Source organism: Lissotriton vulgaris, chromosome 4_1, assembly GCF_964263255.1.
Source record: "Lissotriton vulgaris chromosome 4_1, aLisVul1.2, whole genome shotgun sequence".
Taxonomy (NCBI): Eukaryota; Metazoa; Chordata; class Amphibia; order Caudata; family Salamandridae; genus Lissotriton; species Lissotriton vulgaris.
The window spans coordinates 1,432,553,085-1,432,625,173 of NC_141691.1; positions in this window are offsets into that span (position 1 = coordinate 1,432,553,085).

Sequence of the window (72,089 nt, forward strand, 5' to 3'; positions counted from 1 at the left end):
TTTCTGGCTTTTGGGCCACATCAGTGAGGTGCATCTTGAGTCTAATGTTATAATGAACATGGACCTAGTAGGTCTGCCCAACTCAGATTGGGCCCCTTTGTTCTTTGTAAAGCTATTCTTACCATGACCTTGCTTGTTCCGTCTGACTCTGATAGTAAATATAAGAGGCACATACTACTAAATTGTATCAACATCAGTTTGCCTCTGCTTTATGGAGCATTTTTTAGCATTATAATTAACATACAAATAATGAGTCGGCCTCAACTTACATGTTTCCATCCTACTTTGCGACCTATCTGTCTTAACACTACCATCAACTATTGACTGTAGCAATTCATGGAAAATAGCCCACCATCGATTCCTGTAGGCAATCTTATTTAATCACTGAGGGCTCGATTATCGGGACAGACAAATTCATGGGGGCATGGTGGCAGTGGTCCCCTACGGCTTATTATGATTAGGATTGTCACACCGCCATTGCCCGCTGCAGCCGCCTGGGAACTCCCATTCCCTGGCTGTGTTGCATTGGTCAGGAGGCATCAATATGCTAGGTGGGACTGGCATATTAGGAGTTTCCTCTCTGTCATGGTTTTCATGGCGGTTCCTCCTCCATGAAAACCCTAGCGTAGAGGAAACAAAAGGGCCCTACAGGGCCCCCTTCTGCCTCTGTGCCCTGGGGTGCATGCAGGGTGGCATAACATGTGCCCTCCTGTGTGCATGCACTCAACTTTCTACACAGCAGTGACTTTTCAGTCCATGCTGTGCAGGAACTGTTTTATGGCATTCCAAATGCGGTGCCGATTTTTAGAGGCACCACCATTGGAACGCCACTAAAAAGGCCACTGGACAGGAGGAAACAACTACTCTGGTGGACGGCCAGACCACGGGTTTGGCAGTGCGGTGGCCGGGCGGACACGGCACCACGCCCCCAAACTCATAATCAGGCCCTGAGTGACAGCCTGTGAGTTGCATTATAACAGCAACAGGTAACTGCTGACCAGCATGACCGTGCTGTCCTGTAGGTAGCAGGGTTGGACCCGCCACCCTTTCCCTAACACGGTCTGACAATCTTTGTTAGCATCCACTATAATAGCTTTACGTCTAAGTTACAATACTTAGGCACAGATTTACAAACATTGAAAAAGTGATACAAACCTGAGCAAAATGTTTTTGGAGGATTTACTTTCCATTGCAAACCCTGTTTTACACTGCTTTACAGTACTCTGCATCAAGTGGGCGTTCCATGTGTAATCATGAGTGTTCCTTTGCAACCACACATGGTTTTGATGCAAAACCCTTTCTACTAACCATAGCAGACAGGATTTTGTATGAAAAATAATACCACTAAGAAGTAGGCACTAAAAAGGAGACGCTGTACAACACACATCCATAGTGGGAAAGGTTTCAAAGTTAGTCTAAGCATAGTATGTGTTTTGTACTGGAAGGGTACCCTTCCGTTACAAAACCTATGCTAGACATGGCACACACCTTTGCACTACTGTGCAAAGGTGTGTCTGTGGTGATAGGCAGTCTGATTGCGCGTCAGCCATAGGCAGAGAATAGGATAGTGTTTTAGCTTCAATATATGATATGGCACTTTCCTGCTCTCTACCTCTCACAAAACACAGAGGGGCATATATACAAGCCCCTAGTGCCACTGGAGTGTCCCATTTGTTGACGCTCCGATGGTGCTGTATGCTGGCCCATATTTACACAGCCACGCAGTGCCACCCTGCTTGGCTTTTCAATGCCTTGTAAATAAGGCTCCTTTTAACGCATCGCTTTACGTGAAACGGGCGTGCAATAAGTGTTGCTATGGGCATTCCACCACAACGCCAATTGCTTTTTTACACTGCCACCAATTTACAAGGATCTGTAAATGTAAGGCAGCGCCAAAAATTAATGCCATTGAAAAGCAGGCGCTTGAGTGGTGCAATGAGGTAAGAAATCCTTTGGGGCTTCTTTACAAGCCCTTTGCGCCACCGGTACGTCACTTTTTCAAATATTAAAAGAGATGCACCTGCAGTGCAAGGGGCTTGTTAATATGCCCCTTTCGTTTCTCCTCGTTTTTTGCTCTTTCTATGTGTGCTGCTTTTTTAGCACACATAGAAGGTGCAAATCGCCTTTAACAATTGTTTATGTGCAGGAAGGTACTCATCCTTGCAATGCGGGCACTCTTCCACCGTAGCGCAACGGTGTCTGCGCTGGCGCTAGACAGCGTTTTTAGCACCGGAGCAATGGAAAACACAGGAGTGCGCTGTATTCTTGTGATGCCTGCGTTTTTTAAATGTCACAGTGTGGCGCTAAATTAATTGCAACACCGCGCAGTGTCATTTCTTTATAAGTATACCCTGACACTTTGGTGCTATTTACTAGCCCCTTGCGTCACCAGGTTCACCACTTTTTCCCATTTTAAAAGTGACGCGCCGCAGCGCAAGTGGCTTGTAAATAAGCTGTTTGCTGCCCTGCTTTGTGTCACATCTTTGTAAAATCGGGGCCCATGTTCTAGCCTTACAGAAGTGTACTCCTTGTTATTTACAAGGACACTGCTTCGTCAGCACAAACCCGCGTCCTCTGAAAGCTGCACGCAACTGCTTGACACAGGTTGTCACGAACCATGCATGGAAGAAATAAAAAAAACACAAACAGGGAAAGGATACACCATCCAGGTGGCGCGTGTTCATAAATCACGCGTGTCATCTCTCGAGCCCTCACATTAAGTCATGTTTTACTCCAGATACTTCACTTCCCACCTTTCCGCATCTGTTCCCTTCCAGGAAGAAGCCTCGTGTCTGAATCCCGCTTCAGCCACTCCGTATCATTATAAATAACACAGCGTCGTCTCAGGCCGACGTATAAGAAACGACAACCGCAACCGAGACCAAACTGAGACAAAAAAACGATGCTGCAAAATAAAGAATCAGCAGTCCGTCAAAACAGAAAGATATTACGTCATGTCCCGGTTCTGACCTCCGACTGACCGAGACCCCTGCCTGCCTTCGTCGTCGGCTTGAGATGCCGAACTTTTGAAGTTGTCCATGGCCCTGCCGCAGTGCACGTGCTGTCAGACTGTGTGACTTTACACTTTCCATTATTTCACCTGTATATTGCATCCCATTATATGTCAGGCTATAAATGTGACAGCACGAGGACAGTTTATCTTAGCCAGACCAACTTCTAAAAAGAGCACCATTGTCCCTTTTATGTCCAGTGGGATTCCGTGCTTGCGTTAGTTGTGGGGCCAGTTTACGAGAAGCAAGACCTATTTTAAAGAGGTCATGACGTGCACAGATGTTGAGCAGCAGACAGGGGCGTCAAGCCGAGACATAGAAAGGAAAGTTGATTAGGCGAACAGAATCGACTTTACAGCAATTCAGAAACGAAAATTGTGATAATTATCCAACATTGTTAAGTTTGCACTGAGAAATAATTATATCTGTATACAAATAAATACATAGGGGTAGATTTATGTTAACTGGCGCATCCCGAGGGATGCGCCAGTTAACGTGCGCCACAGTGCGCCACAGCTACGCCACCCATGGTGTGCTGCATTTATAATGCGGCGCACCATAGTGCAAAAACGGCACAGATGCGTGATGCATCTGTGCCGGAAATGTGGCGCATTGCTGGAGATGCGTCGCAAGCGCGACGCAGCTCCAGCAAGGCTCGGGGATGCCCCATCTACACAATGCTGCATCAAGACCTACGCCTGCTTCAAGCAGGCACAGGGTTTTGACGCAGCATTGGCCAAAAAGTGACTGAGTGAAATCTCAGATTTCACTCAGCCACTTTCAGGAGGCGTTCCTGCGCAGGAACGCCCCCCCCCCCTGCGCAGGAACGCCTCCTTATGGCGCAGGGCTTTACAATGTGACGCATCTCCTAGATGCGTCACGTTGTAAATAGGGCGCATTGTTTGTGCCGCAGTTGTGTCAAATAAAGTGACGCAATTGCGGCGCAAGGTCATCATAAATCTGCCCCATACTATCTGGCAGATGCATCAAAGTCATGTTTTGAGAGTCCTTAATAGCGAATTTTAAGGAATCGCTATTAAAGACTCGCAAAACGGGATGCATGTAGGAATCGCAATGTTATTAGCGATTCCTACAGATTCCTTATTTGTGATTCGGTAATAGCTAATCGCTAATAAGGAATGGCATTCCCATCGCTAATGTTCCGCTATTTCAAGGGTGCCAGGGAGTCCAAAGGACACCCTGTTGCACCCCTGAAATGGACCTGTGCACAAATGTTACACACACACATGCCCTAAGGGGGCAACATGTAACTTTGAAAAATGCACAAAAGTGCATTTCTCAAAGTTTTAGCAAATTACCACGAAGTTCAACTTCATGGTAATTTGCTCCCCCTATAAGCGAAATCGCTATTTTTTTGGTTTTCATGCATTGCATTTAAGGAATCTCATTTTGGGATTCCTTAAATGCAAGAGAAATTTAAGGAATCGCTATTTAGGGATTTCTTAAATTGCGATTTCTGCATTTGGGATGATGCATCCCAAATGCAAAAATACCAGGAGCAAACGGCCAGATTCTGAGAATCTGCCTGTTTGCTCCTGGTATTTCCTTTGATGCATCTGCCTGTATATGATTCCACATTACGGTGACCAAACCGCTTCAGGTCATCATAAAGGACACAGGGGCTTATTTACAAGCCCCTTGCGCATAAGGGTGCGTCAATTATGCCCAAATTAAAAGTGACGCACCGGCGGCACAAGGGACTTGTAAATAATCCCCACTATCTCCAGCCCTACGGTTTTCACCTGCAAGCCTATCTAATTTGTTCAATGGAAGCAAAACGAGCCTACGAAAGGTGTCATACGAAAGGTCTGAGGTGGAAACAGTAGGGCAGATTTGCAAGCCCCGTGCGAAATGTTTACGGCACCGTTAAACCCCCAGTCATGCTCCTTCCTTGCTGTCACCATAACTGCCAGCACTGCTGGCTCAGAGTAGCCTTTTTTCAGATTAATGTTGAAGACTTCTGTCTGGTTACATGCCTGTGAGTCACACATGTATGTACTGGTATTGTATATAGCGCGAGTACAGATAGCTGTGTAGCATCATAGCATTGTATATTACATGAGGGGAGGGAAGATGATAGACAAGACTGTGTTCTTCTAGTGTGGAATACGTAAATACATTTTACACGCATTACATGACGCATTTCTAGAGAAAGGGAGAGTAAGTGATATGCCCAGAATCACATGATGCTCAGTCTTGTGCTAAGGCGTGTATTTGAACCTGGGTGCCCAGGTTACAAGGGTGGCAGATTGAGACGTCAGCCCGCATCTTTGTCCCACTCAAAAGCAGAGCAGGCAAAAGCAGAGCTTTAACGGTCAACCATGCTGGGTTCACATACATGCAGTATTCAGAGTGTACAGGTGCAGTTTGAGAGTGCGAGTGAGGTGTGCCTGAGCCAGTGATTAATTTGTAAAAACAAAAAAAAGTGCTGAGGCTCCAGTCAGGAGACAGCTGCACCAGCCCATTTCTCCTGTTCGCCTGCCTAAAACACAACCAACTACTAACCATGAAGGTGAGGAGAGGGTGTGGCCTAATGGCCAGATTTGCCAACTTTGGAGCTAGGGAACAAGGTTCGAGTCTCAGGGTGTTCTTATAATTGTGTGATTCTGGGCAAATCGCTTAATAACCCCTTAAATTAATGTGTCCTGAACTGGTGCTCATGAAAGGTGCTGGTGTTGATGATTAAGTGCAGGTGCTGAGCACCGGAAACCACCAGCTCAAATTAAGCACTGGCCTGAGCATAAAGATGTTCCCTCTCTTTATTTTCCCACTGTTGTGGTTTCGCCAGCCAGCCACCACCAACAAACTCCAACAGTATGCTGTAGACTCCAAAAGGTGGGATTCTCCTCTTCTCTGTGTCAGCACGCTGTTGTGTGTAAATGGGGAAGGAAAAAGTAGCAGACCAAGTGGCAAACCAACTACATGGGTCACCTCCACCGACCTCCTTAGCAGCCTCTGTGCGCGAACAGAGTATCAGCATGCATGCTTTATGCTTTTTTAAATCCTACAATATAATGTTTTTTATAAATAGCCTCGGTGCATTTATTTTCTGCTATCGAAAGGATCAATTGCATAACTGTTATCCTATGCTTGAAGAATCCTCACATATTTTGGGCATTGCAATATGACGAGACAGCAGATCTAGCATGTCTTGCATTTGCATTATGGTACTTCAGGAAATACCTTCTCTTGTCTTCAGCTTGGCTATCTATGTCTTAGCCCACGAGTATATTTTATCAATTTACTTCCTCTACTGTAAGAAATGACACTGCGTTTGAAAGGGTTTCATGTAGGCTGCTCACAGAGTAATCCCAGTTCTTGAAACTCATTAGGACGTTTCAGTGTTTTAAGCTCTGAACATGTATGATCTTTTCTAGTACTCGTTATTTCCAACATGCGGTTTTTACCAATGCATCGAATGACTCTGTTTGTTATATTTACCTATAATCTGCTTCCATAACAGCTGAGTTAATCCTAATTTCTAGGTGGGTGTCCTGTATGGGCAAATATTTGTGAGGTATAAGAACCACAAGGACTCCCTTCGATTTAGGCAAAATAAGCAATATCACTAATTAAAGTCCCCCTAATTCAAGTCTTGTCAAGTCAAGTCAAGTTTCTGTTCAAAATGATGCTGTTCACTTTGCAATAGTTTTACATTTCATGAAACTGGCGATATAACCTAGCACAGGAAAAAAAAAATTCTATTGGGCTCTATAATCTAAAATTCACTGACAGGGTTCAGGAAGAACTTAAAAACCTGGCTCTTTCCTAGGAAGCGCTACCGATATTGACGCCTGAGTCTGCTGTCTTTTGATGTTACTCCAACTAAGCGCCAGGATACCTGTTGGGTGGCAGTTTTGCGCTATATAAGTTCTCTTTCCATTCCATTCCATTCTATTCCAATCTACCCGTCTGATTATATGGCTGTGAAATCCAGTTGTTGCTGGTTAATCCCCTGGGTGTTGTTTCTGTCACAACAACACCTCCCTTCACATTAATTAACAACAAACCACAATTAGCCAAGGTGCAAGATAGTTAACCTATGCAATGGATTATTTCCCAAATTAGCATAAAGATCCGGACGGTCAGGCTGGTGCTTTAGCATGTTGCTCTAAGCCAGCGGTCGATGCTGTAGCCCGAAGGTGCTTGGATGACGGAACATCATTGCATTGCCTGGGCTATGTCAGTGACAAGGATGCAGCACCACCAGGCCTGTTCATGGTCACAAGGAGTTCAACAACTTCAATTTAGCCTCTCCGAGGACACCCCAGGGGTCCAGGACCTGAAAAGCACCACTTGGGGGTCAGGTGCTTCCTCCAGCTGGATCTGGATGCAGGTTCAGGTGGTTTGGAGCCTGTTATGTCCCTGTGACTCAGAACAGGACGCCAGCAGACTATCCCTTGGAGTCACTCTGGGAGGAATATTTACAAGGAAACTGTCGGAGCGTGGCTTTAAGCCAAGAATGCTAATATCGCGATCCAATTGTTACCAAACGCAGGGATGTACTGTATTTACAAAAATATGGCGCACCACTGCATTTCCCAAAATGCTGGTGCTAAATGTAGCTGCCTAGTGCCAATGCAGTCACCCTTGCACCATAGTACATGGGTGCCAGCGCTTCAGTACATTATAGTTTATGTGCAGGAAGGTTTCCCTTCCTGCACTTAAACAATCAGCAATGACGATTTGTAACTCACCATTTTTTTAACGATCGTTTATGTGCAGGAAGGGACAACTTCCTGCACACGAACAATCATTAGTGGCCATTTGCTGTATCTATGTGTGCTACAGTATGCAGCACACATAGAAACAGCAAAAAAGAGGAGAAATTAATCATTTCTCCTCCTTTCAGCGAGTTAAGACCAGGTTTTCCCTGGTCTTATTTTGGATGCCACCCCATTATTATGTCAATTTTGTAAATAGGGAGCAGCATCAAAAACTGTGGGTGTTGCGGCGGTACGCCCACAACAACACCCATTGCCCATCCCTTTCACATTAAGTGCTGCATGAAAGGGTACCTTATTCACAAGGTGGTGTTATGCCACATTAAGTGGCTTAACACTGCCTTGTGAATAAGGCAAAGAAGTAACTAATCGCCACCAGAACAACACAAAAAGTGACCTTCTGGTGGTGATAAGCTCTTGTAAATATGTCCCTGGGTGCCCTGTGTTCAAGGGGTGCAGGTCTAGTTCATCTCATCCAGAGAGAGGGCCGCAGGAATTAGGGCCACACAGCAGGGCAGCATTCCTTCAGGGCAGCAGTCCAGCAGACCGGCAGTCCTTTTACCAGCCCAGCAGCCCTTCTTCCTGGCACACTTTCCACAGGTTCAGAAGTGTACTAAAGAGCTGGTATATGATGTTCAATATTTATACCTGGCACTCTTCCTATGGAAGGTGGTACAAGCTTCTAGAAATTCCCTTTGAGTCCCTATGAAGCCTTGCAGAAGTGAAAAATGAATTTAAGAGCTTTCCACAACCAGGACATGTAAGACTTTCAATTACATGTCCCATGTTTTAAATACACTGTACCCTGACCTCTACGCTGTCCAGGGCCTACCGAAGGGATGACTTATAGGTATTAAAAAAGAAGGTTTGGTCCTGGCAAAAGGTTTACTTGCAAGGTCGAAATGGCAGTTTACAACTGCACTTATGGGCTGCAATGACAACCATGAGATATGTTGGAAGAGCTATTTTCTGGGTGGCACAAACAGTGTTGCAGGCCCACTAGTATATAAGAGATGGGGTAGACCCTATATCGACCAGCTAGAAAGGGTCAATATTAGAATTAAAAAACAAAAGGAACTAGCTGTACATTTAACCACTGTCAATCACTAAAAGACAAGGATCAAACTATTCAATATTATGATCCAATGATTTAATCATATCAATATTTTAAATATTTTTGTTATGTCCACAAAAATAATTTTGCTGTTGGATAAGGAACATCAATGTACACTTCTCATTATTTACAAAGCCTATACAAATAGCTCATTATATTTCATCTACAATTAGACATAAATGAATTAAGGCAAAAATACATATTGCACAGAAACAAACATACAATGACTTTCAACATCAACATATAATCACGAATATATACAAATCTACACTGCTACCAGCCGTAAGCAGAAATCAACAAAATCTGCCCAAAGACTATAGTTCAGGGCAACCAGCCAACGGGGATATATTTTATAGGCAACCTATATTAAACACATTTCTTCAGTTGCTTCATTCATTCAAAAACATAATCCCCTGTTGGTGAACAAGGTGCCAATGTGTTTCGAAGCCTGTTTAATCAGGGGCTTCTCCTCAGGGGCGTGACTGGATTTTTTTGAGTTTGGGGCTCTTTAGATGAAAGAAGGATTGTTGGTTGATTATAGGTAATCAGCATTTAATTTTTAGGGCAATGCACAACCTGCCTTGCAGATCGCTTAATCTTGCTCACGCGGTGTGCCTTCATATTCAGATTAGTTAGCGAGTGGTTTGTTTTAAAAAGCATCAGTTATGAAACGGGGTTGACGAACGGCAGTGGACGTTGTGAAACTGCTGATTCAATCTTTGGTTTCACTTTTTAAACTCCGAATAGTGCCCACTAGTAGCATTTCATTTACAGGCCCTGGGAACAGATGGTTCCACTTTTACAAGTGAAGTAAATTGGCCAACTGGGTAAAAGCCAATGTTACCATGTGTTAAGAAGAGAACCCACACCCTGGTTATTAGTGGAAAAGTGTGCAGAGTCCTAAGGCCAGCAAAAGTGAGATCAGCAAAAATGGAGGAGTAATGCAAAAAATTGGAGGAATTCCACCCTAAGGCTGACAGGTCTTACATTTGGTATAACATGTTTGGTTAGATTCTGAATTGAGTGAAAGATTCACCTGCATTCACAGCTCAAAATAGTGGTCCTATGATTCAGAAAAACTATTCTTGAAGTTGATTTCCTCACAGAAAGCTGAAAGTAGCATATGTTCTTCAATTGGAAGGACCTAAGGCCCTGTTTCCATGTCGTTGCTTATAGTGATAAGAGTTGCTAATATGTTCGTTGGAGGAATTTCTTCTTAAAGTTTAGGTGTCCATGAAAGGCCAATATATTTAAAAAAAGAAATTATGTAACATGCTCATACTGTGTCCACGTCATCGCTCATAGGGAGAATAGTTAACATTTTTTGTGGTAGGATATCTTCTTAAAGTGGTAGCTGCCCTTCAAAAGCAAATTCGAGTAACTACAAAGTTAAAAATTAACTTAAAGAAACACTCTCACATTCCTTGGTGTTGTCGGCCATGCATCAGATCTCAAATGCCACTTCTAGAAAGACCTGGAACTTTACAGCATTTGGTTTCATGGCTTCACTGTGTCCAGCGGTACACAGACAAAATATCGATTTTTAAATATCGATATACAAAAATATCGAAGTTTAAATATCGATGGGACAAAATATCGAAGGTAAGTAATATCGACAGTCTTAATATCGATATTAGTATGATATCAGTAATATCGAAGTTTTAAATATCGATGTCAATAATATCGAAATAAATAACTTTGATGTTACTAATATCAATTTTTAAATAAATTTAGTGTATATTATATTGTATTTATTATGTTTTATTATTTATTTTTAATGTAATTTAATTAAATATCGTCTTTTACTACTGTAGCGGGTTGTGGGTTTATAGGGGAATAGAGTGGGAAGTAATTTAATTATGTTAAATTAATTATTAATTAGTAGGAATTATTAATTAATTAATTGAGAAATAATTTTTAATTAATTTTAATTAATTGAGTAATTGATAAATATGTTCTGTAGCGGGTTATGGGTTTATAGGGGAATAGGGTGGGAAGTAATTTAATAATAATTAATTAATTGATATATGTTTGTACATATTTTAATTAATAATTAATTGGTAATTAATTTATATTAATTAGTTAATTAATTAATATAATGTTGTACATATTTATAATTATTAATTAGTTGGTAAATAATTAATATTAATTATTTAATTACATTAATTATAGTTATTTTTTTATATATAATTTTTTGTTATTCTTAATTAATTAATTGGGAAAAATAATATTAATTATTAAATTAAATTAATTACAGCTAATGTGCTAATATATTTACTTTATTGTTATTGTTAATTAATAATTAATTGGTAATTAAATAATATTAATTAATTTTGGGTAAAGGAGTATTTTTAGGGTTCAGGGTCAGTTTTCAGTTTTTGGGTAAAGGGGTATTTTTAGGGTTCTGGGTCAGTTTTCAGTTTTTGGGTAAAGGGGTATTTTTAGGGTTCAGGGTCAGTTTTCAGTTCATGGGTAAAGGGGTATTTTTAGGGTTCAGGGTCAGTTTTCAGTTTTTGGGTAAAGGGGTATTTTTAGGGTTCAGGGTCAGTCTTCAGTTTTTGGGTAAAGGGGTATTTTTAGGGTTCTGGGTCAGTTTTCAGTTTTTGGGTAAAGGGGTATTTTTAGGGATAAGGGTCAGTTTTCAGTTTTTGGGTAAAGGGGTATTTTTAGGGTTCAGGGTCAGTTTTGGGTTTTTGGGGTACAGGGATATTTTTAGGGTTCAGGGTCAGTTTTGGGTTTTTGGGGTACAGGCGTACAGGGTAAAAACAAAAAAATATTACATTAAATCAAATAAATAACATTTTGTTTAAAAAATTTACATTAAATTATTAAGTGTTTTATTTATTTTAAATGTATATGTATTAGTTTTAATTTTGTTTTAATATTTTTATTTAATATTTGTAAAATTATATGTATTTTTAAATTATTTTTACATTATTATTAATACATTTAAAAAACGATATTTTTGATTCCGATATTTTTGTACTTACCTTTATGAAGATAGGATTCCGATATTTTTGATGTCGATATTTTTGCTCCGATATTTTTGCATTTCGATATTCTGTCTGTCGATATTATGTCAGACATTCGTGTCCAGCAATGGCAAGTCCTAGGCAAGTTTGCAACTGGTCTCACCAAGCCAAGGAGAACACACATGGCTGTCAAAAGAAGCTGGTAATATGAGTGCTCAGAGTAAGGCTAGTTTACAGAGAGACTAAAGGTGTTCTTTTTTTGCTTTATAGGTCTGAGTTGACAACATAGACATATTGTTACAAAATCTTTAAAATATAAATAGAATGGATTTTAATTCTGAACAAAAAGTATCACTCTTTGGCCTCATGCTCTTGGCTGTTTGGTTTATCATTCCTCCTTCTATTAAGGCTTTGCATTGCAACCCATGATGGACAATTTTACATCTGAAAAATATACTTCATCATCATCATAATAAACTTTATTCAATCTATCAAGATAGACCATAAAAGTACAAGGAAAGGAAAAAGGAAATTACAATACAATGCAAGACAATTATGTAGTTTCCAGTACTGCTTTAGAAATGGGTAATAGTTTTTACATTTAAATCTAAAATCAAAAGGGAGGGAGGAAAGGCAAAAACCTCAATTAGGGGTCCGCTGTGCATTCCAGCTTACCCATATTTCTCTTAAGATCACCAATGTTCATTTAAAACTATGTGCATTGTTTAAAAAAAAAACACAGGAGTATATTTACTTAAAAACCACATAATGCACATTTAACGGTTCAGTTCCTAGATGTCAGCCACTAAAATGCAGGAGTAATAAAACGGGCTATGACACACACCAAAGTGATCATATAAAACGGTCACACCTTTTCCTTAGTGGCCATAGCTATATAGGTAAGTTGCAGCCAGATCTAAGCCTGACCGCAGACCTCAAGAAGCTATGGACGTAAAGCACAGAATTACTAGTAAGCATGTGTAAATAATAAAAGCTGGTCTAACCTGTCTAAAATTTCCCATTTTTACAATGGAAATAAGCTAAGACTTTGTTGGGACCTCATTAAAACTGCAAAACATAGAAAAATGCATCATGTCCTGATGAGACTTACCGTCGCAGCCACAGGGAGGGAGACTCTGACCCCTAAAAATATTCTTAACTATCACACATTTTTTTCCCTGAAACATGCTCTATGTACATCCTCCTTTTTATGTTTTATTTTACTGCAGTAAGCAAATACGTTTTTGTCGGGATTCAATTCCTAGCCATTACTGCGGTTACAGCATTTGATAATGCTCGTGTATGCATGCTCCGCCACATGAAAGCTAGACCTATTGCCTTTGCTGATGTGTTTTCCCTTTGGCTTCGAAGCCAGCAGTGAGACTGTCTCACAAGTCCCAGCCCTAGATCCAGGCGCTGTATCGGCCGTCAAAAGGGTCGCTATAGTTAGTCTTTGTATTGCAGCGATGAACCCTGCTGATTTTCCTATTTTTCTCTGTTGCATTTCCGATGCTTCCTGTGATGGAAACATGTAATGCACAGTGTGAAATGGTTCTGCAGCCAGCAAATTAGTCAGCTCAGCTACATTAGCCACACAACACTGTACATTTCGTGACCTTGAAAAGCAGAAACTGTTTGTTATTGTCGATGTGCAAAGATAGATAGTTTGTCTTACTTCCACCATTCTAACGAACAGCAAGTCACCCAACAAACCATGGCAGGGGAAAACATTGTTTCAACGCAGTGAATTCTAATTTAATGCAGGCATTGTGAGTTTGGGCACATTTTTTTTAAGGGGGGGGGGGGGAGGGAGGGAGGCGAACGAGGTGACCTTTTCATCCAATTGTAAAAATGTCAACTCAGACCAGCATCCGGCTGCATTAATCATTAGCAGCTAAGGGATGATGAGTGTTGCCTGGTAGCGCCATGTGTATTGCAACGCGCGCGGGGTAGGGGTTTCTGTCCTTGAATGTGTTCCCAGTGCACACGCCGCCCGTTCCATGCACTGGACGGTGCACACATTCTGGCAGCCCCCTGCCTTTTCTTCTGCTCGGTCAGATCTCGGCATGCGAAGCTTGGCAATGCTCTGCCCTTCTACTGGGGATAGCTCATACATCTGGTCCGCGCGCTTCCCATCACTGACCGATCTGTCAGCTTTAACTATATATGACATTCACTGCTCCTGATTAATTCTGAAAAAGGAAATCCCCGGATAGCCCTAGATTCGCGAATAATCATCCCGGCATGAATTTCCATCGCATTTCTCAATTTCCACACATACACGCGCATCGCGAGTGGACTGAATAAAACCAATGTATTCTGCAATTTTATTCCCATACATGGGAAATTTGATGACATTTCTGATTAAAATGAGCATAATCCCTGAAAAGAAAATGATTGGATTATGATGCTCCAATTTACTGGTATAAACAGTTTTCTTTGGATGACAGTTTCCTCATCAGCCCCGAGGGGGGTCGTCTAGGGGTCGTCTAGGCTCCACCCCTGTCAGACCTATTTTAAGCAGGGTTCACTGTGAGGCTTCACCAAGGGCAATTGCCGCCATTACAGGTTATATCTGTGAATCCGAAACGCCGTGTTAGGATTCAGAAATAAAGTCATTCTTGTAAAATTTAAATTGAGGCATCGTGGAAGCGGAAGACATTAGGAAAGGGGCGCTTAGACCTGTCATTAAATCCTTAGCTTTCATTTTTTTCACTTAAGTAACAGCTGAAATTTGTAGGATGGTTAATTTAAAAATGGAAACAATAATATTAGTACCAAGAATAACAGCAAGGATTGCAATATTAATACAAATATTTTTGGTTTACAGCTTTTCTGCTTTTTACACTAGAGCTTTGCCATTTACATGCTACATAAAGATCGTGTGGCAGATTCATGTTAACTGGCGCATCCCCAGGGATGCGCCAGTTAACGTGCGCCACAGTGCGCCACAGCTCCGCCACCCATGGTGTGCCGCATTTATAATGCGGCGCACCATAGTGCAAAAACGGCACAGATGCGTGACGCATCTGTGCCAGAAATGTGGCGCATTGGTGGTGTTGCGTCGCAAGCGCGACGCAGCTCCAGCAAGGCTCGGGGGTACACCATCTGCACAATGCTGCGTCAAGACCTACGCCTGCTTCAAGCAGGCGCAGGGTTTTGAAGCAGCATTGCCCTGAAAGTGACTGAGTGAAATCTCATAGATTTCACTCAGCCACTTTCAGGAGGCGTTCCTGCGCAGGAACGCCCCCCCGCGCCTGAACGCCTCCTTATGGCGCAGTGCTTTACAACGTGGTGCATCTCCTAGATGCATCACGTTGTAAATAGGGCGCATTGTTTGCGTCACAGTTGCGTCGAATAAAGTGACGCAATTGCGGCGCAAAGAGTCGTAACGGCCTCATAAATCTGCCCCCAGGTGTTTTCTTTCACTCGATTTAATGGTACTCAGTTTGGCTACGATTTGACTTCAAACCAACCTTTTTCGTCATCACACAAAACTGGTTTAGTGCAGGTGCCATTCTGATTTTACATGAGGCCGTTGCTACGGACTACTTTGTCCTGTACGAAAATGGATCAATTAAGAATACTAGGAAGAGAACAGCAGCAGCTCATGAACATATTTTTTTAGCCACCATCATCAGCACAACACTGGAATGTGTGCACTTACTGGTTTGTTGCCCATCTGATCATGTTTTTTTCTTCCACCTTCCTTTTCATCTCCTGAGCACCCCCTCACAACAAAGAGGCATATGCACAAGCCCCTTTCGCCACCACAACGCCACATCCAGCGACGCTGTGATGGCGATAGGAGCCTCACCTTATTTACAAGCCAGAGTTAAGCCACTTAACATGGCTTAACGCTGCATTGTTAATTAGGCACCGTTTCATGCTGAATTTTGCATGAAAGGGGAGGGTAAAGGGTGTTGCGATGGGCGTTCCACCCCAACAGCCATTGATTTTGACACGGCCCCCTATTTGCAAGGGCAGTGTAAATAGGAGGCACCACCAAAATTAAAACCAGGGAAAACCCGGGGGCATATGTACAAGGACTAGTGAAAACTACCACTAATGTTAGTTAGCAGCAGTTTTTATACCGCTGTGTGCGCTGAAAACTATCGCCTTGTTAGCAACGTATGTACAAGACGTCTCTACATGGCAATAGCTTCATGGATCAGCGGTGAAAACTGCAGCTAACATTAGCGTGATGGCGATAGGAATTCCGGCGTTAGCAGGCGATGACCAACGAAAGGCCCATTAGCAGCAAATAAACGCAAGTTAGTCAGCCCAAGGTGAGTTTTTTTGTCTCTAATTCAAAAATAGCCTATCATTCGACCTCCAATAGAAAATAGACAAAAAAACACAATGAAATGCAGAATGGAGTAGCCAGGGCCAAGTGCAGCAGACATCAACAACCCCCTCAAGCCACCCAACATCCAGGATGACCAGGATGAGAGCCTGGATCAAGACCTGCATCTGGAGCCTGAATGCCTCACTGGACCTGCGCCTGGAGCCTGGATGCCTCACTGGACCTGCGGCTGGAGCCTTGATGCCTCACTGGACCTGCATCTGGAGCCTGTTTGCCTAGCTGGACCGACCTGCGCCTGGAGCCTGGATGCCTCGCTGGACCTGCGTCTGGAGCCTGGATGCCTCACTGGACCTGCGACTGGAGCCTGGATGCCTTGCTGGACCTGAGTCTGGAGCCCGGATGCGTCGCTGGGCCTGCGTCTGGAGCCTGGAGTGGGATGCTGAGGAGCTGTGGAGTCGATGAGCCATGTGGTAGACATTGATGTGTGGCGATCACCTGTATCTCGTCGGTCGCGTGGAGACACTTTGCTGACCTGCGTGAGAAGGCCGCCTTGTGCCCCTTGGAGCTGGTAATGCTAGAGGCGCTCCTGCGCACCAATGTAGGGAGGTCTGCATTGCTTACAATGATCCACCACTACACCGGGGTGCACAGAGAGGATTACCAACAGTGGGCGGCATCTCTCTGCATCACAGGCGGGATGAGGTTGCGATGACCGGACACTGTGGAGGGTGAGGCCCCTGAGCTGTGCCAAACTTGTGTTGCAGGAGTGCTGCAAGTTCATGCCTAACTGCACCAGGAGGTTCACCAGCGGACTTGGCGTCGCCTACTGTACCCATGCTTGTGAAATCCCACCTGGCTGAGGCTCCTGCTGGCTGAGTCATAGATTTGGAGAGAGTTTAGGGGATTGCACTACATTGTCAATGTCCAGGTAAGGAGAAGTTGGGACACGTAGCGGAGGACGCCCAGGGGTCGAGTCGCCCAGGCATAGCACCTGTAGATGATGCACCCCCAGTGTCGGCTCATCTGCTATGGTGTAAGAGCATCACCCCACTGCTTCCAAGCATTGAAAGAAGAGGAAGTTATCATCATATGATGATAACTTCCTGATGTTATCGTGCCATGTTTCCTTTGCGGGCAGATGGTGGGTAGGGCTGCTCTACTTATGGAGCAGGGCAGTGGCGAAGTGGCATACCCACTCAAATGCGCAGTGACTGGTTGGTTGGTCCGCTCAGGCCACAAAGAGCACTCATGTGCACTGTCCTGTTCGTAATGCAGGATGGATTACAGCCTGCATGGAGAACATGCCCACATCTCCAGCCCCTGGCTGAACGCCTTGTCCTGGTGCCAATGACCAATCCCAATGCCACATTGAAGCATTGTGATTGGCTTAGGGAAGTGAGCCTGGCTGATGACTTCCTGTTTGTGGAAGCAGACTCAGGACAGCAGGAGCAACAAAGACGCGGGACCCAGCCTCAAGGTCAGATTTCTCTCATGTAAATATTTACAACACCTGCTCTCACACACACCCCCATGTAAATGCCACATCCAGTGTTCTTTCTGGCATTTCCCACTTCCCAACTGACCAGTCCCCCCGCAGCACTTCTCAATGGCGGCAGCTGTGCGGCCATGCGCAGCGGGCATACCACTGGTGCGTCAAAGGTATATATGGAGTTATGACATATATCAATATATCGCATTATAATACAATGCACACTAATACTAGGCATATTGCAACAGTAGGGAAGGTGTTGGATTGCGGAGATGTAAAATTATTATTCCCACTTCAGTGAGTGCAACCCTAAGACTAACCCTTGCACTCCAAAGCAAACCCTGAAGGCAAAAATTCATCTTTGTGCCCTTAAAGACAACTCAAAATTCATATTTGACCCAAATACACACCCCAATTTTCATGATTGACCCCAAAAGACATCCCAAATTTCAAATGTTACCCCACATTTCAGCTTCGACACCCGAAACCCATACCCACCCTAAAAATTAAAAAAATACCCCATTACTGACCTCACAATGTGTTGTAATGGAATGCAATGTAAAGGCACCTGTGTCATTGGATTGGAGCTCTAAAGGCATTATCATATAATGCCTGCATTGTAATGGATGTCTTCCGTGCCAAAGGAAAGCCATAGGCAAGAACGTCTGCGTCCTTCGGCCCCTGGACTGCGCTCAGCACCAAGGACCCTTCCTCTCGGACACTCCACGCCTACGGCACCAGCACCCTCCTCGCCATCAACCCTGGACGCCACATCGACTGCCAGGACCATCATCTGCTCCAGACTGGAAATCGCCATCGCCATCACCGATGTCTACTAAATCACCTGCAAAGACCACCCAGACCGTCCAGGAGGAGCCATTGCCATCACCTACAGAAGCACACTCCGACTGACCACGCACTCTAATGACCCAACGGTGAACATGAAACACCTCAACTTCCATATACGGACCAACCCCAACCCAATCCTCTGCAGGCATTTCAGGCCATGGACACCCATTCTCCGATACCATTGTAGCCCTCATTGCACACCAGGCTTCCCATACATCAACGACATTCTACTCGGCGAACTCAAGTTCTACCTGGACAACCCCAGTGACCAGAACACTACCCCCTCCTGGGGTAGCTCACCAGAATCAGACTCAAGCAGCTAGTCACCCCAGCAAGCCACAGAGCAGGACACATGGTCGAGCACGTCCCCTCCACCATCGGGACCTTCAACTACAGCCACACGACCGGGCTCTCCTAGACCAACCATCATTGTATATATCACCTCTTCACCATGCGCACTGTAGCCACAACTGCCATCAATGCTCCCCTCACAGCTGGATCAAGGCCACCGAAGTACGTCTCGTCAACTCCCTCAGCACCACCACTCTGCCAACACTTACAGACGATGACACTGCAGAGCGCAACCCCCACCAATGGATCACCAACTGCTCCGACACCCAGGCACCCCTCAAGAACGGCACTGCATCAGTACCTTATGACTGAATGATGGCATGTGTAAGGGTGACGTAGTGCCATAGGTATAGGCTCCCTCATTCATTGCTGGAGTTGCGTCATGGTTGTGACACGATTGCAGCAATGGGTGACTTTAGCACAGACAGATACAGCGGGATTCTAGAAGTATCTTTCATTACTTGCGTCATGGATTGCTGTGCAGTAAATACAGCGCATCTGTGGTGTCGCACAAAGGGGGTAGTGAAAAGTGTTACAACGCTGCCTTGTCGCAGTGCTGCAACACTTTTCATGAGTGAGACCAAGGAATGTGCACTATCTTATTGATGGTGCACAGTCCTGCCCTGTCGTTTTCTCGCAAGGGAGCGCAACAGCATTGCTTGCAGCGCGGTCCAGCAACAAAACCTGCTGAAATGAGGCCCCAAGGGTTATCTCCATTTTTAAGACGAGCTATTTTCTGGTATTAAAAAACTGCCTCTAACTGCAGTTAAAGGCAGTTTTTTGGTCCTCCAAACTTAAGGAATCTCCTTGTAAATATCTCTAAGTGGGGTTAGCAGGCGTGTTTGCACGGGAACGTCTCCCCTGCATGTCATTATCGGTAACAGAAGTGGCGATCTTTATAATGGACGTTTTCACCGGAAAACTGCTGCTAAAAGAGGTTAGCAGCAGCTTGTACCTAAGGCGATAAACATCTCGCTGCAAAACCATTCGAAAAGTGCCGCTAATGCGGCGTTAACTCCTTGTACATATGCTCCCTGGTATTTAAAGAGGTGAAGCGAGGAGAAATGCTTTATTTCACCTCATTTTTATTACTGTTTCCATGCGTGCTGCCTTGTGCAGCACACATAGAAACAGCAAATTGCCCTTGATTGCTTATATATGCAGGAACGTCTTCCTTCCTACCAATAAACAATCATTTTAACAAAATGCCATTTTGCAACGTCTATGTGTGCTGCATTAAGCAGCACAAATGGAAGTTACCAAACAGCATTTAAATATTGTTTATGTGCAGTAAGGGGGACCTTCCTGAACATAAACAATCTTCTCCTCAACACAGGCACTCTTGCACTATGGTGCAAGGGTGCCTGCATTGGTGCCAGACAGCTATAGTTAGCGCCAGCGCAGGGGGAAACAAAGGGCTGCACCATATTTTAGTAAACGTGGTGCAGCCCTGTGTTTACAAAAGCCTTCTTGGCTTAACGACACACTTCGCCACTTTATTGTAAACACAGGCAAAATCCATCACATTCAAGGTGTTCTCTTAATGGACTGCTATACTAAAGTAGTCAATCTCTGTTGCTGAATCTCCAATGACCACAGTCCCCCAAATGTATTCCAAAATATCCTTGTGGTATTGTCTTCTCTCATCTCATGTAAAGCAATTATTGGGCCCGATTCACAAAGGTAAACTGAGACAAAAGTCTGACTTTACGACTTTCGGTATTCACATAGGGCATTTAAAATGAGTAAAGTTAGGCTTTTGTCTCACTTTTGGTCTCAGTTAATCTTAAGACCAAAATGTAAGTCTAACTTTTCTAATAGTAAATGCCCTTTGTGAATACCGAAAGTCGTAAAGTTGGACATTTGTCACAGTTTACCTTTGTGAATCTGGCCCATTGTATTTTTCTTCTCATCCCCAAAAACTTAAGACTTCCTATTTTTAGTGATTTCTGAAGAGGCAATGACTGGATGAATCCGATCCTGCTAACTAAGGTCATTAACGCAAGGCCCATTTCTAGAAAAGCTAAGTACAAATGCATCATTCATTCAAGCCTCTGACTTCTTTAAACAAAGTATGGAACACATTTATGTCTGCCATGGAAGAGATGCTGAAGTGGCAACATTTGGCATCTAGGATGACCTCTAGAATATGGTACAATTAAAGGTATGGCTTTCTTCTAGATCTGCAATTAGCTTTTGAAACTGTAGACCATTTGCTGGTTCTCCAAAGTCTGATTAACGCTGTAACACTAGGCACTGTTCTTCATCGTACTAGGACTTACCTTGCCAAGAGAGCACAAAACAACAGGCTTCCTCTGTTCAGCACACAACCATTTACTAACCAGATAGGCACAATGATCACCTCCTGACTTTTTAATCTTTACATATCTCCACTGATTCATTCAAGTATACCTGCTACAACATTGTTGATGACACCAGATCATCCTAAAGCTGTAAAGGCCACTAAACTCTGACACATCTGACACATCATGGCATAGATTAGATTAGATTAAGATTAAAATATCTATAGAGCGCATAGCTGCCTCGGCAAAAAGACGTCCCAGCGCTGAGGGCAGATCTGAGTGGAGAACTTAGGAGAATTTAGAAGGGAACTAAATTTGAGAAAAGAGCCAGGTTTTTATGTGCCGTCTGAATATGTAGAGGTTAGATTCAGCACAAATGTGAAAAGGAAGGGAGTTCCATAGTTTAGGTGCCGGGCATCTGAAAGACCGACCAACAGATCTGGCCTTGCGTATGCGTGGGATATATGCAAGACACTGGTTTGCTCGGCCTGGTGCATACAAGTTGCACAGGCCGTTGAGAGTATCAGGAGCTATGCCTATTAGTATCTTGTGCATGGTACTGAGTGTCTTAAACTTTATCCATTGTTCAATCGGTAGCCATTGAAGGCGATGGAGAAGGTTGGAGGCGTGGCTAAACTTCGGTAAAGCAAAGATAGCATGTGCTGCTGCGTTCTGGACTCGTTGCAAACGCCTCATCACTGATTTGTTAGACCCGAGAAGGAGAGAGTTGCAATAGTCCAGACGAGCCAGGATAGATGCCTGAACAATTAGCATAGCCTGTGCTTATGGACACTATAAATTTGGATGCCGCATCATCATCTAAAGCTCAGTTCCCAACAACAGATTCTCTTGTCATGAAGCAAGTCAAACATATAACCCCCTGCACCGTCCAACCCCAGGGAACTAGGCCACCCCAAACCCCTCGAGACAAGAAAAAACTCAGTATCTCTTTCCAAGCACCTGCCAACCAAGTGACCAAAACTCATGCTCGCACTTGCAAATCCTATGCACAATGTTTTTGTCACCTGAGTCTTTCTCACAGGGCTTTCAGCCTGAACTCTAATATTATCACCCATTGGTTATGCTAATGGTATACACATTACGCTCCAGAGACTCTGATCCAGACAACTGTAATGGGCCAAGAATGCTGCAGCAAGACAAGCTCTACTCTTGAGCAGGCACTACCACATTATCCCTCACCCTCAAGTATCTGCACTCTTATGGTAGAAGAATCTCACTCAAGCTCTCTGCCTTACCCACCAGGTGATCCATGGAACTGGGCCCTCCGACAAAAGCTCAGGTTCTACTGCCAAAGGAGGACTCTAGGACCCCAAATGTCACTGCTCCTAATCATCGAACCTCATAAAAAAGGATCACCTTGGTAGGCATTCTTTCTCTATGCAGATTTGCAAGCTTACATTCCTGAAGAATATAGGCAAAGTCAGCAACCACTTTGAGTTTAGACACGCAATGAAGACCAGGCTATTTTCTAAAACGTAATTCAACGTGCATTAAACTCAGTAGAACAACTGGAAATGATAAGACAGATGGGATCCCGGTTCTCAGACTCCTTTTGTCACAAACATCCCATAATACTCCACCGCATCATTATTCTGCTCTGCATATTAAGGAGCTGCAGTGCTCAACACACCTTGCTTACCCAATCTAAAAACCTCACACACCTTCCCCAGCATGACGCAAATCAAACTGACTTTAAACAACACCCTTTCTTCCATGGCCTCCAAAGGACACCCAGAAACCCAATGCAAATTTGAGTACAGATGCTACAAAAGCAATTACAATGATATAAAGGGTGTGCCCCCAAAATATCAAGGTATTGAAAGGAAAACATGTATAGATTTCCTGGGCCTCATTTATGAGGCCCCTTGCGGCACTTTTGCAGTGCCGGAACATCACTTTTTTGACGTTCCGGTGGCGCAATGTGCTGTAGCATATTTACAAAGCCACATAAATCCATTTGAAGTGTCTTTTCATTGCTTTGTACATAAGTATCCCTTTCACCCAGAACACTGCGTGAAAGGGGCATTCCACGATTGTTGCTGTGGGTGTTCCCAATCAGCAATCATGGAATCTGAAGCATTCCCAGATTTACAAGAAACTATAATCCTGCGAATGCGTCAGAATCTAATGCCACACCAGGGGTGGCGTAAGGGAGGCTCAACAAGGAGAAATGTTTTCATTCTGCAGCACAAATAGAAGGAGGAAATCGCTTGAATTTATTGATTTTTTGCAGTAAAGTGTCCCTTCCTACACAAAATCAGTCAGCCCGCAACGCAGACACCCGTGAACCATGGTGCAAGGATGCCTGCGTTGGTGCATGGCAGCCCATTGCGTGCTAGCGCTGGTGAAAAACACTGGAATTCGCCATATCACACAGATACAGCCCTTACCCGCCCTTTTGTTTTGATGCAGGACAGCGCACCAAAGATTCCTTGCGGCGCTCCCCTGCGCCAAATCCTTATAAATGAAGCCCTCTCTACCTAATTCCACATATATGTACCTTGATGTTATATCATCAAGGTGCATATATGTCCAGTTAAGAATAGTAAATCTATATTTCCCCTTTATGCACTGTCCTTTAGATATTTTGGGGCATATTACCAAGCAATAGCGATAATTATCGCTATTGCTTGGTTAGAGACAAAAATGTACCGCTGAGCTGCGGCGATTTTTATCGCAGATAAACCTTGGTATTACTAAGGTTTATCGCAAATGCGATAAAAATCACCACAATGCATGGATATCGCTGAAAAGTCAGCGATATTCATGCATTACCGAGCTAATGCTCTTAGCCATGTTATCCACCTCCCATTGGATAACATGGCTAAGAACTGCTCAGGGCAGGTGTTAGCTTTCGGAGATATTCGCGCTTAGCTCAAATATCTCCAAAAGTTTGTAATAGGAGATAGCGATATTAGCGACTGTTTCTAGTCGCTAACATCTTGGCACGCCCACTTTGCATGTCATTAGTGATAAATATCACTGACATTGAAAGTGGGGCCCAAGATGGTCGCTATCTCCTACTAGCTGTCGCTAACTGGTGTTAGCGACAGCTAGGTAATAGGGAGATAATTTTATCTCCGCTTTCTTGGCTTTTAAAGCCAAAAAAGCGGAGATAAACCCCCTTGATAATATGCCCCCTGGTCTCTTGGATACTCGGTCCATGATATTAGTATATCTCGATATTCCTAGCCTCAATATTCTGTAGTAAAACCGATACAAAGGGAGAAGCTACTTACTTAACCTCCCCGAAGTGCTTTGCGGCTTACAAGGGGTTCGAAAGCACTATACAAACACCAACACAAGAGCAAAGAGATATGCGGATGTTTCATGACGCTGTGTGCCTGCAGCATACTAAAGCCAAACGTCCTGACTTTGTCAGTGCTTGTTAAGAAATGGAAGTTGCCAGTGCTTATTAAGAAATGGTTTCTACAACAAGAAATTAAACATTGCACCGATGCCTGTCTTCAAATCTAAAGTCGAAGTCCAAATTCTGACAGTATGATAGGAGACAAAAAGTATCATGGCAACCACAGCGTGCAAGAACTCAGAACAAAGACATTTCAATGCATTTCTTCCAAAGCAATTGAATCCACAGCGTGAACCTTCGAGAGCCATTGCACGGATCTGCGTTGCAACACTGACGCACAGGCCCAGACGAGCCCAGAGGCGTCACAACGCTGGCAGAGCGCGTCCTTGGGGGACGCACGGGTCGGTTCATTATTCCAATAAATGGCACAAGAGAAAAAGCGAGTCTTTGCTAGTAGTGTATTGTTTATTCCCACCCAGCGCTGCGCATATCCCTCCACTGCTCCGAGCGCGAAAGCAAAGAAAGGTTGCTGAAGGCGATTTCAGCCCTCCTGGGACAGAGCAGGCCAAAGAAACCAGAACTGTCCTTGGGAGAAACATGCGCCTTGTAGACCTGCTTATACAGCACACCCCCAAAGCCCCTCATTAGGATGATTAAGGTGATGAAGGAACGTCTTAATTATGCTGATTTACTTTTTTAAGGTGATAGATGCAATTTGGCGTTTCTTTGATGCGAGGTTTTCCTCAACACATAAAAACTAGATACCCTCTACAGTTCAGGAACAGCCACAACTGCCAGTTCTTGTCTTACAGTATCGTGGACTTTGTTACAGTGCTCACGATGCACTTTTTCTTTTAAAAAAAAATAGGAGAGGTGCACCCAGGGAGCTTTAATTATTATGTCTTCCCGATAGGGCTGACACAGTTAAGGTCCTGCTGAGACTCCCATTATGAATTAATGTATTCTCTTGCCTGCAAGTCTGCAGTGCAATCTCCCAGTGGAAGGTCTGTAACTTTGCATTTCAGGTTGGAATGCCGGAAGGAAGCTGTGATATGAAAGTTGAGTAACACCAGATCACCTGTGATAGACTTTTTATTTGTTTAGGAAACGAGTTTTTAAAGATTAAATTCTTTAGATTTAAGGGTGATAGTTTGCGAAGAAGCTAAAACTGAGACAAACATTTTAACACTAAATTATTTATACCCTTCTCTGTGTCTTTCTGGGCCTCCATTTGCAGAAAAAATGCATTCTCAAACATAAAAATTAAGGGGCTTATTTAAAAGCCCAGTGCACCGCCAGAACGTCACTTTTTATGACGTTCCAGTGGCGCACTGGCCTTACCCACATCTATGAGGCCATGTAAAGCCACCCTGCATGTTCTTTCATGGCCTCGATGATATGGTGTGATGACACGCAGCGCAAGTCACTGCGATGCCTCACACTGCAACCGGTAGTCATTCCATGGGCATTGCAGTGGGTGTTCCCACGTAACCCACATGAGTTTTGAAACATTTCCATATAAACAACAAGCTGTAAACCATGCCATGGTGCAAGGATGCCTGCATTGAAACATGGCAGCCAATTGTGTACCAGCGCTGTAGAAGAGGATATGAATGTGCCATATCTCATAGATATGGTAGAGCAGTGTAGCAGAAAGGCTTGAGGTGCTGCCCTATTCCAAAATATAGTAATGAAGCCCTCAGGGCCTCATTTACAAGGCCCCTGCACCACTGGAGCATCATTTTTAGTGACGGTTTTGCAGCACACACTGCAGGGCTATCCATGTCTTCAAGGTAATGTAAAGCCACCCTGTGTGGCTTTTTATATCCTTATAGATATGGATTGAGGCAACGCAGTGCAAGTCACTGTGTTGCCTCACCCTGAGAAAGGGAGGAGTGCCATGGGCGTTACGGTGGGTGTTCCCATATAACACTCATTGCACCTTACACATTCCCAGCTTTTGTAAATCTGGGAATGCGTCATTAGTCTATATCTTCCCAGAGGTGACATAGGGGGGTGCAATGAGGGGAAATAACATTTTTTCTCCCTTTTTTTTAGGACTCGCCTAGGCAGCAAATGCGCTGTCTCTCTAAGACATGCTGTGTCTACAATATGGGCTTTGAGCGCCTCCAAACTTTTACATTTGTTCCTGTTACTGACCTTCATAAATGCCTGCTTTTGTTGGTGAATATGTTTAATAGTCCCTCCTTTTGGTCTTTTGTAACCTCCCATGAGTACTGCCTCTGTTGCATGTGCTGTTAGTTTTATTTATGATACTCTGTGAGCACTCTTGTTTTTTGGTAGCTTGCCACTGCTCGACAACAGCATTCTCTGTTTATCTTGTAACGCACTTCTGCTTATCTTGTTTAGTATTTTCAGCTTGTTTTTTTAGTGGCTTATTTTTGTGGGCACGGGGAGAGGCGACGCTGAGAGTCCAACCCGGTTCCCCAGTTCGAAAGTTGGCAGCCTCTGTGTTTTGCCTAATCCTCTCTCAAAAGCAATCTAGTGTCTCCCGGCACAAATATCCATGCTATGTGGTAAACAACATTTACCACAAATCTTTTTCTCCGCAGGGAATCAGAAGTCGGTCTTTACAATGACTACTTTGTGATTCTGCATACCATTACTCCGCAAGACTGAACAACGACTTGTGGAGGGGGGTAAGGTGTTGGATTTAAAATCCAATACCTTCCCTATCGTCCGCACAGACTGGAGTTGGAATAGTAAATTATACTATTCCAACATCCAGGGCCCCCCTTCCACAAGTCATTGTTCCGACTTGCAGAGTAATGGTATGCGGGATCTCAACGCAATCGTTATAACAACTGCGTTGCGATTCCCTGCGGGGAAAAAGACAGCAGTACAATAACATACATTCACGATATGCACCCCAGTAATCTAAAAAATAACATTCACATGTGTTTGGCTTTTCTTTTCTTCCTGTACGGGTACTTCCTGATTGCTGTGAATCTACATTTCTCATTTTCATTCCATTTGCCATTGTTTTATTTACATCGATATGTCTCTGCCTTTGTGGGGTTTTTTTTGTAGGCACTGGGAGAGCCGATGCCAAGACTCGAGCCTGGTTCTCCGGTTCCAAAGTCGGCAGCTCTCTATGTTTTGCCACATCCTCTCTCTAAAGCAATCCACCAGGGCCCGATGTAGGTAAAATGCATTTACCGATTTTAAAATACCGATTCATACCAAATCGGTATTTTGAAATCGGAAAATGATATGTAGAGAAAAAAAATCGGAAATATACCGATTCGGTAGTAATCGGTATTGTGATTCGATACGTACCGAATCGGCAATTACCGAATCGGTAGTTACCGAATCGGCGAATACCGATTCGGCAAATACCGAATCGGTAATAGCAATACACCCCCATGGGCCAAAAGGCCCATAGGAACGCATTGTAAATACCGATTCGGTATTTACCGATTCGGTAGTAGCCGAATCGGTATTAGCCGAATCGGTAAATACCGAATTGGTAAATGCCGATTCGGCGAGCAAGTAAAACTGAAACTAAAGACATCAGCCAATGAGGTGGAACCACCCTCCCCCACCCTAGCAGGGAGTGGCTACCCAGGCAGGTGCAACTCATTAGAACTATCTGGAGAGGCAGCCTGAGCTGAGCATTCACAGTGAGCAGCAGTGGTAGCACTATCCAGATCTCTGTGAAACATGGCAAGCAGCTCTGAGAGCCAGAAGGCAGAGCGCAAGCGGAGGGCCAAATTCAGCAGTATGGAGCTGCAAGTGTTGGTGGAGGAGGTGGTGAGGGTACACAGGCAGCTGTTTGGGAGGCTGTCCCTCACTGTCCTAGAGAGCACCAAGAGGAAGCTGTGGAGTGAAATAGGGGAGAGAGTGAACGCAGTTGGTGTCACCCCCAGGAGCCTGGACGACCTCAAGAAGAGGTTTTACGACATCCGCAGCCTCACCAAGAGGAAACTGGCCGAGCTGCACAAGCAGGCAGGACTAACTGGTGGAGGCAGGAACCCGGCGCCACCCCTCACTGACCTGGAGGAACTTGTGTCGACTACCATTGAAAGCGAGAGTGTGGTGGGAGTTGGGGGCCTGGACAGCTCATCCAGAGCTACAGCTAAAGGTAAGAAGCATGCGCATCTTGACACACCCTACCAGACACCTCCCCTTTAGCCCCAATGCACAGCCAAACCCCAGCCCAGTACTGCTAGCAACAGACATGACCAATGCATCATGGTAAACGTAGTCAGCAAAAGTAGTAAAACATGCCAGTGCAGAAGCATAATAAAATGAACTGTAAAACTGAATCAAAGTATTTGAAATGAGATGTGCAATGCTTTAATTGTAGTGACTGTAATACATTAGCACTCAGTTCACAAATGCTTCTTTATACCTAGGGGCACCATCAGGCGGGGGAGCAGCAGCTACACAAGCTCCAGCTCCTGCACCATCAGCCAGTGCGGTGGCAGGGCCAAGCACCAGTGTACCAGCACAGGAGGAGGAGGAGGAGGAGAACAGCAGTGCCTTGGGCAATGAGGAAGACACTGGACATACCCTCACATTTCCCCACTCCCCCGACTGTCTCTAACGCCCCCATTGCAGTTCTCCCCGGAGAACTCACCACCACAGAGCCACCCTGCACCTGCCACATCTCCTGCCAGGAGGATAATTGTTGCTCCATTAAACATCATGGAGGGAGCAGCGGGTCAGGCTCCAGCAAACAACCCTGTAACACCTGTGGCACCCCAGCCCACACAGCAGGGCAGCAGCAATCCCCGGAGGCCACGCACATCGAGCAGTGCTCTTCCAGCACGGGAGGGCAGCGTGTTCCAAGGGCTGGAGGGCAGTATGGTCAGGATCCAGAGGATGCAGGCAAAATCAAACTTGGCTTGCCAGCGCCAATTGCGGGTGCACAGCCTGCAGATGGGGGAGATGACAGAGGGATTCAAGGCATTTGTTGATAGCAACAAGGACATAGCAACAGGTCTTGGGCGAATGACCACTGCCATCACCCAGCTCTGCAATAAAATGGAAGAACACGAGCACTGTCGGCGCAGGGATGCCCGCGTGCAGACTAGGGCTATCAACCGCCTTGCTGCTGCAACCGCCCAGCTATGCCGCCGTGGGGCTAACATGGAGGACTGCCTCACACAGAACACGGCAGAGGTGACTAGGGGCATGGCCCGCATTACCACTGCCATGGAGGCACTGATAATATCTAACACAGCGGTAAATCCTGCCCTGGACCTGGGCGAGGCTGGGGACAGCAGCAGCCGCAGCAGCCCGGCCAGCGCAGTGTCTGAGCTGCGCTGGAGCAGCAGGCGCTCTGCTGAGGCTGCTGGACACACAGAAGGGGGTGAGCCACATCCTAGTGGGGCTGCTAAGCGCAGCAAGAAGTAAGACTGCCAGGGCGGGTGAGGCAACCCGGACAATTTACATTTACCCACATATTGTTTACCTTTTCATTTGTTGCACATCAGTGCAGTAACGTTGTTGCAACATTATTAAATCTTTTTTTTTTCAAACATCCATTGACCTGTCTGTGTATCTGTACTCACTCAGAAATAGTTTTCTGTAATCTCCTCACGTCTGTATCTGCCATCACTTGGCGTAGACACCCCAGCAGGTTGTGTTTGTGGCACAGCAACTTCGTCGTCACGGTCCTCGTAGTCTGACAACTCCACCTCAGTGCCCTTCTTCACCGCAAGGTTGTGCAACATTGCACAGACAGCTATGATCTTGCAGCAGGTGATGAGGGTATACTGCCTTGCACCTCCACTCTTGTGCAAGCATCTGAATATGCTTTTCCAGATGCCCAAGGTCCGTTCAACTACATTCTTTGTGCTTTTGTGGGCCCGGTTATACCTCCTTTGGCTGGGTGTAGAGGGGTTGAGGTAGGGGGTGAGTATGAATGAGCGGAGGGCATATGCACTGTCGCCTAGAAGGAAAAGGGGTAACATTACTCACATGCATACATGTATTTTACTTAGCTACTTTGTGTTATGGGGGTCTGATGATGTGTCTCACCTAGGAGGTATCCTTCACCAAATTCCCCAGCCGTCAGCCGTGCATAGATGCCGCTGTGTTGAAAAATGTAGGAGTCGTGGGTACTCCCTGGGAATTTTGCTACCAGGTCTTTGATGGTACACTTCGCATTGCAGATCACCTGCACATTGATGGTGTGCGTAGACTTGCTATTGCGGTATATGTATTCTGTGTCAGCAGGGGGGCAAATCGGAATGTGCGTGCCATCTATGCAGCCGATGATTTGGGGAAATTGTGCCATCTGGTAAAAGTCTGCTTTTGTTTGTACCAGTTCCGCATGGGGTGCAGGGAAAGATATGTATTGGTCCAGCCTCTGTATCATGGCGTCAAGGAATTTGTGGTCACCCCTCCTACCGCAGCTACTCCACTTTGATAGCTGCCAGACGCAAGTAGGTATGGGCTGCATAGCACCTGCACGTGCGCTGGAATGGCGTGTGCCCTTGGGGTGGGGTGGTCCAACAGTGGTTTGAGGTCCCTGATGAGCTCCAGAATGGTGTCTGAGTCCAGCCTGTACCTCTGTAGGATCTCTGCCTCTGTGAGCATGAACAGGGTGATCCTCTGTCTGTAGACCTGTTCCTCTCTTTGCCATTCCCTCTCTCCTTCCTGCTGTAGCCATAGCCGCCTTGCAATGACATAAAATGCCGCCATCCTGCAAGTTGCAATGCATTTTGGGTCTATTTTTATAGGTTGCAGTTGGTTACCACCTGATTGTAATCCATGGTAAATACCGAATTTGAAAATACCGATTTTGAGGCAAAATCGGTATTTCTATGCTTCCCTACATCTCAATCAGAGTTTTGCCCTGTCCGAATCGGTAATTTACCGATTCGGTAACTCTACCGATTCGGTAGATAATCCGATTCAGAATAATTTCCGATTCGGTGTCTCTACCGATTTGGTACATGGACCGATTCGGTATTTTTACCGAATCGGTGTCACTACCGATTCGGTACATGGACCGAATCGGTATTTTTATCGAATCGGTATGTTACTGATTCCTTCTTTTAACGAATTGGTGTATTTCCGATTCGAATTATTTCCGATTCGGTAACTATTTCGATTCGGTATATATACCGATTCGGACGATTTTCATCGCCCTACATCTTGATGGCTGGATACCGATCGGTAAGGGCCAAAAATCCGTATTTTCGTCCGTTACCGATCGGTAAAGGCCTACCTACATGGAGCCCTAGTGTCTTCTGGAGCATATATCCTCACTAAGCACTGCAGCAATTAAAAAAACACATTTGAATGTGTCTCAATGGAAATTCCAGGCCGGGTGAAATCAGAGTATTCCATTCCTTGTTTTGAGCTCATCTCACTGTTCCTGTTGTTTGTTATAAATTAGTCAAAAGCATTTGTTTTAAAAATATGGGCCTCTTCATACCTGCACAACAATAGCTTCTAAACATACATTTCTTCAAATAGTAATCTATTTCCATACATGTGTTCACATCTTCAGCCTAAAATAATGAACCCCAATTCGAATCATGTTCAGAATGAGGTCAACGAGCCAGGGTCTCATTTGGTTGTGGTGGTAAAGAACCTAAGGTACAATTTCTGCTAACAATTTACAACCACAAAGCTCTGGAGCCTCTTGCTGCAGATATTTACTATCAATTAGGGTAGTTTTGGGGATCTCTTTACAGTTATTTGTGCCCATGTTTCTAGTGCTTGGTACCAGTGTTTAGACTGTTAAAAAAGTGCTGACATGTTTTGCTGAGCAATGGGATACATTGATCTTTGGAGGATCACACAGTGTTGTCAAGACGTGAAGCTGTGATTAGAACTGCATCCACCAGTCTATTCAGTGTATCACATCCTTTCTTAGGGTGGATTCAGCTGCTCCTAGGATCGAGCGTGGATATAAACCAATGAAGATGTGGTGCTGTGATGGATGGCCGACCTCCAGAGGTGGGCCATGTGGGATCTAGTCAGATGACATGTAAGGAGTGGGGAAGGCATGTGACAAGGGTTCTTGGATACTGATAAACTAGCCAGGGTATGTTGTCATGCAGCACTGGTATTAACATAACCATTCTCATGCATGTCCCTGCATTGCTCAGTCCTCTCCCCATCTCCGTGCACAGGCCAATGTAACCAGACTGTCTCTCCTGCATGTTCCTGCACTGCTCACTGCTCTAACCACTCCCTTCACAGGTCAGTGCAGCAGGCTGTTTCTCCTGCCTCATGCCTTGCTCACGTCTCTCTCTCTGCTCCATGCAAAGGCCAATGATGTGAGGCTGTCTCTCCTGCATATCTCTGCTCTACTCACTCCTCCCCGACACTTCCGGCACATCCAGTGTAACAAGGCTGCCTCTCCTGCATACCTCTGCGTTGCTCACTCCTCTCCCCATCTCTGTGCACAGGCAAGTATAACCAGACTGTCTCTCCAGCATATCCCTGCACTGCTCACTCATCTCCTGACTCCCTTCACAGCCCATTCTAGCCCGTCTCTCCCTGCTCACTTCTCAGCCACTTCTTAGCCAGTGTAGCGAGGCTGTCTCTCCTGCCTCCTGCCTTGCTCATGCTTCCTCCTGCACAGATGCAGCCAGGATGTATCTTCTGCCCTTACCATTCCCACACCCCCACCCATACAATCCCTGTGTTTTCCTTCTGCTCAGGAAGCAATGTCAGGTTGGCTTTAAAATTGTGAATTCCATGTACACAGGCCTAAATTAGTTCATCTAAGGACAACAGCAAGTAAGCAACATCAGGGAAGGCTGTTTGTGCCATATGACATTTTACCCTAATTACCATTCCCTTTTATGAGCATGGCATGCTGTAGCATTGCAATGCATGCTGGGTATGTGTTTGTATATTTGACTGCTATCTCCTTGCTATGAAACCACACTTTGATCATTACACACACCAGGGCAATAAGCTTCTTGGCTAAACACTTCTAAGGTTCCACACAGGGGAGACCTATTGGCTATGCCAATGTATTCTGCAGCACATACAGAAAGAGGAAAGCACTTGTATCGATTTTTTCGGTGCAGGAAGGTGACTCTTCGTGCACAAAAACAAACACCTCTAAAACAAAGACACAATTTCTCCATGGTGCAAGGGTGCCTGCATTGGAGCATGGCAGCTTTATGTGCACCAGTGCAGGGGCAAAAGACAGATATGCACCATATTTGGTATATACAGTGCATTCCTGCCCTTTTCTTTTGATGTAGGGCAGCACAGCAGGAAGGCTTGTGTTGCTCCCCTACATCAAAAGATTGTAAATGAGGCCCTAATAATCTGCAAAGTTGTGCCTAAATTGACACTGGCTTTATTATCTGTTGAGCAAACAAAACAGGCTTCAGCAAATCTAGTAGGTCTGGTTTTGGCAAGGTGGCAAAAATAGAAATTATTTTAAATTAAAATGTTGTGCTTATGCCCCAAAACTAAAAAGAAGGAAAACATAAAGAAGGAAAACATGAATCTTGCTGCCACCTAAATAGGGCAGCCATACAATTGCAATAAAAAAATGTAAATGCAATAAGAAATTAACAGTGAGATCTAATTTTAATAAAACAATATTGAATTATTTTTTGTTTTAATGCACATCACAGGAAAATATCGTTGTAATGAGTGCACAGAAAATATACTATTGAATTTAAATTATTGAAACCTGAAGATATAGTTTAAACATATAAGGATGCGAAAAATAGAGTAAAGAATGGAAAGGAAAAAGAATTGTCATGAAAAATATTTGCCTGATTGCCCTGGCACTGCAATGCATGACTTTGAAGTGTGTGTCTTTTTTAGGTGAATGATCAGATATTATCTGGCGAGATGGCATCACTCGGAGTGAAAGAAAACCAATGGCTGAAGTGGAATGAACCATTGCTCCACATTCTATAGTGTGGAGGGCAGTAGTAAAATAGGAATGATTGCTGGACAGAACAATTGATGAAGAGGTGATGAGATAAAAATTGGAGAAAAGCTGGCTACACCACTGGATTCAAGCTAACCTGGCTGATGAAGCGTGATGCCCTGAAAAGGGTCCCTGGATGCTTGCTTTCGGTCCAGGGAGTTCCTGGCTTGGCAGTTCTTGCTCCACCGTTCCCACAAGGAACAGGGTCAAGACTCATTTGAATATGTCTGGGTCCAAACTGGGGTGGTGAGAAAAACAATGATTAATTTAATCCAAAACCTTGTGACTGGGGCTGAGTGTTTGCATTGTCCAGCATTCTGTCCTTCGATTGTTTCTTTTGCATACCCCACCCCTAAAAGGGCAATTCAGTCTTTCTGCCCCCCGGGAGGCAGATTGAAGGCCTCGTTCCAATCCCCCCCTCCTGAGGGTAAAACGACCACTTGACGCCAGGGAATACGTTTTTGTGAAAAAAGGAACAGTAGAGGTTGCCCACCTAGTCATATGGCCATGTCCCACCCCAAAGAGTGTGATGCAGTTTTTCTTTTACCCATACGAGGTAGATTAAGGGTGTGACCCCTATCTGCACCCTGCCCCACTTGGGGTAGAATTCCACTAGACACTGGCAATTTGTAGGCCAGATATTTGTGAAGGGGGGTGTCCTACCTTGGCATACCGCCATATCCCGATTCCAAAGGAAGCAATTCAGTCATTCTTCCTCCCGTGGGAGGCAGATTGGGGGTTTGCTCCCAATCTACATCTTCTGGGGGTGGGATTTTGAAAGCCCATAAGACAGCAAGGAAATTGTATTTATGTAAACCGAAAGGGCTGGGGGACTGCCCACCCTGGCATTGGGCAATACCCCCACACAAGGAGGATCAATAGAGTCGTTCTGCCCTCTGAATAGCAGATAGTAAAATTGCACTTACTGAGGGTTTGTCTATAAACAACCCCTCAGGTCGAATTCTCACTAGACACTAGGGTAGGCAAAAAAGAGGTGAGGGTGTTCCCCTCTGGCATTGGGCCATATGCCAATCCTCTAAGGGACAACACAGTCTATTTGACCCCCACATCACATGGGTGTTTCTCGTAAAGTTGCTCCAGTCAGGGCACGAAGTATACTAGACACCAGGGATTTCAAAATGGTTCCCAAAGAAGATGGGTTGGCCCACCTTGAATTGGGCCATAGCCCAGAATGAGCAATACCGTCTTGCTGCCCTTGGGGGCAAATAGGAGGTTGGCCCCAATTGGGTATGGCCCTTAATTTACCCCTCAATGAGTAGAAACCCCACAAGATGCCAGTGAAATATAGTAAAAAAGAAGAAGGGTTGAAGGGCCTCCTACCCACGCATTAGCAGTGCTCCCACCCCTGAATGAGCCCAACAGTCTTTCTTCCCCAAGGGGATTGATTGGGGGGTTAACACAATGCTGCCTTTATTCATAGAGGAAAAAAGCCTACTAGATGGCAGGGATTATTTTTGTTTGAGCAAAAACATGTGGGTGCAGGCACACCTATTCCCCACACCTAAAACCTCAACATTCTTTCTGCTTGTCCCAAGGAAATTCTCCCCCATTGTATATATTTCTGTAGATCACCCCTTGTTGTATTTGTGATATCTCGTCTACTTCACTGTATTCACTCAAGTCACGATATGCACCCCACCACCAATGTGAGCACCCGTACATATTTATACATTTGAAATGATAAAAAATTTCAGATGCTGCCCTACATATTTTGCTCCCCTATTGATTTAACATCAATTCTAAGTGATTCTCTTGTCTTTTAGGACCTATTTAGGCCACCATTGAACCACTGTCTTCCTTAAATACATTATAACGCCTGGTTCGCTTGACGGGGTACCATTGTTTTCTTATACTACTGCCCAGGGTGCAGAGTATCCCTATCACTATGGCAGGCAAGAGGAAATAGGGATTCTTTTGGCTGTAGTTTTGACATATGGACTGGTAGGGGGGAATCCGCATTTTATTTTACTTGCAATGCTGATTGGCTGCTCAGCCACCACCATAGACATCCTACTAAATCCAGAAAGGTTAAAAAACTGGACACCCAAGGGAGCCCAGCTTGATGTGCTAAAATGAAAAATTTTGCTCATATTTCTGTGATGTAAACTTTCATTTTCTGTGGGCTTCAACACATTTTCTACCACAAAGCAGTTGCATTCGTGTCCTAATAAAGTCACTCCCTCGATTGTGTGGGTGGTTCAAGTGCCCACAAAAGAATCGCATCAAACCAGGGACAACGGGAGCTGCCCATAGTTTGATCTGTTACTATCACTGCCACCAGGCTCAGTCATACATGGTGTAACATTTTTATCAGGAAAACTGTAGGAATGCTTGGTGATAGGAATTTTGTGGATCCCTGCAGATTCCGTAAGATACAGAAATGTGAGCAAAATGTGTGATTTTAGACAAAAATTGAGCTTTTCAGGGCAAAGAAATCATTATATGATCTATGCAAGGCACACCACAGTGAACTCCACCCGGTGTCTAGTTTAAAAAAATCTCTGAGTTTTGTAGGTTTCCCTGGGTAATGGCCAAACCCAGGCCTAAATATGGAAGCTACACCCGTTGCCAAATCATGCCATTTTTTTGTCATGAAATTTTGATGTCTCCATATTGTCTTTTTGGGCCTGTTGTGCCATTATTACCATTTTCATTGAGACAACTATGGCAAAACTTAGCAGTAGACAATTTGTCGATCCCAAAGAATCTAGAAAATGTGGGTTGCTTGCTTAATTTTAAGGTCTAAACAGAACTAGGGTAAAAAACAATGGAGTGTCCTTACAAACCAATCACCATGGAACCCTTTGGGTGTTTAGCATTCAGGACTGTTGTGTTTGTTAGGCTTTCTTAGATGGTACATGAGCCAGTGTTCAGAATCCATAGCTGCTCACATTGCAAAAAGAGGATCATTTTGAGTGGAAACATTTTATCCATCATATTGCGTTTTGGGGCCTTTCTTGTCAATGGGGATGATCCCACTGATAGAAGTAGTGTACTGTTATCCTCTGTACAAGTGTAGTAATTCTGTGGTAGGAAGTTTGTTGATCACGACCGCGCAAAACAAGAGCTCAAATATGCGGTCCAGTACAAGTTCAACCTTTTACTTACAAGAATGAAGTCTAACTTCATGCTACAATATCTTATTTTTCAAGGCAACAGATCTTTGCCAAAGTGTATGAATGGAAGTCAGCTCAAATCAAATTAAGCATTGGCATCAATTACATTTATATTAAGTCAATGATGAGAGTTTTAGGAAAGTTTAAAAAAAGTTATTTCTCACTAAGAGATAAGTAAATTATTTTTATTGTCTTTTATTCAATTAGTAAATCAAATAATTTGTTTACAGAAATCATCTGGAAAATATGATTAAAGTCATCATAAATTAACAGCATATCCATAAAGGAATTAGTTCCTATTCAATCGAACAGGAACCTAATCTATTAGAACCCATAAGAGTTCCTGTAAAAGAGCAAGATCAGAGGAGCCTCAAAAATTCAAGTCTAAAGTAAGTTGAACTCCCCGTAAAGAATAGTTCTTAATCTCAGCCAAGTCTCGTCTCTCCATTAGCATTAGTCTACAGTTGCAGCAGCAGCAGCACAACATTAAGGGCCTTATTTAGATGTTGGCGGATTAGGTCCCACCATCGATTTTTCAGTGTTCTTCTCACCCGCTGACTTGGCGGTCCGCCTGCTATATTGACATGCTGGCTGGTCCACATACGAAATTCCACCACAGTGCTGCTGACTCCGCCAGTCATTCTCACCCCTCAACAGTGGTCTAGACAGAAGCCTTTGTCAGCTGGACTCCAGCCCAGATTCCCGCATTCCCGGTTATTATGTGCCTTTCTGCTGTGGCAAATATGCAGGGAATACCTTTTACTTCGAGTTGGCGGAATCAAAGGAAATGAGTTAAACACATACCTTTTATGCTGCTTCACACTTCTGTTTCTTTCTTGTACCCCATTGTCCAGGTTCCTTCTTTTCTCCACAATGCCAAATGACTCTGTTGTCACCAAGATCTACAGTAAGCTACTTACACAATTGTCACATGTATCATATATTTACAATTGCTGTAACCTTCTGTATGACTGCATTGTTCTTACATGCAACATTTTACTTAGGTGTAATGCAGTAGTGTTCATTTTCCTACTGATCAAGGTAAAATGAACACACCTGTATTGACTCTTTAAAAAACTGTATTTTGGTGCTTGTGGGTAGGCATTCAATAGAGTATGTATACTGTTTGTGTGGCATGCAATATGTACCAATAAGTGGTATACCACATTAACTACATATACATTATGACACATTCACAATATATATGTGTAATAAGATTATGATGAGTAGCTCTAACCTTTCTTAACCCCATCGAAGCTCATGACGAGCTCAGCTCGTCATGAGGTAACCTCTTGTACACTCATGACAAGCTGAGCTCGTCATGAACAATGGGAAATAAGAAATATCAGCACAGGAGCAAAATAACATCAGCATCGATGGTGTTAAACTCACCATTGTCTCACTTCATCAGGACACTGCCGACAGGCCACCGCCAGCACAACGGGACATCTAAATCTGCTCAGTGCAAACCCGCCAGCCAGACGGTGATGGAGTACCATTGGCAAGTAGAGAAGACCGCTACCACGGCAGTCTCCTGTATACTGCCACAACATCTAAATAAGGTGGGTGCAATGCTGTCAGCTTGACAAAGTACTTGGGACCGCCATGGTGGTGGGACAGCAGTGGTTCTGCCAAGATCTAAATCCGGCCCTTAGTCTCAATTAGGTAAAATAGGAAAACAGATAGGGCAGGAACTGCATCCGTCAGGGCATAGGAAAGTATCTATCACCTGAAAAGGGTCAGACAACAGCAATCACCATCAGCAGTAGCTCACAGCAAAAGGCAAGTGAAAATGCAAAGGAGAATAGCACAAATGGGTGCTCAGGGAAAATGGTTGCTAACTAATTAGAAACATTCAGTATTATAAAAGACATAAAAAATGCTTTTACAATGTTGCTCGTCTAGACGGTCTCATCCAATGAAAGCATGTCCTCCATTGGTAAGAGCTCTTGTTCCTTCTTTCCCACGGCAAACATGTGAAGCTCACGATCCATTATCAGAAAAGTATCTTCTCATGTTAACATTTGTACAACTGGGATAAGCTAGCCTTGGTTCTCAGGGAAAACAATTGCAGGGTTCAGTCTATCACTACATTTTCACTTCGGAACAAAAAACTAAGCTACAGTAAGAAACATTTACTTGCAGATCTCCGGTTGGGCAATTGCAGTCAATAGCTTATAAGCATATGTATATTGTTAAAACACACTCTCTATTTAATATTATGTGAACATGTGACGATGAAGGTAGTTCAGTTCTAGTTTATGAAGAATATGTATCTGAAGAAAATAATAAATTACATAAACTTGACACATTCTATAGTTATCACAGTATCTAAGCAAGTCACTTTAAGGTCAAGCTATTGAATTCACTTGTGCAGAGTTTAGCATTATCCTAATTGCATTTACTTATAGAAGGGAAAGGCCTAGCTGAAGCCTTACAAAAGACATGTCAGGCTAGTGCATTCTGCTCCATTTTCTACCTGACATTTTAAAATGCATTTTCGTGTTAAAACCTAAGGCAAATTAACATCATTATTGATTCATTTTTATAGGCAATTTTCTGCGTTAAGACTTCTCATCGATTCTGAAACTGGATCACAGGGAAATGAGAGGAGAATGCACATTTGTAGCACCAGTTCAAAATGAGCAAAGCCTTATGGGTGAGTAAAGATGATTGTATCCATGCAAGTTACGCTGGACTCTTCTGGATGTCTAGTTTTCAGATATGTATGGGTTTTGTAGGTATGATTGGGTAGCGGCAGAGCCCGTGCCCAATATCCACCAATACCACACTGCAGAAAAAGGATATTTTTGAGTGGAAAAGTTTGCTCTGTCCATGTTGAGTTTTGGAGCAATTACAGTTGAGAGTGCTGGGACCACCTACACAACTAGGGTACATATTTATTGGGACAATGTGGGAATGCTGGTGTTATAAAATGTGTGGATCCCTATAGATACTGAAACTTCCAGTCACAGAAATGTGAAGAAAATGTGGTTTAAGCCACATTATGAGATATGTAGAAACTTATGGGTAAGAAAATGTCATGGGATCCAAGCAGTTTACACCATCCAAGACTCTCCTGGAAATCTAGTATTCCAAAATGTTTGGTTTGGAAGTTTTACTTGGGTGGTTAGGGCCCAGACCAAAATTCAGTGCTACCCATTATGCAAAAAGAATTGTCGGTTTTTAATGGAAAATGTGATCTGTCCGTGTTGTGTTTTGAGACCTTTCCTATAGTGGGACATTGTTCACCCTCACAAGTGGGGTATTGGATTATTGGGATAAGTGTGCGAACACTGAGCGGAAGAAAATTAGGGGATCTCCATATATTCTGGAACTGTCTCTCAGAAATATGAAGAAATTGCACATTTGTAGCTGCAATTTGAGGATTGCAAGGACTTGTTGGTAAGAAAACATTATAGGATCCATACAAATCACACGACCTTGGACTCTCTTGTGCCTCTAGTTTTCAGAAATGTCTTGTTGTGGTAGGTTTCTCTTGTTCATGGTTGAGTTAGGACCCATAATCAGCAGCTGCCAACATTCTGAAAAATAATGCTGATTTTGCTCAGTGAAATGTACTGTCTCCAGGTCATATATTGAGGTGTTTTGTGTCCTTGCTTCTAGGCCCATCTACTCAAGTGGAGTACCATTTTGTATTGGGAGACATGTGGAAACACAGAAGAGTAAAATATTTCTCATTACCAATTGGATAACTCTGCGTTTTTGGATTCCAAATGTAAGTCAGTGTGCCAGAAAGTGCACATTTTTCAAAATGTCTTCTGTATCACATGATAGCATGGATACACCCAATTTAGAGGTGTACAAATAACCTCTGTTGCTAATCAGTATCTGGTGCATGTTTCAGAAATACATAGGTTTTTGTTCATACCCACTTTTCATTTATTAGATTTTACCATATCAGATGCTGTATGGTTAATACACGATGAAGAATCATTATAAGCTTGTTCAGCTGTTGACCCTGAGTATTCTCAGTTTTTGGAAAACCTGCAAATTCTATCTAACCTAGTGGCCAGAACAGAGTGAAGGACAAAACAGTATATTACTTTTGTGAATTAGTGTTTTGTGACAAAATATTACAGATTAAAACGTTGTCACCATTTGCAATTTGTTTCTACTTATTTTCATTATGTTGTTATTTAAATGATTAGATTCCTTCGGAAAACATTCATAGATCTACCCAAATGGCCATTGCTGAATGCAGAACTTCTACATTTAAGAAAAGTATAGATTACCAGAATTATCCATAGATTCATACCTGTTTCTATTACAAATTGCAAGTGAGTTCAAACCACAAAAAGAATGAAAAATTGACAGCGTCTTAGAAAATTGCAAAATCTGTGTTGTTAAAAATTGTGTTTTTTTTATACAACTTTGCTTGTTAAAGAAGTCGGGGAGGTTTGTAAACCTAGCTCCTCAAATCTTTCACTGATATCATGTTTAGAGAACAAACATAGGCTACAACATTTTTTCACAATTTTACCCCCCAATATTTTGGTTATTTTTTTTTTTTTAGTGCCCTCAAGGGGACTCCTCAAGCCCTTGTTATATTTAGAATCCCAAGGACGTTAAGAGAAAAGAAACACATTCGGCATGAATACCTTATGTTGAAAAAAGTTGTAAAGGTTTAGGTGCAAACTACACCAGATATCAAAAATGTCCTAGCACTGGGGGTGGAATAGCCTCAGTAGTTAAAGGATTAAGGGCAGATCCCTTGAAAAACTCTGACATGGATATGGAGCTCAAGTTATGTTTCAGGATTTTAGAACCAAGTCCCCAAGGCCTGTAATGGCTGGCACAATAAATTCTCTATGATGTGGCCAGCCACTGAATATCCACCCATCAGATTGGAATGGGCCAATCAGAGCATATATGAACACCAACAGTACAGATATCTTTACCTTTTTACGAATCTTAATCCCTTTCTGCCCACCCATGCCTTTTTGACTACTATTTTCTAAAAAAAAAACCAGCTGAATGGCTTTACACCACATAGCAAAAAGCCCTGTTTGTGAATAAAGTTTTTACTTTTTAACAAATTTTGTGTAATTCTGTGAAGCTGTTTCTGTATCGTAGAACAAACTTCCCTGTGAATGGAAATGGGAAATCACTCTTTAGGGACCCCCTTCCCCTTTATCTCTGCCCTGCTTGACTGATTAGCATAAAACTTTCCACGAAGGAGCCAGATTGGATGAGCATCTTTTGGACGTTTCTAGCAGATTTGTCAAATAATGTCAGTTACTAAAGAAACAAAGATGCACTTTTTATGGAAACTCTGACCTATCTATAACTACACAGCATGGACAGCCATTTATATATCAATATCAATAATAATTTTATTTCTATAAACATAGATACGATCAATTGCATTATGTTGCTAACTATGCAGTTTAGTTTCAAAATAAAATACAAAAGTTCCTTAAAGATTGTATAACATGCTATTTTATCTGTGCTACCACATATAGACAACTTTAGATAAAAAGCTAAAATTTTAAATAATTGCTTAATATAAAGTTGATAAGATACAAAAGTTCCTTAAAAATTGTATAATATGCTCTTTTATCTGTGCTACCACATATAGACAACTTTAGATAAAAAGCAACATTTTTAAATAATTGCTTAATATAAAGTTGATAAGATTTCATTAAGACTCATAAAAAAGAGGACCATGCTCTATATGAGACATACGTTTCAGGATTGTAAAATTTATACAGATTATAAAATCAATGCTTAGTTTAATTTAGTTACAGAGAAAATATTGCGACAAGTGCTATACATTGTGTGTAAATTCTGTCCAACTGGGGATTTTGGTCCAAAGTTTGTTAAAAGAGAGAGCACCAAATCCTAAATGAAAGCTATATATTCTGAATATAAAACAGGGACTCTCTTCTTAATCAGTTCATGCTTGTGAAGCTCACAGGTTTTTACATCTGCCAATAAGAAAGACACAGTCGCATAGCATACGGATGGGGTCTCTAGTTTTTGCAGGACACAGAGTGCATAAGCAAAATAGCACAGGCTCAATTTCCACACGAGAGGAGTAATAAACATCTTCCTCTCTATCGCTTATAAGGAGCAATAAAACAGAATATGGAGAGAAGATTTTTTTGACTTTTCATCATAGGGTCAAAAGGGAAGATGATTTAATGAGTATAAATTTGAAGGATATCCCAGCATCAGAGGAATATGAGTCAAACGAACTATCCTGAGCATAAAACAATGGTGAGAATTCTCTATAAAGGAAAGGTACAAAAGGAAACCATATTGCACTGCAGGTAAGTCCTGATATACCCGTATTGTGCATTTCCTTTGCACCTTTCCCATCTGTCGCTTTCGCTTTTTGCCAGGAAACTTTCTTTCCGCTTTCCTTTGGTGAAGCTTTCACCCAAAGTTGGCATGATGTATAGACTAAGCCAAAAGATATAAGAGATTGTCTTACATATGATAGCCAAGGAATTTGGAGTGCATGGTCTAACTTCATTAAATCCTTTAAAATCAGTTGCCTTAGGGGTACTGTAATCCTCATCCATATTGCTATCCACTATAAAAAGAGAGCCATTTTGATTGTGTCACTAATGTAGGTAAAGCCTAGTTCCTTTTGAGAGATACAATTTGAGCCTGCTCCTGGTACGGATAATACTCTTTTCACACAACTTATCTTCCAAAACTTAAACTGCTGCTATGTCTATAGTCCCCCATATAGCTGCTCCATAGGTAGCTATTGATAATACTTGTTCTAAATAGAACTTGACCATTTCCTGTATTGGTTTGCAACACAGTTTTTTTTAAACCTAAAAATTGCTGCAAAATTTTACCCATATCATTTATTGTACTTTGTACCATCTCTTTCAATTTCAATTTAGAATCAAAGAGGAGACCTAAATAGGAAAATTGTTCCGCATGTTCAATTTTATTCCCGTCTAGGCAGAATCTCATCAACCTCTCTTGTTCCACATGTTCAATTTTATTCCCGTCTAGGCAGAATCTCATCATCCTCTCCTTATCACATCCTACAGACATGACAAAAGACTTCTTTTTGTTGACATGAAAATCTAAATTGGCCATAAATGCTGCATAATGTTCCATAAGGTTTTAGAGAGTCATAGGGGTTCTAGACAATAAAACAGCGTTGTCTGCATATAATAGGATTGGAAGGGGATTTGTCTGTACACAGGGGGAATCTTTCATCTTTTCAATCAAGACCTCATTTAATTTAATCATGTAGAGAGCAAATAAAAAGGGGGCAAGAACACACCCCATCTGACGCCTATCTCTATTTTAAAAGATTTTGTACACTCCCCTTCAATCCCGTAGCAAACTGAGGCTGTTGCACCTATATAAAGTTGCCTTATAAAATCAATGATCAATTGGTCTACTACCATAGCCTCCATAATGAACCACAATTTGCTATGAGCTACAGAATCAAATGCCGCAGACATATCCATAAATGCCATATGGAGACGGCCTTTCTTTGCAGTGGAATGTTTCGCCACTACTAGGGTCAAGTTGAGGCATTGGTCCAGATTACCCGTGCCTTTTCTAAAACCATACTGCACTTCAGCCAGAATCTTTATTTCCTCCACCCAATTTTTTAGCCTACTCAATAATACCCGGCCTAAATTTTTGGCAGTACTATCTATTAATGAAATAGGGTGGTAATTGGCTGGATTAGATGCTTCTCCTTTTTTGTGGACAGGAATTAACAATAATTGATTCCATGATGGTAGCGGCCCATTTTTAGCTATCGAGTTAAAAACAATTGTCAATAGGGAAGACCGTAGGGATTTGGTTGCCTGAAAGACATCCAGCGGAATCCCATCTGGCCCTGCAGCTTTCATAAAAGATTGTGATAGGGCAAGCTCTACTTCTTCAAGATGAAAAGACATATACGTTTTGTCCTTAGAAGGAGGAGAAATCACATTTAAAAAAGGATTTTCTGCCTCGTGGGAAATAATCTGAAAGTGTGTTACCCCTGTTTTCTCATCTATATGTACATCTAGAGATGGTCCACCCTTGTCAGTCTATTAGGGAGAATTAATTACCTTTCAAAAGGGTTTCCTGTTGTTCCTATTTGAAGCTTCCTTTTGATTAACCTTGCTTCATCTTTTAACTTCTTCTGTCTATTGTCTCTGGCTATTTTATAATTTGGCTGATAGCGCGAAACCGGTTCTAGGATCCTTGTTTCCAGTCCTGGGAGGACCTGGCTTGGTAGTTTAGGCTGGACTGTTCCCATGGGGCACAGGGTCTAGACTGATTTGCATATGGCTGGGTTCAAACTGGAATGGCATGGTGAGCAAAAAAGCCATGGATTTAGGCCCAGATCTCTGTACTGGGGTGAATGTATGACATTGTTCAACATTCTGTCCATCAATTGTTGCTTTCTTTGCATTTGTCACCCCGAGTGGGACGGGTATGCTTAGACGTGAGTCCTGTGCTCTCCATGCCACTGGAATCAGGCTATCTTGGCTGATGAGGGCTGAAAGCCCGAAACCTGTCCTAGGATGCTTGTTTCCAGACCAGAGTGGACCTTGCTTGGCAGTTCAGGCTGGACTGTTCCCATGGGGCACAGGGTCAAGACTGATTTGCATATGGCTGGGTTCAAACTGAAATGGCATGGTGAGCAAAGAAATTATGGATTTATGCTCAGATCTCTGTACTGGGGTGTATGTATGAAATTGTTCTGTATTCTGTAGATCAATTGTTTCTTTCTTTGCATTTGTCACCCCGAGTGGCTGATGAGGGCTGAAAGCCCGAAACCGGTCCTAGGATGTTTGTTTCCAGTCTATGGAGGACCTTGCTTGGCAGTTCGGGCTGGACTGTTCCCATGGGGCACAGGGTCAAGAATGATTTGCATATGGCTGGGTTCAACCTGGAATGGCATGATGAGCAAAAAAACAATAGATTTAGGCCCAGATCTCTGTACGGGGTGAATGTATGACTTTGTTCTGCATTCTGTCCATCAATTGCTGTTTTTTTTTGTATTTTATAATTTGTCCTCAGAGTTTGAATAAGATCTTTATCTCTAGGATGAGTTTTTAGAGCTTTACGGAGATTTGCTAAAGCTTCCGTCGAGGTCTTATTGAACCAACAGTTTACCAGGACAACATTTGTAGACACTGGACGAGTTTGACATAGTTTAATATCTTCTAAGATATCTCTGAATGTTTCAATCACCTGCTTATGTTTAGCCATAGGGTCTAAGCATGGCAAGACCTCCTTATCTTTAGAACATGTGATCTTAGTAGTTGAGCTGACCTCATCCACCTTATGCCACTTTAAAATGTACCAATTTTTCCTTGCAAGGATAGGTTTGGGGGCAATTATATCTTTAGCTCTTCAGGCCAAAGAGCAAGAGAGCATCTCATTTTCACTAAGTACCGCCATCTTAACCTCAACCTTAGTAATACTGCTTTTAGAATTATCAAAGGTGATTATATAATCAATTGTTGACCTACGGTCTGTACTTTGGAAGGCAGGAACCAGTTAACCCATATCTAAAGTAATCTCATTCCTTGGCTCTAGATGCCATGTCATCAATAGAATATTTAAGGTGCTACCATATAGTGTGTCTTTGAAGTGGTTAATTAGATCTTCGTTATAGTCCACTATCCCAAAAATTCTAGGTTCATATCTTGGCCACCTTTTTATGTTGAAATCACCAACCCAGATGAAATACAAGGGGTTTGGGTGGTGAGAACTTAGTTTGTCAACGGTCCTTCCTAAAATCTCCACCACTGATGCAGGGTTCCCAAAATCATTATTACAATACTTGTTTAACAATAAATCCCAGTTATTGTACCCTTTTATAACTAAGATATGGAAGTAAGCGGAATTATTTAGGAAGGTCATAGTTTTGAGCATAATTGTATTGGCTAGCATGGTAAAAATGCTTCCCTTAGCTCTACCCTCTTTCGATGAAAGTGTTGGGGTATGGAATGATCGATAGCCATTTAAATGAATAGGTTCAACTTCTCAAGTTTCCTGAACACATATAATATGAAAGTGTAGCAGCTCTTTATACCAATCGCTATTGGACTTTTTATTATTGTATCCTGCAATGTTCCACGATAGTAAAGTATAATCTAAGTTTATTTTCCCAATTAGGGTTATATTTGCTTCTCTGGTTAGTGAGGCCGTTGTTGAAACTTTAATACTCCCAGCCTCTGTGACACTACGGATATCCCTCCTTTCCACAATAACTGACTCACTCCTTCTTCTCCCCAGGAGGCTAGGTGGTTGGCATATCTGAATGGAACTCGAAAGTCAATCACAGGAGTCCAGGTCTTCCAATGGGAGGAACCTACTTGAGATTGAAATTGTGTGATTTTCTCTCAAAACATGGCCATTTCTAAGAGCAGATGACTTCATGCCTGTCCTAGGTGACTGGTGTCTTAAATTATGGCTCAGTCTATAGAAAAAACGAGCGGAATAGTGAATAGCTGAGTTTCTGCTGTATGAGCTGAGACAAGTTGTTATAATAGATCGGCCACAATCTGAGCGCTATCAAAGTTAAGGACAGCCCAGTTTCCATCAGAGGTCTTTCCTGAACATTCTACCCACTGTGTTCTCCTGGCCATGATTAATTGGTTTTGGATGTGATAACCTGAGGAAGCACGCTTGGATAGCCAGTGTCGTGTTTTGTCCATTAATTGGATGGTGGACTCTGGTTGCGTCGGCTTTAAGACTGGGGCATTGACCAGTATTTAAACATAAGGGCATGCTGAAGGTGGGTGGTTTAGACCCCGATGGTTATACCCCGCCCGAGTCGGGACAAAGAGCTCTGATGTTGTTTTCCGATCACTGGGTTCCTTTTGCTCTGAGCGGGTCTGTCATGGACACCTACCCCTGCTGATTTACCATTAGAAAAAGTACCCTCAGATGTACGTAGACGTATGGTTGTTTGACTTGAGCACCCAACCGAAATAACAGAACTCTGCAGAGAGGCAGCAACAGTGTTGTAATTGTAGATTTTCTCTTAGTTATGTCTGGCCCTAGATTCCTCAGAGGCTGGGCATTGTGTTCACATATATTCGATCTCACAATGGGATAATATAGATGCGGTACATTTACATCTAGATTTCTTAAAATGAGTGAACCATTGTTCATTATCTCCTGTACTTTTAGCTCAACCATAACATTATGGGTTGTAAAATTGAGTTCAACTTCTCAAGTAATGCTATCTTCTCTAAGCTCAGAGGATCCCTCCAAAATCGGTATGTTCGTTGGGTTAGGGAATAGACTTTCTCTGGTTCTAGATTTTGCTTTGTCAATAGCCTGATTGAGAATAGTCTCAGAATAACCTCTAGCTCTGAGTTGTGTCAACATATCCTTAAGACAAGATTCAAAATCATCAGGCGAGCTACAACTCCTCTTGAGTCTTAAAATCTCCCCATTCAGAATGCTAGCAATAGTGTGTTTGGGATGCATACTAGACGCATGGAGTGTAGCATTCCCTGCAGTAGATTTCCTATGTAGGGTCGTATTGATCTTACAGTTAGAGATGTAGATTTCCACGTCAAGAAATTGTATCTTTTGTTTATCAATATGAGCAGTGAATCTCAGATTGAGGGAATTATCATTCATATGTCTGACAAATGATAGAGCATCCTCCTTAGTCCCTTTCCATGCTATAAAGATGTTATCTATGTATCTTAAGTAGCATATGACAATGTGGTTCATCCATTGGTGGAGATCAACGGCAAGGACCTGCTCCTCCCACCAGCCTATGTGCAAGCACGCATAGCTGGGGGAGAAACAGGCCCCCATCGCCACTCCTCTCAATTGTTTGTAAATCTGTTTACCGAACAAAAAGTAGTTATTATTGAGGCACCACTCTATCAGCCACATAACTACCATGTTGTGCTCATATAGAGCAATGGGACGTTTGGCCAGAAAATGTTTGACAGCAGAGAGGCCCTGAGTATGGACAATGCTAGTGCATAGCGATTCTACATCTAAAGAGATCAACCACATATCTTGGTCCCAGTTGATGTCTTGAATCTGTATAAAAAAATCACTAGTGTCTTGTACATAGCTGGGTAAGTTTTTTACTATGTTCTGAAGTAAAAAGTCTATGTATTCTCCTACCTTTTCACCCATGCTATTTATGGCCGATATAATGGGCCTCCCGGAACTGGTGTAATAGCTTTATGAATTTTGGGGATTAAGTAAAGGGCTGGTAATACAGGGAACTCAACAGTCATATACTTATATTCATCAAAGGAAATGAGTCCTTCTCTCCTCCATTGCCCCAGCATTTTGTGTAGAATCGTCTTGGCATTGTCATAGTCTTTAGAAGTTGATTTTTTGTAGCAAGCAGGGTCACTTAGTTGTCTGGTTGCTTTGTTTACATAGTCTGTTTTAGGCCAAATGACCAGGTTGCCACCTTTTTCCGATTTTTTGATTACTATTTCATGTTTTTCTCCCAATTTTTTCATTAATTTTGTCTATTCCCTTTTTAAGTGAGTGATTTTCTTTTGCCTCTTGTTATTGGTTCTTGAGTATAGTTTTTTAATATCGTTAGTAAAACACTCATGAAACACATCGATCGTGTCCTTCGGCATTACAGGCATAAATTTAGATTTCCGTTTAAAGGGGGTCAGCCCAGCTCCTCTTTGCGAGATCGAAATTTTACTGAGTCTATCTTGTGTTGCTGCATCCATATCACAATCTGAATCTTCAGTTGGATTGTTTAAGTCATTCATGTCTAAAAAGGTGTGGACGTCAATAGATTGATATCGTCTGAATCATTAATATCGCCTCAACCTGAATTTGAGGCAGTGGTTTTGGCTGTTTTCAAGGCAAAATGTTTTTTCAACTTTAACTTACGTATGAAATGAAACAGGTCAACGCGAGTCATGGAATAATTGAAACTTTGCACAGGGCAATAATTCAAGCCTAAGGATAACAGTTGTTCTTCCGCTTTACTCGATGTAATATTGGAAAGATTGATTACAGTATTGTCAATTACTGTCTTTTCACCTAGGCTTTCTTCTTTTTCTGTTGTTGGGTGTTGTTTCTGCTTGCGTCTCCTTTCTTTTCTATGCTTGTTACACCTTTGTTTGTTTGCTCTTTTAGTTGCCTCGGTCGCAATGTTTGTAATCTCTCCTCAACAATAAAATCCATTTCCTGTTGGAGATTCAACTGTGTTAGTCCAAGCGAATTTAAATCCGACTGAGAGGACTTCGAGCCAAGGCTAGAATCACTGGTTGTAGAAGCTGTTTCGATGCTTGTTTGTTCGACGTTGGTATCATCTTCATGAAGAGACACGGATCTACTAGTTCCAGCTTCGGCATTAGATGTACCCGCTGTATTGGAATTGGAATTGGCATTTCTTTTGCTGCTATATTGTTGCCGTTTGGCTGTATTATATTTTCGTGAAAAGGTGAAGATCCTTCCATTTGCGTAATCATCAGCGTCTCTTGTGAATTTTGTAGCCTTATGCAATTTAATTTTTTCCTCATATTTCTTTAGCCGGTCATTCATCGTTTCTGTCAACTTCTTTATTTCTTCTAGCTCTGATCTAGACTGCAACTCCAATTCGATAGACTTGATTTCATCTAGTATTTTACTTCTGTCAATAGCCGCATACTTGATAAGGATACAAACTAAGTTCATGGATGCAGCCAAATTGCTTTCACCCCATTCTTGTAGCATTGCTGGGTTTGGCCTGTCGAAGCTTGGTGCCAAAAGGATCCGCAAACCACGTGGGACTCTGCCCACTTCCTCGTATTTGCTTAAGGACTTGTGTTCCCACCATTTCGTGCATTCTAATTTGTTTAGTTTTTCTAATTCTTTTAATACAGTTTTTAGGTTTTGCACTGTTCAGTATCATCGTTGCCAAGCAGGGATGTTTTACTCTTGGTTATATGGAAATATGGCTGGTCAACACACTGTTAACACAGGGTTAGCTGCGCACAACTTAAATGAAATCTATCGATCAAACTATTGTTTTGTACTTTCTGCACACATTATTTATTCATGTTTATATTAACATTCAATAAATCTTTTCAACAAAACGTTATATGATGAGTTATATATACACATGATTTTCCTCCATTTCCAAAGCAATGTAAAACATTTTATACAATAAAGAAAACATTAAATTCTCTTGTGTGTGTTGTTGTTCGCCCAATGCATTTCGGGACTAGAGTAGGGTCCCTTCGTCAGGGGCAATGATTTAAACACGACAACTGATTCTTCTCGCTCTTATGAGCACCTTTGAGTTCAAGCAAACTCCTGCTAATACGCCAGGTGTGTGCAACATGTAGACAATCTCCTACTCGAAAGCGCTTCGTTTTCAAATGCCTTTTCCTAAAGGACGCTGCTCATAATCAAATCCACACGGTATTCCTCATCCATATGAAATCACCCACGTATACGCGGGTGATTTCATATGGATGAGGAATACCGTGTGGATTTGATTATGAGCAGCGTCCTTTAGGAAAAGGCATTTGAAAACGAAGCGCTTTCGAGTAGGAGATTGTCTACGTGTTGCACACACCTGGGGTATTTGCAGGAGTTTGCTTGAACTCAAAGGTGCTCATAAGAGCGAGAAGAATCAGTTGTCATGTTTAAATCATTGCCCCTGACGAAGGGACCCTACTCTAGTCCCGAAATGCATTGGGCGAACAACAACACACACAAGAGAATTTCATGTTTTCTTTATTGTATAAAATGTTTTACATTGCTTTGGAAATGGATGAAAATCATGTGTATATATAACTCATCATATAACGTTTTGTTGAAAAGATTTATTGAATGTTAATATAAACATGAATAAATAATGTGTGCAGAAAGTACAAAACAATAGTTTGATCGATAGATTTCATTTAAGTTGTGCGCAGCTAAGCCTGTGTTAACAGTGTGTTGACCAGCCATATTTCCATGTTAGTTTTTAGAGTATTTGGGTATACTCTATTAGTTGCAGCACACAGATCAAAAAATTAGGTTTAAGTTTGAATAAAATTGTGAAACTAAGGAGTGCTCAGAACACAACAGTTCAGATTACTCTTGGTTATGGCATTTTTAGATCCATCAAACAGATTAGTTGCCGCTTCTTCACGCAATCTTTCAATTTCGTCAGACATTGTGACAATGAATTCTGTGTTTGTTTTAGTTGCGATTGAAAAAGAAATGTATTGCTTTTTCTTCTTCTTAAAATAATACTCTCCGCTAACTTCTTCACCTCGAAAACGCTTCTTACACTCACCGCATGTGGTGTAGCGAGAACCGCTACGTACGCCGAGTCCTCCGACACGACCCTCCGTTACAGCTCCCGCCGTTTCCGCAGCGTGGCTTCAGTGATACCAGCAATCCAGGGGGTAGCCTCCGTAATTTCCCAAACGAGATTCGAAAAAACTTTGATTTGAAGGCGGCACCAACTTGAGAAGAAGGGGTCCGTTGCGGAAGCAAATCAACTTCCGCTGCCGTATATAATACAGGCTCCTCCTCAGATCTCACAGCGCTACGAACACAGCGCACGCCGGCAAATGAGGGAGACGGACCACAGGAATCAGCAAAGGTAGTTTATTTACAGCAACACCACAGAGAACAGCTACGCGTTTCAGGCTACACGCCCTTGTTCACACTGTAACATTGCCACAAAAGACATGCTTTTTTATATTTGCTCAATTGTGTTAACACCCACTTCTAGTGACATCACAAATCATGTGATTTGAAAATAAAAAGTGAAGAAACACTTTTAGCTTGTAGTTTAAGCAGCAAGAAATTTGGCATCAATGTAGCTATAATATATAACAGGATAAATCCCAATATAGCAACATATGAAACAAAATTGACAAAACATTATGACATACATTATTAAAATAAATGTCAAAAACAGCATCTAACTATTATTGCATATGTAAATCAGGTTTGATGACATATATATATACAAAAAAACAACTATGCCCCTGCACTATAAACAGTCAATGAGTAAATAGTAATGGTATAGGTTTGTTTTGGAAAGCAATGAAGGTATTAGAACAACTCTAAACATTAAGTAACTCTCCGAGAATGAGTAAATATGAATTAAGATACAAAGGTGGATAAACAGTCTTTTCTTGGTGTGGTCACTTCTGTTTATTGTTCCAATTCAAAAGCCAACACGTGTGTCATCGCAGGGAACAAACTGCGAATCTTCAGGGCTGGGATAAAAACAAAATACATTTTTGGGAACATGTTCTATTAACGAAAACATTTAGGTAGTGACTTGATAGTGTCAACCAAAGTGACAAAAACATGCCATTTGAGTGACTCTTTGTGGTGAGCAAGCCTAAATAGGTGACATACGTGGATAAGGAATGGGTTAGATGTCTGCATAAACCAAGAACACTGGCCGGATCAAAAAGTGAAGTGACAGGGTGAAAGAAGTGTAATGCTCTTTATGTAATGCGACCCCAGGTGACTTATGAGTGGTATTTTTCTTAAAACACAAAAAAGAATAGCAGTATGAATTTCAAACATTTACGCATCAGACATTGTGCACATTTTTCATACAGGATCAACTCATCTTCAAAAGAAAAAAGAAAAAAACTTTTTTTAAACACTCTGAATACCGGTGTTCTGACTAAAACAGCTAGACCGTAGGCTAACCTCCTTGTTTTCAGAGGGTGGCAAAAGAAAGAAGAAATACTATACTCACTAAGGTATCGAGTATATTGGGTATTTCAGTTTTAAAGTGTTTCATGATAATCTGTTCACATTAATTAATGGGTGTGTGGGACAATGCGAAACTGCACGGATTTTTTACATTTACATGGCCACCGTTATCAATATTTTATTTGTTGTTCTTATATCTAGCTTCCGAAGACGTGTACGCCAGTAAGTTGAACAAGGAGGTTAGCCAACGGTCTAGCTGTTTTAGTCAGAACACCGGTATTTATTCCGGCCTGACTTCCGGTCACATGTCCGTTCTCGATACACGGCGCCGGGAAATTAGAGAGGGAGATCTACACAGATAAGGTAAGCGTTCTCCCGCACTCACAATTTAAACTCAAGTTGGACGTTATCTGTCCTCTGAATCTATATACTATCGCATAACGATTCTTTTTGGCTAATCACTGCCATTGGTTGCATATTACAGGTGTATTTCCTACGTCGACTAAACGGCGCACCCGCCCATCCACGAACTTGTTCTCCTCCCGGTATTCATTTTACTCGGAAAACAACGAGGTATGTTTTCCTTCCCGGCATCCTCTGTCTCTAGAACTGGCAGGTACCTTTCCAAGCATGGCACTATGTTTATCTTTTGTGTACACACTTTATTTTCTCCAGATTACGTAAAGCCAGAAAATTAATTTGGAATTCCAGATTCAGGTTTCCATGTAACGCCCGGACTGGGTTTTTGCAAATACGAACTTTCTTTTCCCTACGAGGGTGAGTGTCTTTCATTTTTAGAAACATTTCTCTAATCATGGCCTCCGCTGTACCGAATAACGTAAAATCAAATCAGGGTAAGCCCACTGTATTTTACTCCACAACTTGGAGAGTATCTTGGCTAGCACCCAGCATATCCCATACTTATAACTCCCTTATCTCATTTCTCTTTTGTTTACATTTCTTTTTGTAGACACTCAACATAGTCTGCACACCGACTGGCCATCTCCCCTAAACTCATTGTCATAATAGGATTGAGGATTAGACATCCGGTTGGAATCTCTCTAGTCCAATAGATGTTTCAATTAAGGTAGGACTTCTACCTAGTAAAATGGCTGTCTTATACAAGAGGGATTTTAGGGTTTTCTTTAACAAGTGCACACATATTCAGAGTGTTTAAAAAAAGTTTTTTTCTTTTTTCTTTTGAAGATGAGTTAATCCTGTATGAAAAATGTGCACAATGTCCGACGCGTAAATGTTTGAAATTCATACTGCTATTCTTTTTTGTGTTTTCAAAAAAATACCACTCATAAGTCACCTGGGGTCGCGTTACATAAAGAGCATTACACTTCTTTCACCCTGTCACTTCACTTTTTGATCCGGCCAGTGTTCTTGGTTTATGCAGACATCTAACCCATTCCTTATCCACGTATGTCACCTATTTAGGCTTTGCTCACCACAAAGAGTCACTCAAATGGCATGTTTTTGTCACTTTGGTTGACACTATCAAGTCACTACCTAAATGTGTTCGTTAATAGAACATGTTCCCAAAAATGTATTTTGTTTTTGTCCCAGCCCTGAAGATTCGCAGTTTGTTCCCTGCGATGAAACACGTGTTGGCTTTTGAATTGGAACAATAAACAGAAGTGACCACACCAAGAAAAGACTGTTTATCCACCTTTGTATCTTGATTCCTATTTACTCATTCTCGGAGAGTTACTTAATGTTTATAGTTGTTATAATACCTTCATTGCTTTCCAAAACAAACCTATACCATTACTATTTACTCATTGACTGTTTATAGTGCAGGGGTATAGTTGTTTTTTTCTAATTGTGTGGATCAGCTTGCTGGTCCCTCTTGGAGCGGTTCAGAGGTGTCACCGCTCGCCTCATTGCCTATACTGACTATCGATTTAACATATCACCTTGCGGCCACCCAGGAAGTGCGCCTAGCAATTCTGGAATACTAAAAGACCTCTCAGCTGTTTTCGATATATATATACAAATTTATATTACCTACTGGCGGGCGGCAGTAGGTAGTTATAGTTAGGACCTACTTTCTATAGGAAATCCACAACATTCTATTTGGAATAACTTTGGCGCCGGTGGACGAATCTTCGCGAATTTCTCAGAGAAAATGGCCTCCTTGGTTCCGATCCTTCCCTGAAAGTTTGGGGGTGATTCGTCAAGAGGGGGCCAAGAAAAAAGGGGGTCCCAAAACGTGTTTTCCCCATGCAATTTTCCATAGGGAATTTTTAGCCAGGGCTACAGCCCGAACGGCTGAACGGAATTACACCAAATTTGGCAGAGAGGTAGAGTTTGGTTCGCAGATTGTGCTTTTTGTTAAATGGTGGATATCCGTTCAGTAGTTTCTATGAAAATTACAAGTAAAATCATAGCGATATCTAGAGACAGAGTTCTACACGCGGACGGAGATCCGTTCAATTACGAGCGCGAGCTGCATGCTGATTGGCTGTCAACTGTCTATCAACACTCGAAACCAGGTAGTGTTGGCGGCCATCTTGTGCCTCGGTAGAACCGAGTCACAAGAAAACAGTACAACAAAGTTGAGAAGTAAGGAAAGGAGGCAGCGTAGAAACATTCTAACTCTATAGGCTTGCTCAGGGGGTCGTACATGGATTTTTAGGGTCAATTTTTATTTTTTTAAAATAAAAAATCACGGCCTACGTGTATGGTACTCGTACGCGTGGGAAAAGGAAAAAAAAACTAGAAGTCAGTTTTATTCATTAGGTCTCGGCGGGCAAATTCCAGGGGCAATTTTTAGAGCTATATTTCTATGACAGTATGTAAAACTTTCCTGCATCAGTTGTACTTTCTACGCATGCGTAGCCTTGTTTGCAAGTGCACTTTTTTTCTTTTTCTTCAAGTTGGCCAAGCAAACCTCTCCTGATTTTAGGTATTAAATTTGCTGCTTTCTTTTCCCGGGTCGTGTGTGTCATCTGGTGCTATACTTTTGTAATATATTAATAAACATATTGTATGTATATTTATTTGAAAGGTAGTGGCGAGGCGCCAAACGTTGATTACATACTCCGTTCAACCGCCATTTTAGTAGTTTTCCTCCATTATTTTTATTATACCTGTTACTTTAATATTACCCTGCGCATATTGTCTCTGTTATCAATGAGATTTCCTGCCACAGACACCACAGTGTTTGTCCTTGGCCCCCGATCTTATCAGACTTGGTCACACGTATATCTAGAAACTAATTTGAAGGATGTAAGCCACAGCCATTACAAGGCTTGTTCGTCAACAAAAAAACATTATTAAGATTATGCGTTTATTATGCGTGGTAAATGCATACTAGTTGTAAAAGCATGTGTGGTAAAGCAATATGCGTTCTAATGGTTTTGTGGTGATGATCACGCGTGCTTATGAACCTGGTCTGGGCATGGTGGAGTCCAGGGCAGCAGGCGGAGGGCCACGCAGCTCCACTCATACAATATAGAAGTAATATAGGATTTTTAAAAGTAAAAAAAAAATGATTTCATAATTATCCTAGATTAAGTCTTTTGTTAGTATGTTCATTAAATTCATGAATATGTTTTCAAACAATTAAAAACATTTGCGTGTTTCGCGTACGGGGCGCCGTACATGACATCACACAGACGCTTTGATGCGACGCGTAACGTCAAAGAGTATTCGTAGCGTATGCTAAGAATGATTAGCAGTATTAACTATGGTGCGGTCACTCTCTCACTGTCAAATCTGAGCACATGGCGCGCTATGAGAATGGTTAGAAGTGGTCACTCATTGGAGATCCAATTCAGGTGTGTGGCTTATCCACAGTATCATAACGTTATTTTGTAACCTGTTTAAGTTTGAGGTTTCCATGAAATACTATGCTATAGGCAGATATGGATGTTTAGGCAGGGATTATGTCCATGAAGCTTGATTATTACCATTTACATATAGGTGCCTGAGGGAGGGAAAAGAAGTCTATCTGAATGGCGAGGATTGCACAATAGCAGCAGATCACTCCTTAATTTGTAGACACATACAATTGCATGGCTCTTGTAAACAAGATGCGCCTAATTTGGACTGAGTTTGGAAAGGTAGTCCGACACCTGCTATCATAATAACGTTCAGGTTAATGGAAACTGGAGTTATTTATTTGGAAATAATGGAGATTGTTGTGCAATGTTAGCAGGCACCCCTTACATGATTACGGAAACTGAGCGTGTGGTTTGATTAAAAAAAAGTTGTGTTAACTCCTCTGCATGGGAAGCTGGATCTTTCCATCTGGCTGTTGATTTCGACCTTGAAAGCAGAGTCAACCAAATGAGTCGTATAAGAGCGCTATTGTCTCAAAAAGAGGTCACTGTTATATCTGCTGCAGAAACATTTGTCCTTCATGTAGCAAACACCCGCACAGAAGTGCATGATTTATTAAATACAGATGTGCTCTTGAATTTTGGGGAGTTAATTTAGAGTATCTTTAATGTGTCCTTGACTACGGGGTTACCTTACTTTTGTAAAGTTAGAAGCAGTGGCCTTGTGACTTCTGTAGAAAGTATATTTGGTGTCTTGTCAGTGTTTTTTCATTTGATTTTTTCCAGCATCTTTGGTGGATTCACCGTAAAGCTCACATTAGTTGCTGATGTGCTTGTAATAATTTGTTTACTTAAATATGGATGCACATCTTGCAGCAGACGAGAATATGTCTCTGTTGTTGCTGGTCTGCAACCGAATGCTTAGTTATTACGGAGCGCTGCCTCTGGCTACATTGAGTGCAATTTATGGATTATGGTTTGGATTTTCCTTTTTCACATGCGTTCAACCTGTCTTCTATTGCCTGAGCTGCGATTTTGACTGGGCCCTGGATTTGTGTCTATGCAGTACGGTGTCTTCCAATGCGGATTATGATCAGCTGATGAGCCCCTTAGTTGCTCATGAATTGCGCTGTTCTGGTGGCGGATTTATGGCCTTAGCAGCGATACATGGAAAAATGGGACATTGGAATATTTTTGCAGCAGCGCATAACTTCTTGGCATGCAGTTACATTGAAGATGACCCGAGTTTTCCTCTGATGGTGATAGATGCTCCGGTTGTTGAGGAACATGTATGATCATTCCCACTATTGAATTGGATGGCTGAAATGTTTTCAGATGAGAACAATGACTTCCTCTTGGAGGCTGTTGCTACATACTGTGCTTACACGCTGTTGGATTAAGACTCTTTGATTTTTCTATGTATTCTTTATTATTTAGCTACTGCTTTCTATCAAAGAGCAAATAACTTTTTTTTGAAATGTGAACTTGACTCTGCTTTTTAGGCTTGGACTCTGCGTTTCTAATTTGCCCACGTTTATACCACGTACTTCGATCAATGAAGGGTGCCGTGAGCCTTGCACTCACACCCTGTTAAGTTAGCATGGGTTTATTAGAAGCTTACACTCTATTTTTGCTTTCCTGCTCTGCTTTGCACACGACACGTACTTGTCATATTTTTTAGAGAACGCTGAGTATTTTGGTTTATATGAGAATAATTTGGTATGCTAGATTTGTAAACTGCCTGGATGTCATGAGTAATGTAATATGTGACGTCATCAGCAGTGCATTGCGGGCGCGCGAGTTTTAGTTAGCTGAACTAACTATAAGGGGGGAATTTCAATGGTTTTGTATGAGTGAAATGTCCAGCTAACTATAACGTGTGAAACCTATGCTTTTTTCAATGAATTTCTAAGGTTTTTTAAATGCTAATTCCTAACTACAACGTGGCTGAAACCTATGGTTTTTTCAGTGAATTTCAAAGGTTTTGTAAATGATAATTTTTAAATGTATTAATTGTTATATTTGTTTATACTGATTTACTACATTGTTTTTAAGTATATATTTTTAGTAAATTACATTACATATTTTTAATATAAATTGAAAAAAAAATGTTTTTAAAAATATTGAATTTGTAATATATGTTTTTTTATATTTTATATTTTTTTTTAATGTATATATATTTTATATAGCAGGCAATGATGTCCTATGGAAGGACATTCAAGTTACTGGTAAGTACGGTTAAAATTACTTTTCAGGATCAATACTGGGTTGAAAGATGCAGCACTGAGGTTTCTCTTTATTACAGGTGAGTAAATCGGAATTCGTAGTTCGGCTGATTTTAGAGGAATTTTTAAAGTTCCAAAACTCCACACACAGAAGAATTTCCAATTGAAACCAGTCAATGTTAGCCTATGGAAGGAAATTCAAGTTACTGTAAGTATGGTTAGAATTACTTTTAAGGATCAGTAGTGGGCTGAAAGATGCAGCACTGAGGTCTCTCCTGATAACAGGTGATTAAATCGGAATTCGTAGTTCGGCTGATTTTAGAGGATTTTTTTAAAGTTCCAAAACTCCACACACAGAAGAATTTCCAAGTGAAACCAGTCAATGTTAGCCTATGGAAGGAAATTCAAGTTACTGTAAGTATGGTTAGAATTACTTTTCAGGATTAGTGGTGGGCTGAAAGATGCAGCACTGTGGTCTCTCCTGATAACAGGTGAGTAAATCGGAATTCGTACTTTGGCTCATTTTAGAGGAATTGTTTAAAGTTCCAAAACTCCACACTTAGAAGAATTTCCATATGAAACCAGTCAATGTTAGCCTATGGAAGGAAATTCAAGTGACTGTTAGTATGGTTAGAAGAACTTTTCAGGATCAGTAGTGGGCTGAAAGATGTAGCACTGAGATCTCCCCTGATAACAGGTGAGTAAATCGGAATTCGTAGTTCGGCTGATTTTAGAGCAATATTTTGTTCAATAGTGAAGGAAGGGGGCGGGGACTGAGGTGACATGTGTACAAACACGACCTGTGTCACGTTTTAAGTTGGGGAATTAATTCCTCTTCAATCAAGAGGTCCCCTAGGGGACAACTAGCCCACCAGGTACCTCCAGTATGCGCCAGGGAGCTGCATTGCAGAGAGGTGTTCAGAGGCCACGCCCTTTTTTACAACACTCTGCAATGTAGCTCCGTGGCGCTTACTGGAGGTACCTGGTGGGCTTGTTGGCCCCTAGGGGACCTCTGTATTGAAGAGGAAATAATTCCCCAACCTAAAACACGCCACAGGGCGTGTATGCACACACATCACCTCAAACCCCGCCCCCTTCCTTCACCACTTGTCAAATGCACCCCGTGGCACGTTCTAAGTTGGGGGATTAAGTCCCCTTGAATACTGGGGGTCCCTGGGGCCCAACTAGCCCACCAGGAACCTCCTGTATGCACCAGGGGGCTGCGTTGCAGAGAGGTGTAATGAGGCCACGCCCCTTTTTACTCCTTTCTGCAATGCAGCACCCTGGCGTATTGCTGGAGGAGCAAAAACTGGGTAGTAGGTAGTTATAGTAAGGACCTATTTTCCATAGGAAATATGCAACATTCTATTTGGAATAACTTTGGCGCCGGTTGACGAATCTTCACGAAATCTTTAAAACCAGTGGGGCGCTCCGTTCTATCCTGAGAGTCCCAGGGTGATTCGTGAAGCAGGGGCCAAGAAAGAGGGGGGTCTCAAAATGTGTTTTCCGCATGCAATTTTCCATAGGAACCGTTCATCGCGGCTACAGCCCGAACTGCTGAACAGAATTACACCAAATTTGGCAAAGGAGTCCTTGGTTCAGAATTTTGTCTTTTGCTTAAATTGTGTAAATGTGTTGAGTAGTTCCTGAGAAAATCAGAATTAAAAGTATATATATCTATGGTAGCAGAGGATCCACGCATCCTGAGCGCACTGTCCTGATCACGTGCTGAATGCTAATTGGCTGTCAAGTGGTTGTCAACATTCAAAACCAGGAAGTGTTGGCAGCCATTTTGTGCCTCGGTAGAAGCGAGGGTCTAGAAATCAGTGGAACAAGTGTTTAAAATGTATAAAGGGGGCAGGATAGAAATATGGTGACCCTCTAGATCTGCTTAGGAGGTCCCTAAAAAAAATTTTTTTTTTTAGAAAACAGAGAAATGTGCACCAGGGGCATGGATCCGCCGTAAAAAAAATAAAAACGAAGCGCGGGCTTCTGTGCTTGTTTAAAAATTAGCTACCTGGGGGGCCAAATCCCGGGCTCTAAAATATTAAATTTGATGGTGGTCCAGAGGGGCCCTGTAGCCTGGGGACCACCATCCCTTGATGCTACAAAATAAATGGGTGGGGGGGCTAAATGGTACTCCCTCAGAAAATTCTTGGGTAGGGGGCTTAAAGGCCCTCTCCAGCCCCGGGAGCCGCTACTCTTTGGGGCTTTCAAAAAAGTTGGTGGGGGCTCAAAGGTCCCTCTAAGCTCAGGGTATTACCACCCTCCGTGCAATTTAAATTGTGGGAGGGGGGGTCACATGGCCCCAATTCTGAAGATGTCGAGGGCCCTGGGGAACACCACTCCCACAGGATTGGCTCCTACTGTGTCTTGGGGTGCCTACCCCTGGGACACTGCTGTTTGGTATGGCAGGGCGGGAGTTGAGGTTCCCGCTCTGTCATAGCAAACTTGAGGGCATATTAACAAGGACTAATTTGACGCATTTTTTAAAAACGACAAAAATGTGGTGAAAATTATATTGCCTTGTTTACTGTTTAGGCGTATATACAACATTGGGGAATGTGGGTTGCACCCCAATGTCTCTATGGTCCTAGCCAGCTCCCCGCATCCTTCTGAAGCCGCCATTACTTTTCCAAACAGGAACCCGCTAATATGCAGTGCCCCGTGGGGAAAAGCAAACCAAGGGGCACATTAGTATGGCGGCGGACTTTGTCCGCCCGCCATACCTGTGGGGAATGGGACCGCCCACAATGTTAGTGGCAGTCCCGCACACCCCATTATGATGCGCCTGCCACACTGGCGGGCCCATCCAGATTTTTTGAAATTGCAGCCGGCGGTGCTAAAAATGCATGTTGTGCTTTTCAAACCACAACGCGACAGGCACGGCGCAGTGTCTGCCACGTTGTTCTTTGAAAGGCAGGGGGTACCATAGGTATCCCTCATGTGCAACCCCCATGCCGCCGTAGTCCATCCAGGCCTGCAACATGCCCCCCAAGCAGACTCCGCATGCCTTTCCGTGGTGAAAATGCCGCCACGGAAAGGAATTCAGAAATGCAAATTCTAATATGGCTGGCGGTGTCTTTCAGACACTACCACCATATTGAACCCTTTTCTGCCCGGTCGACATGTTGACCAGGTGGAAAAGCGGCGGATGGTCTTGCCGTCCGCCGTAGACCACCCAGCCATTGTAATATGGTGGGGGGTCTTTTCTACAGGGATGGCGGGCAGATTGCCCCCGCCGGGCCGGCGGTGACTACCCCCAGCCCGGAGGGAGAAATCCGCCCGCCATCCTAATGGTGCCCTAAGTTTGTTATGACAGGGCGGGCGCTTCAGCTCACACCCTGCCATAGCAAACAGCAGTGTCGAAAAAATCTTCGGTAAGACAACAAAAGATTTTCAAGTCCATTATCGCCGTTTTAGTGGAAGTTTGCTGCCGCTAAAAGTGACGATAATTTTAACCCTGTCCTTGTAAATATGCCCCTAAGTTTTGGAATGTCGACAATCCTGTGTTCCTTTTAAGTAGCCACAAACTATTTGGTGAAGTGCACTCTGTGAAACGTGAATCAGCAGTGTCTGATTAAGACCAATAAAGAATAGCCCATTGTTGAGTACAGAGTAGGCAAATTGTACATGGTGTTTTGTAACACCAGTGGCTATTGCTTGCGTCCTCTCTTGAGGTTAATTCGAAGAGTTGTGTAATTCTTTTTCTCCTAATGTACAAAGTGTTCTTTTTTAATGATTTTATTGTTTTATTACAGGGAAATACAGCAGTACAAATAAACAAACAGAAATTCATCTTGAGTACATACAGAGTAAAAAACTTATAGAGTCACACAAAATAATTAAATCCAGTCAGCAATTGGAGCCCAGATTTTCTCCCCCAATGCTCTTCTTTTGAAGCCTTTTAACTGATAAATGGCAGACTCAATATTATACATAAACAATAACTTTTCACACCAAGTAAACAAAGAAGGAGGATCTGTGTTGATACACTCCCTGGTAATGCAGGCTCTAGCCACTGCCATGCAAATAAACAAAAAGTAAGTTACTGGCTTTGATCTAGAGATAGAGTAGTCCATTCCTAGTAACACCATCTCGGTGTTTACTGTAATGTCACAATTGAGAACAGCAGCCAGAAAGCTTTCAATTTGTTGAAAAAAACTCCTAAGTTTAGGACATTGGAAAAACATATGCAGATCGTTAGCTGCATACAGCCCGCAGCGGCTACCGTTCGTTCCAGTAGAGGTACTCCACTTAACAACCTTACTAGGAGTATAGTAAAGATCATGTATGCACATAAAATGCTGAGATTTCATCATCCCTGTAATTAAACATTCTGAAGCACATTTTAACAGAAGACAAGACATCTATACCAGGGAGGCCTAGTTTACTTTGTTAATGTACAAAGTGTTCTGACGTCTCTGTTTGCTTTCTCCTGTGTTATGTAGAGAACTTTGGGTAAATAGGATTGTTTCTGTACAGTCAGTACCTTTGAATCCTACCCCCAAACTGCTTACTGCCTATTACCATAGTAACAGTTCATGGAACACTCAATTGAGCACACAGGTCACAAGTTCATCACACAATGTTGCTAATCCAAACAGTAAGTGTGCTTGACTTTTAAAATGTTTCCATAGGAACCATTAATCGCTGCTACAGCCTCTGGTAAAGAGGTGGTAAAGAGTTAGCCTCTGTATTACACTTCTAGTTATAAACATAATTCTTTTCTTAGTAAAACTTTGAGCCCAGTCAGTTATTCTTTTACAAATTAAGGGGTATCATTTTAATGGCTTCCTTGTAAATATGCCCCCAAGTACTGTGTTAATGTTACATGTGAATTGGGCGCGGAAGGGTACAGAGACGTTTTTGTAGTCTAGGAGACAGCCACCTTCCCAAGAATTATTTACTAATTGTTCTAGGAGTTCGAGGCAACTTAAGTCTGGGAATTGTCATGCACAGGATCTTTATTTTAATATGCAGTGTGTGCCTCGGCAGTCTCTGAAGCCTCGGTGGTGCTAGGCAGTGCCTTATTTGTTTTGTAATCAGACATACGGTACTTATGCTGGTATAAAGTGATACACTCATAGAACTCTTGTAGTTGTATATTTACTCAGGATTTATGTGCCTAAGAGTTACTTACATTATTTTCTGTAGGTGCACTGTAATGTTAAATAGTTTTGATTTTAAAATCTTCTCTAAGCAGATGATTATCAGACTAAATAATAATCAAATATTGTCAGAAAATGAAGACGTATACACTCAGTTATTTATTTTAATTATCTATTAAAACAGAAATAAATAAATAGAAACTTAACTTTCATATAACGATATAATAAACTAAACGTGAGATGGACTCCAGTGGTAGCAGCATAGGTAACCTGCAAAACAAGAATGAGACATAAGTCCTTAAAATTAGATGGATTTGATTGAATGAGGTGAGAGATTACATGATTACGGAAGGCAAGATCGTTTTTTCTCACATGCACACTCAGGGTAGTGCATCCCACCCCTCCCGCAGAATCACCCTCAACAGGAGTCTGTAGGGCAGCGCTGGTCGTAGGCTTAGGCCTATCTTATGGTATGATGGTATTTACGATGAGACAGAGATGTGATTAAATGAGGTCAAAGATCAGAAATTAACATAACACTTGGCAATATTGCTTATTCGCACGTGTGCAGTGCGCTTGATGTATTCCACCTCTCTCATAGGCCCGCGCTGAAGAGGCGTCTGTAGGGAAGTGCCTCCTGGCTCAGCACTACAATATGGTTCAGCAGGTCTTTAAGATTTGCACCGCGTTTAATTGGAGGCCTTGTGCACCTAGGCTGCTCTGCTTACCTTTTGCAAACACTGCATCTAGCAGAGGTTACAACTTGAATTCTGGTTTGGATCTATACTGCAGACAGTGTTAAATTGAGCCTTGACAGTGGACAGCAGGGTTCATAACTTGAAAAGAGATAGAGAAACAGTGTGAGAGAGAGGAAGAGAGAGAGAGAAAGAGAGTAAAAAAACATTGAAAGTGTGAGAGAGAGAAAGTAATAGATGGAGCCGAAGAGGTAGTGTTGATACTGGAGAATATCTTCGCAGCTCACCTTTTTGCCACTGGAGTGTGTCCAACCACGTGCCGGGTTATAGTGCACCCTCAAGTTTAGTGATCTGAAAGATAGTATACAATTAGTAATTGCAGAGTACATTTAACTGCACATGTATATTTCTGCGTTATGCCTTTGCACTCCTAGGCTACTGTATTACATCAACTCCCACTGCAAGGCGGTGTCTATGCGCTCTTTTTCTCCCAGGGTGCTATAACCCATGCATTCCCCCTGCATTGCGGTGAGTTCTCATTACTGCGCACCCAGACTGCTGCACCCCATCCACTCCCAGTGTCCGGAGGTGAGTGCCTTTTCCTGCGCACCCAGACTGTTGCAACCTATCCACTCCCACTGCCCGGAGGTGATTGTACATTCCTACGCTCTCAAGTTGCTGCACACTATCCAGTCTCTCCGCCCACAGGTAACTTCTCGTTGCTTCTGAAACAAGCTTCTCTACTCACTTTGTGCCATTGGCGTGTTTCAAAGAGGGTCCACCACATGTCGAAGCAACCTTCTTACGCGTTGTTACGATGTCCACACATCATCTCAGATTCCTCAAACATTGAGCTTTGGAGGTGTTGGGGGGAGGACGCCAATATATGAAACACAACCTGTTGGGGGCGTGGCTAAGCGCGCAAAGGAAATGGCCGCCTTTGGGTAGAGCTCCGCACCGAGCTCCCCTTCCCGGCGCATTTACCCGAGTAACCGCCGCTTGCAGCCGGCCGAAAACCGCCGGCGCCGCACTGGGACGTCCCTCTCAATCACTCTGCCAATTCTGGGACGGATCGGTGACCGAAAAAAACACCGGGATTTCTGCGGCGCTGAGGCCGCCCGCGAGGCACCCAACCCGGACCGGCGATCAGGGGAGACCGCGGCTTTGCCACGCACGGTAGGCCTGAACTCGCGGCCCACGCGCAAGGCGACTGCGAAGTGTTGCGGAGCGCTGGCAAGACCTGGGGTTGGCCCTGACCCGACCTACAGACCCACGCAGCAGGTGCCTCCCGCCCCCGTGCCTCGACCAGTCAGCAGCCCAAGACCACCTGGAGGGAGCCGGCTGGACTAGGGTGCACCATAGGTAGGCGGGGGAGACCTGCTTCACCAGCAGCCGGGGCCTGCAAACGCCCCCCCGCCCCTCCGGGGACCCTACCCCTCCACACAACGACTGGTGGACCTGGCCCAGAACCGTTTTCAGTAGGAAAAAGGCGCGCAGTTAAGTGGCGGACACGGCTGATCCTCACCTCGCTCCAGTGAAGTGATCTGCGCCATCCCAGCTGCAGGAATAAGCACCTGTCCGCGGCCGGACAACGACACGCCGAGGACGCACGGCGCCCACAACTCCACTTACATCAAGTGTGCAACGGCCCGCATGGCTCATTGCGGCACCCAGACACGACGAGGGGAAGCACGCCTGGACCCCACACCACCCGCAGCTGGTGAGACATCGGCCCAACAGTCCCCGAAGGTGGAATCCCACCGACGAGAAGCCACGGACGCGAACGTCTGCACACACACACACTGTGCACACCAAGGGACACTCTACTGCCCTGACACTCGGTGAGTTCACGCACCGACAGGCCCCCAAGAGGTGGGACACACCACTGACGCAGGAGCGACACCGTGGTGCAGATGTCTAACGGACCTAGAACGCGCACTGGGGCTGGAGGCGCAATCTCGAAAGGCAAAATGGATAAGTCCGGGAAAGGCGCGGACCCAGACCACACAGCGGCAAAGCTCGATGCAATGCTGGCAGCAATGGAAAGACTGGAAGAGTCCATGCAACTGACCCGCACCTCCCTGGCCGCCAAAATAGACAGCGTGGCCGTGGACCTGACGCACCTACGGGCGGACCATAAGAAGCTGGCGGAACGCACCACAACCCTTGAAAGCACCATACAGGAGCTTCAACCCCGGACTGACCAGTCGCACAAGCAAATACAAGACTTACTGAACAGGGTGGAATTCTTGGAGGACAGGGCTGAAGATGCGGAAGGCAGGACATGCAGAAATAACGTACGCCTGGTCGGGGTTCCGGAGAAATGGGAGGGGAGGTCCCCGGAGGAACACATGGAACAGTGGCTGCGAGACATTCTGCCGGAGGGATCTCTCTCCCCGCACTTCGTAATTGAACGAGCTCACAGAGTCCCTACTAGGCCCCTGGCGACGGGCTCCAACCCGAGGCCCATGCTGCTCCGCGTGATGAATTACCGGGACAGGGACTCCATACTACGCGAGACGAGGAAACTCCATGAGGTCCGGATTGACAATGCAACGGTGATGTTCTTCCCGGACTACACCATACAGGTGCAACGGCAACGACAAGACTTCATGGCAGTGAAAAAGCGCCTGAGACAGCTGGGCTTGCAATCCTCCCTGCTGTTCCCCGCAAAACTGAGGGTAGTGGCTGGAGAACGGACTCATTTTTTTACGGACCCAGCGGAAGCAGAATCATGGCTGGACAGTGGAGTAGACACAGACCCAAGAACAACTGCGGGATCCGCGCCCCGGCGACAACCCGGAGGCTATAGGAGAAGACGTCGACCCCGCCAGAGATCACGGGCAGGGACGAACTCCGAGGCGAGGACTCCCCCCCCAGCGGATGCCGCGCGACAGGAGAAGCAGGACGCCCTTCGCTTGGTGATAGAACTTAGTAGATCCCCAGCGCAGCACGACGCGGCGGAAGGCGGCACACAGGAATCTCCCAGCGACGACGAGGCCCTTTATGGCGTACCGGACTCCCCAACATCGGAAGGGCGACCGGATGTCACTCCCCAAACGGCGGACTACATCAGCTGACCGAGTAACGAGCAAGACAACCCCGGGAACATTTGCTCAACGCCACCAGGATGGCCCCGGTGCCACGCACTACCAGAACTGACGGGGGCGACCCCCTCAACCCTGAGGGATAGACTAGCAATGGATACACACCGGGGATCCTCCCCGATGGGTGGAACGCTGCTGTCTGACACTGGGTGCCTGGCCAGGATACGACTGCAGAGACTCTTCGCCTAGTAGCAGCCCGACCGGATCAAGTAACGTATAATGCTTGCTGCATGTATGAATGGGGCTCCCTGCGTGCCCGTGCGGTCTAGGCCGGCACGCTCTTCCCGGGAAGGCAGTGGGCTTTTCCCACAACGCCATCACTGACTAGATCTTACTGACTAAGTGCGCATAGCACAACCACCCCCTTAGACTTACAAGTTGGTTGCTCTCCTAGAGAGTATGGACGGGAGCACGTTTTGCATCCGACCTTTTGGTATTCTAACTGTTCACAATGTTCGCTGGCTAGTTGTTCTTTCAGCCATGTTCCCTTTTCCCCCACTGGTCTTAAACGAAGTGGTGTGCCAATATATTCTGATTGTTCGCAGGAATGTTTGCTTGATAACGTGTGTGGGTGCTGTGGGGGGGCGGTGGTCGGCTGGGAGGGAGATGCTATTATGTACATGCAATGTCGGCCTTTAAAGTTTGTACGTGGAATGTGAGGGGTATGCATACACCGTCCCGGCGCTACCAAATTTACTCATACCTCAAACGCCACCACATACAAATCGCTCTTCTGCAGGAAACACACCTCAGCGGCGCTGAGACACCCACGCTACGCCGCAGGTGGCGCGGACAATTATATGCCACAGGTTTCTCGTCTTATGCCAAAGGGACACTGGTATGGGTTAAGCCGGGCACCCCATGGACCACGCTGGACGTACACATAGATCCTGGGGGGAGGTACGTAGTAATCCACGGAAGGCTAGATGGGAACCCACTGGTGCTGGCATCAGTGTATGCGCCCAACACAGGCTTGTCGGATTTTCTCACCCAGCTGTCGCACACACTGGCCCCCTGGCATGGGGTCCCCTGGGTACTCGGTGGGGACTATAACAGCTCACTAGACCTAGCACTGGACCGCTCCCACCCTCCACAACCCAACTCACAAGCATATAACACCGCGAACACACTCCGGGCCTGGTCCGCACAATGGGACCTCCACGACGCATGGCGCACCCGACACCCGCACTCCAGGGTCTATTCATATTTTTCGGGAGCGCACGCCCTACATGTACGCCTGGATAGGTATATGGTCACCAGTGAAATCCTACCGCATGTCACGGACACCACCTACATGGGCCGCACACACTCTGATCACAACCCGCACACGTTAGAGTTACTGTGGGAACAACCACGGGCCCCGATCCCAACGTGGAGGCTACAACCCGACCTGCTGTTAGACGGCCAATTCCGGGACTCCATAAACGCACAAACTGCACAATATTTTGAGGACAACACTGGCACAGCGTCAACACCACAAATAGAATGGGACGCTTTCAAAGTGGTCCTCAGGGGGCAATGCTTGGGCACTCAGGCACATTCCCGGCGAAAATTGGAAGCTGACCTTAGACGCTTAGAATCACGCTTGCTGCAAGCGGAACAGGCAGCAGCCGCGGGCGCACACGCTGACTTGCTGGAGATGCGGGCAGAACATGACAGATTGCTCGCCAGGTTGAAAAACATTAACTACACGGCCCACTCAGCCCGTACACACCACACAGGTGACAAGCCTGGCAAGCTACTGGCCTGGCTGATACAGCGAGAGGAGCGTACCACGCCTGTGACAGCGATACAACCCACAGTCGGCCCCACAGTATTCACCCAGTCGAAAATCCACGAGGCCTTCGTGACACATTACAGGGCGCTCTACGAGTCCCGCCTTCAGGCGACACAACCCACCATAGATGCATACTTAGACAACATAACACTGCCGACCCTAACAGACGCCCAACAGGACGACCTTGGGTCACCACTGGCAGCGGACAAACTGCGTGAGGCCATCTTTGCCCTCTCGAACGGCAAGGCCCCCGGCCCCGATGGGCTGCCAGCGGAATATTACAAAGCCTGCTCTACTATCCTGATCCCGGAGCTCCTCAGAGTATACGCAGCGGCGGTGGAGGACTCGGCCTTACCCCTGTCCATGAACGAGGCGACCTTAGTGTCCCTACTAAAGCCGGGACGAGAGGGATCGCTCTTAGGTTCGTACAGGCCCCTAGCGCTGCTAAACACGGACTATAAGATTCTGGCGTCGACTCTTGCCCGTCGCCTGGCGGCCCTAGTACCTGCCTTAATCCATAGTGATCAAAACGGCTTCGTGCCCACTAGATGCACCTCCCACAACATACGAAGACTCTTCAGGGTGCAAACTTATGCAACACGAGATTGGCCAAGGTCGGGTTGCTTGATTCTAGACTTGGAGAAGGCATTCGACTCAGTCGAATGGCCCTACCTGCTGTCGGTACTGCGCAAGTTCGAGCTGGGGGAGGAGTACATTGAACTGGTTGGACTGTTGTACAGACATCCTGTGGTGAGAGTCCGCACGGGCAAACTACTTTCAGATGCCATCAGGGTCCGCCGCGGCACCAGAAAAGGCTGCCCACTGTCCCCATTACTCTTTTCACTTGCTGTAGAACCCCTAGCCGAGATATTACGCAATAGGGGCACGCAATGGGGCATTCCACTGGCAGACGGCGTGCACATTGTTTCGCTATATGCGGACGACTTACTCTTGTATGTCAGAGATCTCACTAGCATACCACCAGGACTCTCAGATATTTTCCGGTCCTTCGAGGCCATGTCCGGCCTCAAAGTGAACTGGGCCAAGTCTGGGGCGTACTCCTTCAATCCCGATATTCCGGTCCCAGACATTAGGATCAACGGCGAACAGCTGCCATGGCATCCAACTACATTTAGGTACCTGGGAATATATATCTACAGAACACCCCCGGATGTTCTGGACGGTAACTTGACACGCGCCATCACATCTATAAGATCCCAAATTGCCTTCTGGAAGACCCTACCGCTCAACATCCCGAGC